Consider the following 72,089-nt stretch of genomic DNA (forward strand, 5'->3'; position numbering starts at 1 on the left):
GGAAATCATGAATAATCAGGAAGGTTGGCATCTTCGACTGTACTTGTTTTTTTTATAGTTTGCATGGTCTCGGAACCATGAGTGCTACATTTTTTATATTTTCCTCTGAGGTTTTTTACATAACATATCCAGAAATCAGAGAGGCGCTATTTTTTGTTCTTGAGTTATGATTTTTTCAAAATTAACCGATGGTTCGAAATATAAATTTTATTCCTTTTTTCCACGACAAAAAATTCATAACTTTTGAGCTACTGAACAGATTCAGATGATCGACAATTTTGAAGCCAATGAGCTGGTCTTGTTTAGAAAAATATTACGCTTTGAAAAAATCGGATTTTCTTTTCGTAATAATTGATTGTAATTGTTTTTCACAGTTTACATGGTTTCGGGACCAAGGCGCCATATTTTTTTTCAAAAAAGTCATTTTTGAAAAAAGGGGAAAAACCAATTTTTCGGACCACCCTTAAATGGGAATGGGCACCCTAACAAAAAAATGAAACAAAACGGATTTAATATTTTATGAAAAGGAAACAAAACTCCCGCTTTTCACGGAAACCTGAACCACTATATCGGTTTGGCATGGAATGACTGTATATAAAACAATAAAGATTTTTTTTTCATTCGATTATATACAGTGAAAATAAACAGAATACTGTATATAATCGAGTCTACCCTGTATTCATATCAAATTTCAAATAAATCGGTTCAGCGAAACCTGAGATATCGCGTCACTAGAAAGGCTATAACTCTGACTTCTAAACCTTCTTAATTGGTGGCCCCAAACCCCTATTTTTGCTTCGTAATTATTCGTAATTAATTACACATTCACACTGGCGCTTGTCAAAGGTTGTTTGCGCTAGACTGCTCATTTGGGTGGTTTCACCCTTTAAAATGCAATAGTGCGGCATTTTAAAGGGTGGAACGTTCCAAATTATGGTTAAACTAAATTTGACGTATTTCTTTTGAATGTGCATTTATATAAAATGAACACCCCTCAATTTGTAGGTGTGTGTTTAGAATGATTCTTCTATTTTGATTTTGACGTTTGCTTTTCAGTTCCCGAAATGGAGTCCAAGCAAGAGGAGCAGCGCTTGAAAATTTTGAAGATGAGCCTCGTCGTCCTTGTTCGCCCCAGGATGCCAGTTTGTTTTGAACTGTCTTTCGCTTCCCACCGTTTTTTTTTGCGTCTTCTCCAAGTTCTGCTTGGCGATGGCTATATGGTGAAGCTCTGATGTGTTGGAAGGGTTGTTACCAACACGTTATTCTCGGCATAGTATTCCAGCGCCTTCTTTCCATAATGCCAGGATGCCAAATCCGGCTAAAACAGTAGGGGGTTTCCGTATTTGTTAGGGAAATGCAGCAGGTGATTCTCTAGGCATTCCTTGAGGTTTATCACCTTGATCAAAAAGTTCCCGTAATTTGTTCAGGAAATGAAAAATACAAGAGTGTACATCAATATCGATATTGTCCCTTTCAAAGTACTCCCCATCGACTGCAACGCCCTTGTGTCAGCACTTGATCCAATCTTTGAATCATTTATTATAGTCTATTTGTGGTATGGCCTTCAGTGCCATCTTCGATATTTCCATTATCTTATTTTAGGTGCTGAAACGTGGTTTCTTGAGTCGTTCGAATAGGATAAAAGTCGCAGGGAGTCAAATCAGGTGAATTCGGTGGTTGCTGAATGGTATTCGTTTCGTTTTTATCCAAATGTTCACGAATAATGATTGATTTTGCAAATTTTGCAAATTGTACAAAATTGAGGCAGGCACAATAGCAGATGTGCTCAATATAGTGTAACTTTCAGAAATGTAAAACTATCACACTACAAATTTTATAGATTGTCAATGACAGATGTGCCAATCTACAAAAAAAAAAAAAAAAATGTGTGACTGAGAGCGCCACACTGTGGTGATTTCGGGGACTTTCTGATCAGGTTTCTGGTGGCGATGCAATTATGACTTCTTCAGTCGCATGTGTAAATGGCCTAACAATCCTGGTAGTTTTTTGAGCACTGAGGTATTCATGGTCTTGAATATGTCTGCCACTTTCCCGTCACCGCTTAGGCAAGCGGCAAGCTTGGATATTCGCGTTTTGCAGGCAAACTTTTCAATCGCTGCTCCTTTGAGAAATTAGAATCGAAACTCAAAATAAACATAGAGGAGTTATTCTACACGTACAAACGTACATCATAAAGCTACTCAGGATATATGTAAAATTTAAGTTCATTTAAATTAGGTTTTGATCATTACACCCTTTTTTAGATGCTTTCGAATAGCTTCATCTGCAAGCGGCGGCATGAATCTATAAGGTTAAAAGGCGGAAGTCGAATATTGTATTCCGATATCATTTTGAAATCAAACATGGCGACTTCCAGTTCGTTGGAAATTACCCAAAAATATCGGGAATGATAGTGTTGGCATGATGAGCTTTTCGTTAGAAAAACGTTGATCACTGGGGCTGACAGTTACAACATAAGGAAATGTTTTAAAAAATAGTTTGTTTTCGAATGTTTTACGGTATGTGACTACTTTCTAGATCAATTTTTGACTATTTTCTTTGTATATAATAAATATATGTGGGAGTGGGGACTGACATTGAAATTGTACAAATGCTCTCTATTAGGGCTGAATGGAAAGTGTAGCAAGAATAATTTTGGGCTCAACGTGTTAAAGTGGAGAAGACATAGCGTTAGAGCGACATGTGTGGAGTCAGATAAAGAAAGCAAAACGAAAGTAGTGTTAGTGCAAAATGGAGGCCACAAAAGAGAACACACACAAGTCTACACAAATACACGATCACAAACAAGTCGTGATGTGCCCGGCCTAGAATAGCACTTCGCGTCTTGGTTCCTTGTCCCTGTCGTAAGAGGCGATTAATCGGGTGACAACGCGAGTAAGCTTGCCGTATAGAAATATCACGAGGGAAATGCCGTAAACGACAGCGGCAGAGGGAGGGACACATCAGGATTGACGTCAGTAAAATTCTGATTACGACAACCTAGTTTTTTCATGGAAAACGGATATGATACGGAGCTCACTAAGGACCCAAAAATATTGAAAATTTCAAACATGCTCCAACAAACGATGGAGAGGAGAATGTGTTCGCTAGAAGCGGAAGAACGTGGAGGTCACCTGTAGACACCACAACGTGGCCAAAAAAAAAACAGGCAGCACCAAACCACGAAGAGAGCAGCAAGTATTCCTGGAAGATCTTGGCTCTGGTCCAGTCCAAGTGCTTACGCCCACTCCAAGCAACAGCACATCTCAAGGAGGGCTACAACTTGGGAGGTTCAACATGACTGACGTTCGAAGAATGTGAACGAGCTGTATAACTTCGAAAGGGGTAGAACGCCCATTTGAACATCAAACAGCTAGTGACCAGAATCAGATCCGCCGTTATGTTTACTGAACACAGTTGAGAGAAGAGGGTGCTGAAAAAGCACTCGCCGAAGCTAGGAGAAGATAACTGTTGAGATACAGGAGACGCCGCGGGGACCCCGGAACTCGCAATCGGACAAAAGTAAGAGGGATACTCCTGGAGATGAAGGAGACCTGAAGAGAATTAAAATCGATAACCCGGGTAATACGAAGGAAGGTCAAGGCAGTGGGTATCGTACTGTCGAAAATCTGACGGGGAAACGAACAAAAAAAAAAGAAGCAAAAACGAAAATAGTCACAGGAGGGTTGTGTCAGAGACACGACCGCATAGTTGACGTAGGATTTCGTTAGGCTATCTGTTGATTTCGGATATGTTTGAAGAATTACTTTGTTAAACTCTTTGATAATGATTTGGTGGCCTCCTGAAAAGGGCCGTTTTGTTTGGTTGTTGGGTATTGTTTGTTCACTCCACCAGTGTTTACCGAGTGATGATGACAGAACGATGGTAAACATTCGTTGGATGGTGCGTATCAGATAAAAGATGCCGAAGTGGAACGAGATATGATGAAAACTGCTCTCTGTGATCCTAGACGAGATACCACCTGTGTTATGAATGGATGAATTAAAAAAAACTCACCAATGTAATATAAGATAATTACCAATGCCGAACACAATTATCAATTTTTCTCATCAGTAAAAACATGATACGTTAATATAGAGAAAACATATTTGAAATGGAAAAGGTAATTTTCTTTTATAATTTTTACTTTCTGAGTGTTTATTTAACTCAATCCGAATTTTAATTGGATTAACAACACCTGATACTATATGTAACGTAATCACTTTTTCTAATATTTCTTAACTTTTCCAATTTTTCTCGCCGTATAACTTTCCTTGGGTGAAAATGAACACAACAAAACAGAGAGCTTAAACCAAACGACCCGTTCTTGAGCGGGAACACACCTTGGTGTGTTTATTTATGAATATTGAAATAAATCGTTTAATATATCGAGTCATTTTTAAAACAACTGCTACCATATACAATTCTACACTTACACTTGTGCTAAATTTTTCACAATACACGATCGGTCATTGATATGAAATTTCACGAAGCAACCAACATTAAATTTCCAAATTTAAATTTTATTTGCTAGAATTAATCGTATCATTACCTTACTTGCAATATAAAAATGCCCCCGACCGTCATATATTTGCAATGTCGATTTCCCCCAGGTAGCTTAGTTTTGATGTCTCTGTTAGGGAGCACATTCCGGTGGGAGCAAAAGCTCCCCCTACTTTTATGTATTTGCAATGCCGAATTCCCCCAGGCAGCTTGGTTTTGATGTCTCTGTTAGGGACCCGCCGCATGTGTCGTCAATTTCGACCAATCAGAAGTGGGTATTTCCGTTAGCATAGAGGTTGAAATTTTTCAATTGTTCGATAGTTAGTTTCATGACATATATAATTTTCTTCAATATAAAAAATGGTTATAAAGTGCCGAAATCGATTGACGCAAAAATTTCATCAATCCATCATGAAATGACTGAGCAATAAGCGTTTGAAATTGGACAATTTTCAAGATGTACTCGATTTTCGATTTTCAATTTGTACCCCAATATGTTCCCGGAAGACGTAATCCTACGTCAAAAGTGAAAGGAGAAGAAGAAATCTGTGCCACAAGTGGAGCGAAATGAGATCGATACCCTGTTCGTTGAAGCGACGGAAAGGGGGACGTACACAGCAATCCTGCGAAAAGTGGCTATTGTGGTAGTCAACCGGATCGAGTTCCTCGCGGTAACGGTAAGTGGTTGGCAGATAAAGCAAGTGTTAGAGAGCTCATAGGAAGGTTTCGTTATCGCCAAAATCATCGGAATCTGCCCCCAAGATAGCAGAGCGGTTTCACCAGATGCTGGACGTACTTGCAAATTAGGTCATCGGCTGGAAACCAGTATTCATCGGAGGTGACTCCAACGGTTGTGCTGAGGAATTGGGAAGCAGATGGACCAGCTCTAGAGGATACAGTCTGCTAGAAGCCTTCGTAAAACTGCATGTCACCCTTTAGACCATAGATCCCTCTTGAAAAAGTGACTACGAATCCATTATCGATGTAGTTTTCGGCAGTCCGTCCCTGGCGACAAATATGAAGTAGAAGGTGTCAGAGGGATACACTCCATCAGCCACCGTCTGTCAGCGACCGTCAGCCATTTCTGTATAGCATCGGTCAACGGAATTCTGCGGTGGAACGAAGAACACGCACCTGTGAGTGGTAGGCAAAGACTTTCGACGAGGATTTTTCGTCGAAGCACTACGCATAGAAGTCGAAATCTCAGTTTGAACACCGACGAGTTGACAGGAACATACATGAGGGCATGCAACACCCTACAAATAAATGAACTCCAGCCTAATGGTAAAACGAAACACTCAGAATCCTCCGCGTTAGTTGTCTACGAGCTAGAAGAGGAGTCCAGAGGGCATGAAGCGACGTTGAAAGAAGGCAGCACCGGGCGTTGTTCCGAGCGACCAAAGCCGCTTTGAAACGAGAGATACGTAGGAGCAAATCAAGCTGTTCTATGGAGTTGTGTCGAGACGTCGATGCAAATCATTGGAGCGGTGCATCTGTCGTGATGGCGAAAATTCGAGGTTGCAAAAGGTTTGAAGGTGAAGAAAGTTCTCGGTCTAGGTGGAATCCCCGATGTGATCTTGGAATCGGCGATTTCAGTTTTCCTCGACATGTTCAGGATGCTGCTGCAGAAAAACCTGGACAACGGTCAGTTCCTGTGAAATGGAAAATCCAAAAGTTTGTGCTGATTCCAACACCAGGTAAGGTACCTGAGGTTCCAGCATCGTATAGGCTTGTTCGATTGCTGGATATTCTAGGAAAACTGTTGGAGATGATTATTCTCAACAGAGTGATGAAATGCACGGAGCGTAATCACGGATTGTCGAAAATGCAGGGCGGATTCCGGGAAGGAAAGTGGACAGTGGACGCTACTCGCAAAAGAAGAGAAGGTCGTAACTGCGCGGTGATTTTGATCGTCGTGAAGAACGCATTCAACAGTGCAAGCTGAAAGACCGTCGCCGAAGCGCTGCACAGAGTTAAGGTCGCTGGTTACCTGTACAGGATACTGAGGAATCACGATGGTGTACTTGCGGTGAAGAAGAAGAAGAATAATAAGAATAAGAATAAGAATAAGAAGAAGGAGAAGAAGAAGAAGAAGAAGAAGAAGAAGAAGAAGAAGAAGAAGAAGAAGAAGAAGAAGAATCCAGTGAAGTATTATGTGTGGGATATTGGTTGAAGTTTCCGATTCATAACAGGCTATCAGAATAGAAAAGAAAACAAGTTATCAAGCTCGCTTCTCTTCAGCATAATTTGAGACAATTCATGAGTTGCGTCTATCTATCCTGCGGACTGGGAAAGAATTTGATACGGCTTATGGAGACTCATGGAGTGAAGAACCTTCGGTCGAAACATTTCAAAACCATCCTCAAGGGGTGGTACACTTTAGTATACTCAGTAGGGCTCTTCATTTTGAGTGAATCGACCTCGAGAGAAGTACCGTACCATCATTTATGTTGATCAAATTTTGAACGAAAAATGTTAAATTCTGCCACCACTTGTGGAGCCATGACAAAGTTTCCTTTCCCAGCTGGAGCGCTATAAAAACACAAAAAAAATATCACTGGATTATGTTTTAACGATACAATCGCCGCTTTCGTCATCGTTTTCGTCGTGCGTGTTCCGTTCATTTACAATTGCGTTCACTTTCATGTATGTGTGTTCGTAAAGGCTGGTCCTTTATGCAGAAAAAGGAGTCAATTAGGCGAGGCAACAAGAAGGCACGACTAAGCGCGAGAGGTGACACTTGGTCGGAATCGATACCCGTTGCCGTCCGTGACTGGATTTGGTGGCCCACGGCCACAGGCCACCACCAGCGGGCTGCCTGCTGGCAGGGGGATTCCGTTGGATGGTTTCTAACCAAACGTTTCATTCGTGGCGCAGTCCTCGCTGGTGAAGGAAGTCAGTGTGCCGCTGGTAGCGCCATGGCGCCAGGAAGTTCATTACCGAACCACTACTGCTGAATGACGGAGCCATCGGTTGGTGTGCTGCCGGTGTGAATGAGAAGTGGTGATATATGTTTACCCGCGCATCGCGTGCCATGAACAGGAGCAAATGCCTCTAGTGACCCATTTAATTTCGGGGGAAAACCAAAGTGTTTATGGATTGGGACAGTGATTAAAGTGAATGTGGACGAGAAAGGTGCAAACAAAAATGTGGAATGCGTGGGGGTTATACCGGAAAGATAGAAATGGATGTACAAATTGAATGAAACTTGCCGATATCGGAACGACGAGTGTTAACAAGGGGTGGAAAACTTAAGACGTCTGGCGTCGGAAGGCATTAAATATTTATCGTGCAGCCTAACTCTATAAAACACAAATGGTAATAAATTGCGGTATGTGTTTGGGGTTTGGGGCTTCGGCTATGGAAGGGATAACATTTTTGACTAGGTTTTTGTTATTCCTTCGATTGTGTAGATAAGGATAATATTTTAGTATACTGGAAGTTCATGTCGGTTCAAATAAATTGTGAAGAGGATTCGTTGTGTCTCACTTGTTCGAGCAAACATGAACATAATTTGTTGAGTAAAAAACCCGTTTCTCGGACCAGAGCCTTTTATTCAGTGTAATGCTCACATGCTTCCTCCATGTATCATTTCGTGATATTTACCCAGAGTGAATCTTCAACGAAAAATTTGTATATAGAACCGAATGATCATTCGAAGCAGTTTTATATTCTCCGCGTGTTTTTTTTTTACATTTACCACCAAACACCAGCTGTGAGATACCGTAGTATGACGTCATTTTTCGTTGCTACAACACGAAACGCCTGTCGTTTTCGTTTATTTTATTATCTCGCAGAGTGTCTATCTGCTGGTGTTCTCTATATTCAACGAGGTGTACATTTGTGAATGGTATCAATTATTTAATTTGTGGCAACGATGAAATCACACTACATGTTGATAGCTAGACCGAATTAAGACTTCTGATAACCAACGTTCGTTGGCGATGTGTTGACGGTTGTAGTTGTCTCTTTATGGTTGGATAGGGTACAGTTGTCTTATTCTACATGCTGACCCTAGCAATCATTAGAAGCGTATTGATGGAATTTGTACCAAATCATTCTAGTGTCATCTGGGCAACCACTTATTTTACCTCACTCTCCCAAGTTTTTCTAGGGAAACCATTCGTGCAAGGAAGGCTCAAATCAGAGTTTATGACACCAAACAAAATTTACGAGCCTTGTTAGGAGCTCGTGGACGTGGAGGAATGTCAGCTTTCGTGCAGGTTTCATGGCGAAAGATAGATTCACGTCTCGTCGGGATTTTAATATTATTACTGCAGACAGTAATTCATATTATGCTGTCGCTCTGTTTGTTTCCCGAATAGATGTCAACGGGGTTGAGGTCTCATTTTAATGTGCTTGAAACTGGCAGATAAAGTTGTGCAGTGATTTTGTGAGAAAAAACTATGGATGGGTTATACCTATGATATAACCGCAAGGTTGACGTAGGACTGCCGTTGGCCTGGTAATCAATTGTGTTTCTTCAATTAGCAATAATCCCAACTCGGACGTTCCTCAATGGGTACGATATCGCCGCTACGCAGAGCCATCTGTTGTGTGTATTGATTAAATTAATCATTAAACTAGGGAATTAATGACACTATTCACGAATTCAACTGCAAACAAATCCCAACTTAAGTCAATTCATGCATTATGGTAGTAGTTATCGAAAGCAAATAGTTATCAACATTTTGCTCAATCATCAAACGGTATGCGTAAAAGTTCAGTGAGCTGGCGACATGAAGAGATATCTTCCAATACAGTCTTGAATAATCGAGCCAAAGCGTTGCATTGTAGACCGTGTTAGCAAAACGAATCCGGAGTGCAAAAATGCATGGGGGTATAAAAGTATTGCCGACTTGAATATATCTGCAATGCCAATTTTCCCAACTTCTTGAATTCGGAATCTGTATTGGGAAAACACATTCCGGTTTGCAAAAATGAAAGTGAGTATAAAAGTACCCGCTGCTTGCATCTAATTTGCTAGGCAAATTTCTCCTGGCTCAATGGTTTAGAAGTCTGTGTTAGGGAAACATTCCGATTTGCAGGAACGCAAGCGAGAACAAAAGTACCCGTAGCTCGCATCTATTTTGCAATGCCGATTTCCCATGGCTCCATGGTTTTGAAGTCTGTGTTAGGGAACATTCATTCATTCCAGCGATCGTACCTGAATCGTTGCGCAATCATAACTGTGGATTTCGGAGCGGCACTCGCTTATATACCGATTGGTGTGATTTCAATAGCCTGTTTTGAAAGCAATTTTAGGACTATTGAAACAAATTTCTGGATCAAAAAGTAACAATATAGCGCAGCAAATGTCTACGCATATAACGCGTAGGCATTTTATCTTTCTAATGAAGTGTTTATCATACCATTTCGTTCAGTTGTTTAGGAGCTATTAACGCTCAAAATCTCGTTTTCCGGTGTAACGCTTTCGTTTTCGAAACTTTGAACTTACACCCCAGTATAGAAATGAAAGACGTAGTCCTACGTCAAAAACCATAAAAGTCGAAATGTTCGTGCCATGTTGACTTTCTATCTATTTCCCTTAGTAAAAAGATCATCCTGATTAAAAAAAAAAACATAATAATTGTTTATGTATTGAAAATATTCTAACATATGGTGTAGGAAAAAATAAGGGTCGACTAATGAATATAATAATTATTTCAAATTGTATAGTTGAGGTACTACGGAAACCAACCTCTAGTTTGTCACGAAAATTCGCGATTATAATGGTCTTATTAGCAGCATTAATCGCTTATTCTTCATCATAGTACACATTCAGCATAACGACAAAAACTGTCGAAATAAACAAATATTCTCAAGAGTAGAAGTAGAATGGTACTTCTAAAGTTAATATCAACACACACAACTTATTACAACATCCAAAACTTGTCGCAACACGCTACACTCCCGTATTGCTAGCAGGGTTGCATTAATTAAATTACACTCTGTCTAATACACTTGACAAAAAAATTAGAGGAACAGAGTGCTAAGTCGCAAATTTTAAGTGTTTTTTGACATGTTGTAATTTGGTGAAAAATCAACGCATATTGATGGGATGCGCATCATTTTGAAGCTACCACTTTCAGGTATTGGAATATTTTACGTACATATTTTTATCTTGGTGTGTGTAGGTGTAGTGGGCAACAATATTGGGATGAATTGAAAAATCAATTTTACTTTGTTTTTTTCTCAAGAATATTCTGGACTAACACATTTTTTTGCTAACCAACTCTATACCAAATCCAATTAACCTCATTAACCAGCTTTCATTTGGTTCCAAGAACGTGCCTGTAGGACCTTCCTTCCTACATATTTAATTCACGGGATAGCTCTATAAACTTTAATGACGATCTCCGAACACCATTATTTTTATTTTGTCGATGTTTTCATCAGTTGAAGAGGCGAATGGTCGTTCTTGACGTGGCAAATCTCTTGAATGCCTTATACCATTCATATACCCGTGTTTTTGACATAGTTGTCTAACAAATTTTTTTTTGAAACACAAAATTCTACACAATATCATCGACTATTACTCATACAGAAAATCACCGAGCAGAAAAAAATCTTGTTCTTGTTCTTGAGACGCTGTAAACATACAAATGATCGCGCTCAAAATTGACATTTAGACCACTGACAGTAGTATCAACTTAATTTCTTTAAATGTTCTGCGGGAATAACAAATTCCCGGTATATTTTTGATAGGATGTATTGTTTTTTTTTTGTCTAAAAACATTATCATGTCATGTTGCGCTACGTGAAGACTTGTGATATGTTTCTGACAAAAAAAAATAGAAGAAGAAATGTTATACAGGGAAACTTTGATATAACGTACCCTCGTTATAACGTACCCTCGATATAACATCACTCGATATAACGTACATTTTACCTCGATATAACGTACACATTTCCAAAGTGTAGAGGAAAAAAAATTCCAATATTTTTTTTGTGATAGAACATCTGTATTGTATTATCTGTATTGTGATGCTAAAACAAGTTTTGTACCTTCAATCAATCCCGAAATACAGCTGGTTTTGTAATTCCGGATTCTAAATGAATCATGCTTTAATCAACAGTACGAAGGGAAACATCATGAGAAAGGCTGGCTTCGTCTTCTGATTGAAGTTATTCATTGACTTTACTAAAACAGCAATACAATAATGTATTATAGGCTACGTTTGTAAGTACTTTATTATGCTTCGATATAACGTACAATTCGATACAACGTACAATTTTGAAAGTGAAATGTACGTTATATCGAAGTTTACCTGTAGAAGAGAATTATAGAAAATTATAACTGGGCGAGTATAAAAGTATTTTCTCCTCCAATTTCATTCAAATTCTGTTTCAGTCGACGAGCAGCTAACCTTCACACATGGAGCTTTGGCCCACTGTGAAGTCTGAGGACGAAATCGCTTAGACCAGCCGTTAGTGTATTTTGAATGAAAGAAATCGCACCGCAGAGCTGTTCCGTCGGCTGGCAACTATATTGTGGAGTGTATTTTAGTGTTCGTATCGATTGATGGGTTCCGACTAGGATTGGGCGACCTTTATAAAAAGATCGATCTTGTCGAATCGCTTCTCCAAATGGCGTATGGATCGATCCACTGATTAAATCGGTACCAAAGAATCGATCTTTTCCAATTTATCTGCTTATTCCATAGGAGTGTCGTGTTTTCTTTAGACATGAAATACAAATTTAATATTTCTATTCAAACATCAAAAGCATTTTGTCGTACCGCATCGGTGTACACGCCGTTAGGTGGAGAGTGTTTGTGTATGATTGAAACATACGTAAGCTTCGTTGATTTTTTGCGTTGCCGATGGTGGTGGTGGAACAAATAAATTTGTGGCAGTAGCGCGTGTTTAGAAGAAGAGATGCACACTTAGAGCGCTACTTGCCTTGGAACTAAGAACCGTCGGTCCCACCAAAACTTTTTATCAAAGAGTTGTTTGAAAAATTTAGATGCATTCTAAAATAATATGCTACGTAATTAAGAGTGAATTGATTGACCATGACGATGATGTTTCGAATTATAGAGACTTCATACTCACACAGTTATTTTTTTAGCCTTGAAAAAAAATCAATTTGGGAAGCTAAACAACACTCTCACCCTGAGGATGGCCATTAGAGAAGCTTAGTTGCCGATGCTGTCTGGCCGCTAGCTGGATGGCTGATGAATCGTGAAAAACTTATTGGGGTATGACTTATTTTTCCTACCGATCATTCAATTTTCGTGAATTTGAGCATGATTTCCGGGTGAAAGTGGCGACAAAGTGCAGTAAATTTCAAGCGGATGTGAAGAAGGTCTTTTCCTGTGTTCTTCGGTAGAAACCTGAAGGCGGTTTATCCGTAGCTGTTGCTATTGCCGCCACCACCACCACACAACCGATTCGGTTCGGATTTTCTGTGGCAGTTCGGCGAAAAGACCTGAATAGCATCAGTTGTGAATATTTTTTTTAAATGTTTTTGGGGATGTTGGAGATAAAATTTTGTTCAAATGTGTTGAACACCCAATTGGATGTTCAATAAGTTTAGTGTTTCACTATCGCTCTAGACGGTGAGCAATCAACCGTACATGTTGATACTGAGAGTTAGTTTGAAAATCTGATAAAAGAATGGGGTTTTATCACTTTGCAAATTGTTTGTCTCCTCACTTAGTGCAAGCATACGCCGTTCTCAAATTAAATCGTGAGGAATGGACACCAAATCATTTTTATTTATTTTTATTTAGAAAGATATACTTTCCAATTTTCTGTCTTTCCGGGTGGTTTTCATAACATTTTTGACATATGAAACTGACGCAGACTAAGGCGCATCAAACCTGATCATTTTCATCTGTATTGGGTTGAAAATCTTTCTAATCTATACTTTTTCTTCCAAAAATCTGTACCATCAAAAAATACTTCGTTGTAGAGAAAAATATATTTACCGTTTTGTCTCAAATTCCGAACAACTTTAGCTTCGATGGCCATTAAAGGAGTATTCTAGTCTAGAAATTTGAAAAAAATTAAAAAAAAATTCCCTCATATTTCTGTAGTTTAGGCATACAAGAATATATCCTAGAGAGGACTTAAAAAAATCCTATTATTTATCGAGTTACGGCCATAACAATTAACTTCAAACGCGTTTTTCTCGAAACTAGTGTTTTCAAACTGGTGTACACGATATCTCAAGTTCTACTGAACCGATACATGTTAAATTTATATGGGTACAATCTGCAGGCATCTCTCTATCGCATGAACCTCTAAGAAATAATATACTTTAAATTTTACTATTTTTCAAAAATCGGGAAAAGGAAGAAAAAACGTCCTCTCACTTCATCAGCTCTTAACTATTCTAGTTATGAATGTTTTTTCTCCGTTCAATTTTTGTTTTATTGTTCAAAGATAGATGAACAAATAATGATATAATAGATAGCAAAGATATTCTTTGTTCTATTTTTACGGAGCTCGAAAAAATGTCCGAAATTCGTGTCTCTACACTTTTGTGTAATGAGACACTTGTTAAGGGGGTATACAAGTGTCTCATTACTCATAATGGTACTTTTTCGCGAAATTAATTTGATTCTTGGATACAAGAGAGCCTTATTTTTCATTGAACTTCATTTTTTAATTACAAATACATATTCATGATGAAAAACTAAAGAAAAAATTATTCACATTTGTCTCAAATTTCGAACAGCGAAAATGCGTTAAAAAAATCATAACTTTTGAACTACTAAAATTTAATTACAAATACATATTCATGATGAAAAACTACAAAAAAATTATTCACATTTGTCTCAAATTTCGAACAGCGAAAATGCATTAAAAAAAATCATAACTTTTGAACTACTGGACCGATTCATGATTCATCAATATATCAAATTAAAGCCAATTAGCTATTTTTTTTTTTTTTTGGAAAAATGTTATACTTACCAAAAAAAAATATATTTGTTTTTTATAGTTTATATGGTTTCGGGACCAATGGCGTTGCATTTTTTATATTGTTTTTTGGGAGCTGAGGTTTTTTTTTAAAATAACATTTCCAAAAATCGGAGATATGATTTTTTCTGTTTTTGAGTTATGATTTTCCAAAGTTGAAATGTTTTGGTTGCGGTAGCTAATTGCACAGAAGATAGGAACATGGGAAATCCAGTGTTCCTCCGAGTCTAATATTTTTTTTTAAAAAAATCAGCTAATTGGCTTTAATTTGCATGTCGTTCATCGCAACCGGTCCAGTAGTTCAAAAGTTTTGAATTTTCGGAAAAAGTCAACACTTAAGCTTTGTTGGCCATTAAACAGTGTCTCGTTACTCAAAATTGAAGCCTTTTGCAAAATTAATTAGATTTTTGTATACAATAATACAATAAATACAATGTATTACTTTATTGGGAATAAAAATCGGTTTAAAGCAACTATGTTCGGAAAGTACAAAACCTTGCAAAATTTAAAAATATGTAAACAAAATTACTTTGATAAAAGAACACACATTGTGATGTAAAAAACCGTTGGGTTGAACCTCCAACAGGAACAAAAATGTAGGTATTGAGCAGGTATAATCAAAATTACCCCAAAAAGGTTTTGTTGAAAAAATATTTTTTACAACTTGGACGTCAATGAGTTAAAATTCCGAAACTACTTAAATGCTAATTTTAATGAAGATTTCTGCATTAAGCTCATTTGTTTATCCATATATAGTAGATTCTTACCTTTTCTAGCACTTACCATGAAAACAGCAGACAAAATAGATAAAAAATCTACAAAAACTGAAAAATTCATGATGCTTGTTTTTTGCGGAATTCACTAACGCAAACATTTTATCATTGGTTTTGACAGTCACATTTTTTGCAAATGCTTAGTGTTATGAATTGTAGGTTATATCGGTTCCTGTAATTGATGTTAAAATGAAGGATATAGCCAAAGGAATATAAAGGAATATAAGTAATATAAGTTTTGATTATTCAATTATCCATAACATTAAAGTTCAATAAATTTACATTTGAAAATGAAGTTTCGGAATTTGAATCATGCGTAGAGACTTCATTCATATTCCGAACACTACTTCGATGCTAATTTTAATGAAGATTTCCGCACATAATATCTTTTTTTTCATCCATTCATTATAGATTTTTACCATTTCTAGCACTTAACATGAAAACAGCAAACAAAATACAACTACAAAAACTGAAAAATTAACGATGCTTGTTTTTTACAGAATTTGCTAACGCAAACATTTTATCATTGGTTTTGACTGTCACTTTTGTGCAAATGTTGAACATTATAAATTATAGACTGTATCGATACATGTAAATGATGTTAAAATGAAGGCTATAACCTAAAGAATATCAGGGTTTCGATTATTCAATTATTTCTAACACTAAGGCAGTATTCTAGTCTAGAAATTTGAAAAATTCAAAATTGTTTTTCGTCATATTTTTGAAGCTTCGGTATTCAAGAATATACCCTAGAAAGGACTTTCCGAAAATCCTATTATTTACCAAGCCATAGCTATTTTAGTGATGCGGTATCCTACCTGTTACGGCCATAACAATGAACTTCAAACGTGTTTTTCTCGAAACTAGTTCAAACTGACGTACACGATGTTTCAAGTTCTACTGAACCGATGTTTATATGAATACAATCTGCATGCATCTCACTATCGCATGAACCAATAAAAAAATGATAATTTTTTAATTTTACTATTTTTAGAAAATCGGAACGATTTCCACACCATGGCACATCTTTTTTTGAGCCAGTAAGGGTCCATCAGCTTGTAACTATTCTATTTATGAATATTGCATTTATTGCTAAAAGATAGATAAACAACTAATGGTATAATGGACACTAAAAATATTCTTTATTTTATTTTGTACGCGATTTATATTCGCGGTATATAATTAATTTTTTGGCATGTAAATCTGACGCAGATTAAGACGCATCATTCTGACATTCAAACCCGTTGCTCCGTTCTCTGTTAAATCGTGAGGAATGGACAACAAATTATTTTTATTTATATAAATAAAAAAAAAGGTTGAAAATGACGAAATCAGGAAGCACTCCTCCCATAAATTTGTTCTTAGCATTTCTGTGCATCCCTATCCGCACCGTCAATAACGAGAAGCTAATGTAGCGGCGAGGCACAATTCGGAGATGAATGCATCGTAAGATTTAAAGTCTCCATGAACAAAGAAAAAAAAAAGAAGAAGACACAATTGTTATATCGAATTAAATATCTATGAATCTGCGTGCAATAGTGCTTGTGTTAATGATAACCGATCTCTGCATGCCGTCCTATTTCTTCTTCATATTCAACACCTTCCTTGCAGCAGTCTACGCTTATATTCTTTTGATATAAATTCTCCTGCCTTTTCCGACGAAAACTCACAACAAACTAATTTAAACAATAGTCTCAGGTACATCGTACCAAAAGTATAATATAATATTTACCAATGGACATTTGATATCAAAAATCGTCGATTAATCATGGTGAATATTTCAAAAAATATGTTAACAAACTACACCATGTCATTTCTCTGTCGTACCGCATAATGATGGCGGTTTGTTTCCTTCTTTGTACCACACCGGAAGCTCAAGTTTTGGTGGTGCATTCCGCGGGGACTGTCTCCGCGGAAGTAATCGTGAAAGTTTTGTACTTCGACAGCATTGTTGTTTCAATGTCTCCTCCTGTTCTCGGGTTCACGAGCACGGCACGTAGCTCTGCAGACACCGTCTGAATTATTGATCAGCTACAGTTGAGAAAGTTGTTCCGGAGACCATTCTTGTGACATCGAATAACCTCGGGTGTCTTTCGTGAAATCGAATCGAATGCGGGGATGGGAAATCGATGGCGTATTTCTCATGTACGACTCCGGTGTTGCTTTCCAGGAGCAATTCGATAATCGATTCCCAGGTGTCACCATGAATTATACGAATATGTTCTTTTAACCGTATTTTTCCACGAGTGTATGTTCGTTCAATCTATTTCGATTATCAGTCGGCCACGATGTGAGTTTGAAAAAAAATCTCATAAAAGCGATAAACATGACTAATGCCTCAAACGTGTTTGAAGTTTACGATTGAATTGATATCAAATAGATACAGATATTCGCCAATTTCGCCAAACACATTTAAACTTGGATTATTCCTATCGGTGGTTTGTCGCTAGATAAGGGTTACCGCTAGGGCTGTAAATTAAGATTGATAAACAATGAAATAATATGTTGTTTTCAACAGTCGCAATGAAAGTGCTGGAACGCTGATATTAGATAACAGTTTTATGATTATTGTTTTGAAAAAAGTATTCCTTTCTTCGGATATTACATTTTAGTGAATCCTCTGACTTGCACCAATTAATCGTTCTTACCACTTGATTGAAGCAGTCTTGTGCGGAACAAAATGCTTCATTGGTGCTATGTCAATTCATTGTTGGTATCAGATGATATTCTTCCAACAACATTCCTCGAAAATTATATTCAGTAACATTTGAACAAAGCCCTAGTTTTATTGATTCCTTCGCCACGACATTAATCTTTCAAACATCCCTTGTATTATTCATTACAAACTGTATTTTCCCTCACTTCCTAAAGCTGAGGGAACAGTGGTTCAGATGTAATTTTTCAGTCGAGAATTATTCACGATGAGAGTTTCGTCACCTGGGTTGCACGGTGGGGGGAGGGTAGCGCATCAGGATGTATTCCATTACACGTGTTGTTTTTCCATCGTTTTGTTTCACTGATAGAATCCGGCATCTCGGTCCGGTCCGAAGCATAAAAACTAACACAGAGGTAGAGCCGGACCGTGTTTGCGGTGAGGACCTCGTTATGAAATAGCAAATTAAATATTTAAGGTAACTCTGGCCGGTGGGAACGTGCAGCCGCCACCATTCACCGTTCACCGCGTGGGGCTTGTGGGTGGATGGACTGGTTGTATGCACCCGAAGTCTTGCTGAATTTCCAGCGCCACAGGCATTGCGGCAGTTCGTGCGGTTGTTGCCGATATCGCCCCTGGCACAGCAGTACGACCAGCGCAGCGCCGGAAGGCACAGTGCAGAGACCTGTGAGTCACTAAAAGCTAATTATCCTTAATAGAGTCAAGTGAAAAATAACTATGGGCGTGGGATAATTGGAGCCACAAGAGTGTCATAAAAAGCGATTACATAAAACGATATTTCGGAAGGCGCGAAACACCGACCGGAATTATACCCCAGAAAAAGTGCACGTGTAACCGAGGAACACGGGTTTTAATTAGTCGGCTGCAGATTTACTTAAGCTAGTTCCAACCGGTCAGCGGAGGTAATGTTTTATCGCGTTTTCTCGTTTGCAGTGGAGCTCGCAAAATACAACTCGTGGATGCGAGCAGTGAAGCTGGTGGGGAGCGGTGGTGATGTACCAATTATGTTCCGAGAAATATAAACTGTGATAATCTAGCAAGAAAGTGTAATTAAATAGAAGTACAAACACCTCCGCAGTAATCTGGGTGTGCCTGATTGCGATAAAAAGGTTATAAACGTGAAAAAGGTGTGTTCATGGCGAAAATCAACGCTGAAAGAAGAAAATAGTAGTGGCTATCGGTATTGTATTATTCCTGTTCCTGGAATCCTCAGGGGAGAACAAAGACTATGTGAGAAACATCTACATCGAGATATATAACAACGTGAAACCTGCAATCGGCTTAAGTGAACTCGGGTGTAAGATTCATTCCACGAATGTTTCCGTACGTGGTGGAGTAATATGGATCTGATATCATTGCCGCCGTGCTCCCGTAGATTGGACAGTGGAAATATGCCCAACGGCAGCGACCATCATCAAGGTATCATCACGGCCGCGGCGGGTGCCACGGGTGTGCTGTCACCCACCTCGACGATGAAGATATCGACAACGTATCTGAAGGTGAGTCAGTAGGAAGAGAGAGAACTATGTTTTTGCTACTTGGCATTGTTTTTATGTGTGGCTGAGGTTTGATAATGTTTTTTTTTCTATTGAAGAATTGAACGGAAAGTAGGTACTTCAATTGAAGTGTATATAATCAATTCTTGGAAGGCTTGCCTGATTATTATTTATATCATTTGATTTAATAAAATCATAAATTAACTAATTACATTAGCTCTGTAAGGAATATGATGCCAAATGTATTTAAATCCGCGAGTTTTGTGACGGAAGAAGAAGGACACCAACGGTCTTCACTCCTGTTCCTATCTCTAAATTCAGAGCTGAACTTTTTCTCTTCCAGATAACTGGCAATAAAAATAAGAAAATAAGATTGAGTATCGTCGAATATACAGGGTTTTCCATTTCGGGCTTCCGAAAGTATACATCCCTGCGCTGACAACCGTTTGACATAGCTGTCAACCAAAGCGTCATATCGTTAGTTGAATGTCTGCCATTTTACAATATGGATCGTTTTAGCATCGCACAACGTGTGAATTTTGTTAAATTATACTATAAAAATGATGAAAAACCGGCAAATGTTTTTCGAGCATTACGGACGGATTTTGGTCCATGTTCGGAATTTTTAGGTGTCACATCTTCCATGAAAAAATTTAAGTTAAAGTACAGGGTTTTCCAACTTTGAGGAAACCCCTGTACTTTAACTTTTTTTTTTTCATGGAAGATGTGACACCTAAATCCTTTAACCATGGAATACAGTTTCTACAAAACTATTTCTTGAAACTGTTATACGGAGATAACAGTAGACCTCGCCGTTTCGTGCAATTTTAAGACATTTGGCCCCTATTTCATCTATGATCATTTTTGGTTTTTCTGAGTTTCCAGAGATGTGTAAGAAGTCTGTTGAATTGAAGTATAGAGTGGAATAGTTCAGTTATAAGACTGGTAATTAAATACAACGCTATTGTTGTGTTCAGGCGCGAACCATAGAAAAAACTAAAATTCCGGTGTTTCATAACTATAGAACCAGATGGAAAAACTCTCACTCCTTTACAAAATTAACGTCAATTTTTCATGAATTACAATAAGTTTCTAATTCGTAGGTCATCTTTGGTTCTCAATCAGTTCAAATAACCCATTCGGGGTGGTTTCGACCATGTTGCGGCATGTTGTAGTGTGTATCTCGTTCTACGTAAAGGATACAATAAAGTTCAAATGGCCAGTCTTATAAATGAAGATTATTATTGTATTCTACACTATATACTCCAATTCAACCGACCTCTAATGTATCTCTGAGAACTAAAAAAAATGGAGTGGTTCTATAGTTAAGAAACGCGGTGTATATCGAACCCTCCATAGATTCATATTCTTTTTGAGGATAGCTTAGTTATATCTTTATTTTTAACGCTGCTATTCCATGCGTTTTCCTACTTCAATTACTCCACAATGCTGTTCAGATTGATATCAATAATACAATATCTCGCGGTTTATGTTAATCACACGCGAACGAAATCAACGGATATCTCCATTAGTGCCATTAATAGTATGCCACTAGCTAGAAACCACTAACGAAAATCAAACTCTCGTTTGTGTGTCGCAAACAAAAAATGACTTTCTCGTGTCAGACAATAGATCCACCGACAACGACCCCGGAAGCTTTTTGATATTCTTGAAAAAAAAATTTATATAACGCTTGTATTATAATTTGGTGGCCCTGAAAAGGGTCCTTTAGTTTGATTGTTCGGTATTGTTTGTTTACTCCACCAATGGTGCAATTGGACGATGATGGTAGAAGTATGGTGAGTTTTTTTCAGTGCGCACTGTACGGAATATTTCCCGAACGTTTTCTTCTTCTAGAAGATCAAAATCTAGCAACTATCGCGACAATCTTTCTCACAGGACGAACACAGTAGTCACACGTATTTATTCCACCATTTTAATCAACCTTTGACAGAGCATAAAATAACAACGTGTGTACGTGTGATTCAATACACAAATATCCTCCGCCTGACGCTATGAAAACCGACGTTGTGATTTTTTTAAATTTCTATTTTTAATTTGTTAAATCTAAGTTTTTTTTAATAACCGTTCGTCCGGGGCAATTTCACTGTCAGATTTCTTCACAAAGATGGTGGTATATGAGAAGAAGATCACACGAAACCGATTCGATATTATTTACGCCCTAAAATATAGTACATCCTACATCGTCGTTAACTTTCAAACAATATTCGTTCCCATTGCAACCTAGTACTTGTAGGCAACATTGTCAAATCAATTCTCTACATTAACATGCACTGGACATTGTCTATAGTACTGATAAAACACTGAAATCGCGGGTAAAACGGTGCTTATTTGACCTAAATCAGATCATTATAATTTTGCCGAATAATGTCTTCAAGTTTACGTAGAAAAAATGGATGTTCTTCCCTATCTTAATATTGACATAAAACTGAAAGGTTTTGTTTTTTACGAAAAAATCCCACTTTTCATCTTTTATTCCTATTCCAGTACACGAGTTTCATCGAAATGTTTAATTTGTTAGACTGGAAAGACTTCTGTCACTTTTTCTCGGTATGATCAGCAGGGTTACCATAATAAAATCTGTGTTTTTGGTCTCAAAAAATCTTTTTACCCGAGTTTTTTTTCTCAGAAAATCTATATTAAAATCTGTGTTAAAACTTTACGGTCGTTTGTCTGCTCTCAGCCACCACAGCAAAGAAGTATACTAATATTATGATTTATGCACTAAATATATCAGTTCACACTTTTGACGTAGGACTACGTCTAACCGGAAGATATAGGGGGTGAAATGGAAATCTAGGCACTGAACAAGTAGGAAAAAATGCAAGATTTGGAACGCTTATAACTCGAGCATTTCTCAATAGATCGCAAAGGTTTTTGCATCAATTGATAGGAAATATATCTACGCGTCTATCATAATGAATAACATTTCATTTTTCTTGAGATAAATAATTGAATAATTGTGAAATATCAAGCATTGTCCAAATGCACTATGTGCCCATTTTTGATTGGTCCATTTTGTGCTCCTCAAATCGTACCGACCGAAACGGGCAACCAGAGCAGCAGCGAAATAGAATGAAGCACGATTGGAAAGGAAAAAGAAAAAAAATTAACGAAACATTGGTCGCTGTCTCACACATGCGTAATTCTCGAGCCAGCCAGTCAGCTTAAAAATCCCCGCTCCGCTGCCGTAACGATGACATTCTTTGTGTAGACACCGACTGGACAACATCGTTGCTGGACGAGCTGAACGGCGAGGGATCGAGTGCCTTTCTCAAGGCAAGAGGGCGGAGGTGGTAGCGCTGGAGTAGAGTAATAGAGCAGAGTAGAGTTTTCAAAGGGCCTTTCTCAAGGCTAGAGACGAATGAACTGCAAAAGTCTCTATAATACAAGACCTTCCTTCCTTCCGTAACGATCATTCTCATTCAAACCGTACACCACATCAGTTCGCATCACAACACATCAACAAACCAACCCAAGCAGCCATGTCTGGACATGGTAAAGGAGGAAAAGTGAAGGGAAAGGCAAAATCCCGCTCGAACCGTGTTGATCTGGAGTTCCCTAGGCCGTAGCCTAGGAGTAGCTAGGCCGAGCGCGTTAGTACCAGTGCACCAGTCCACCTAGCCGGCGTTATATAGTTTCGGCCGCCGAAGTGATCGAGTTAGCTGGCAAAGCTGCTCGCGACGATAAGAAAACCCGCATTCGGAACAGAACACATTCGGTTCGGTGGACATCAAGACAACAGGCAGTTGCAGCGAGTCAGGTACGGCACCAGGTAGCAGAAGAAAACAAGTTTGTTCTTTATACAAACTGCTACTGTACCACTGTCATCGCAAATGTTCAATTACAGGTTAAAATCGCCTCCAATGCGACACTGAGTGGTTCTTCGGCACGTCGCATTGAATGTAATTCACTGTACAACATGTCACAAAGCTGGATGGGAAGAAATTTTCCAACTGTGAAAGCTGTGGCGAGTGGCAAACGCAATCGCTAAACAGAAAGGTTTAGCCGAACAAGATGGGGATATCGAGTGATAACAAAACAATAAACTCTTTAGATTGAAGATAATTTTGTGATCTTGAAAAGGACCCTTTTCAGCCTGCATGTGAACCCAACGAGCTAACAAATCGTAATGAATGTATTTTTTTGCCATCGCTCCCTTTTAACGCTTATTCGTTCGTCTCGTTGGACTCGCCCCTCTGGCTGAGTCTGCCGATTTGTCTCTATCCTGTGACCGTGTACCCCTGAAGTACAAAATGCGCGAATCCGCTGAAAAATATCTCATTCTCTTTCAAACCGTAAATCAGTGTGGTTGTATGGCATCGTTTCACATCGCATCAACGGATTGGTGCCGGAGCACCAGTATACCTAATAGCGGTTATAGAATTTCGGCCGCCGGAGTGCTCGAGTTGGCTTGCAAAGCTGCTCACGACAATAAGAAAACCCGCCTACAGAACAGAGCACATTCGGTTCGATGGCAACAACTAGTTTCAGCGAGTGGCAAACGCAATCGCAAAACGGCAGCAGGTAGAAGAAGGAATAAGTTTGTTTATATAGACTGTTTTGGTGGCAAAACCAGCCACCGTAAAACACGGCGCTTTTCAGGGCCATTAAACCTTTCAAAGAAGAGTTATTAAAAGTTTTTCATAATACCAATGCATTCTAAAGTGACATAATATGACATATAATATAAACTGATTCATTTTGTTTATGCTTGTTCTTGAATTTATTGGTTTGGGGTCTTTTAAATTGATCATTCAGTTTTCACAAACCCATGCATGGTTTCCGAATTAAAAGTGGCTTCAAATTACAACACATTGTATGCAGGATGGCATTAACGAATTTTCTCGGTAGCAAGAACTGCTTTCTTTGGTTGATAACTGATGTTGAAAATTGACTGACGTTACATCTGCATTGTATAGAAACATAACTAAGGAGCAACATGATGAGCTATGTATTTCCTGCTGCTCTGTTCTTATTTTAAAGGACTTTAATCCTGTGTTAATTTACTGTTGGTTTTTCAGAACGCTTATAGCTCGTTTAATTCTCGACAGATCGTAGAGTTCATCTCCAAAACCTCAGTTCTTTTTCATTTCTATTTACTTTGTTTGCGGAGATACAAATCTTACAATTCATTCGTCTCCGAAACCACAGTTTAAAGTACGGTAATGTGCTCAATAGTGAAATATATGATAGTGAATGAGCTGATGACCACCTATGCATTCCCTATCACAGCCATCATTTTGATTGTACGATATGTGCATACGCCAAAAGATGCCCGGCGTTAAACATTTAATAAGTACAAAGCCTTCAGAAAAAAATCAAGAATCAACTATGAGATAGTGAGAAAAAACTGAGAAAGTTTGTAAAAAAAAAGCAAAAACACAACACAAATGGTTCTTTTCAGAAACCCCAACATGTTCATAAAGAGTAAACAGTAAACTAATCCATTTTGCAGGTAGATAGGTGGGTATTCACGTAGGAGAAGAAAATAAAACAATATTTAAAAAAAATATATTTAGCAAAAGCTGCCCCCTTTGTATAGTCCTACGTCACTCCGGTTATGTCCCCGACATTACCCACCCGTCTTTTTTCTACCAAACAAAAGTTGTCATCCATGCTTGAAGAAATAATTCATGGAAAACTCCATGTGTAGATGTAACAGATAAGAAGATAAGAAGTAAAAGACGCCAAACTAATTATTTTTGTGATACATGCGAAAGATAGCATACGAAGAAGAATTATAGCAAATATTTTTTAAACATAAACATAAAAACATTGTTTAGTAAATACTTATGAGAAGTTTACAAAAAAGTAGAAGGGTCTGAGCTTAGGGGCACGGACGTAAGGACTGTGATTGTTTGGAACAATTGTTTCTTTATGTAATTCTTTTCATTGTTCAGAAATCTGACTTTTTTGAAACTGCAAATGGTGGTCATGAAAAGGGCCGTTTGTTATATGTACTCATTACCGTCAAACGGGTTGTAACGAACAAAAAATAAAATTAGTTTTCCTGCCAGAAGCTCAACTGTTCAATTGTCTAACTGAAAATGATTAATGAATAGCAGTGTGATACATGATAAGGTGGTAGTCGAAGCGTATGTGGATCGGTAAATAAAAAAAAAAATATCGTCATTGATTACATTGGATATGAAGAAGAAACAATAAATGTTGAAAATACTTACGATTTCGTGATATTTTGAGGCAAAATACATATTAATTCATAAAGCTGCTTTATTTTGATGGACAGTTATGATATCTTTAGTCATCGAAAGTTGTAGCTTTACCGGTGAGATAATGTTCGTTTGCAGACTATATTTTTTCACGTCACAAACCCTGACGCTGTGGCACGTGACAATACCACTTTAGTATCGCAGAAATAATGATTTTCTGAAAAAATGGGCTTTAATCGCACATACACTTCACTGTGAATACGAAATAAATGGCACGTCATTAAACTGAGTTTCACGAGTTAGTGAAGCACCAAAGATAATAATTATGTATGAAAATTAACTTCTCCGTATCAAATTAGTGTTCAATGTGAAAGAAAATATTATTTTTCTTCATGTGGAAAAATAATTTCTTACAAAAATTGTATCTGAAGATATTTTTAAATCATAATGATAAGTTTCAGTAGAAACTAATTTCGTATCCAGATGTCGACATCGTACCGATGTCGTCGCGGATACACTATCCAGTTTGTTCAATAGAACGAATTGTTGCACATAATCTTATGTTGCATACACCATTCACGGGAAACAATATGAAAGAAAGAATGCATAATACATGATTTACCTTTGCATTCGCTCGCAAAACATATCTCTCTTATTCGTGAAGTCGCTCACTCGATTTAGTATTTCCACTATTTATGTCAAATTTGGCGTTTAATTCAGCATAGCTGTTTAGTAGGAAAAAGATAAACAGTGTTATTTATTTATTGTAAAGCTAGCCGATAACACAGGCTTTTCATCTTTTAGCCTTAAATTGAACATGAGACAGCAATACTACACACTACATATAAACGCCAAAATGACTCTCATTGAGACAGATTCGCATGCTATATGAATAACATTGGTAAGTTGGCCAAAAATATTATTGAGATTAAACCATCGTTAATTTGAAAAATCTGTAAATCTGTAAATCTGTATAAAAACCATAAAAAACTGTAATCTGTATCCACAGATTCTTGGTTTCAAAAAGTCTGAAAAATCTGTATAAATACAGATTATTCTGTAGATATGATTTGGTAACCCTGATGATGAAGACATGTTTTTATTTTGAGAAAAATGACAAACATAGAACAAACATTTCAAAGATTGATCAATCAATACTCTTTTCTAAGTGCCAAAATCCTAAAATCATAACAAAAAAATAAGTTTCATATATTTTTTGTTTTATTGATATTTTGTCTATTAGCATAGGGTTTCATCACTCAGACGTTTCGTTATTATGGAGTTATTGGGGCCAATGTTTATCACTTAGTTAACAATTTTTATAAAAAAATTTAAATCTATGTGCATTTATTTCCATTAACAGTTGCACAATGAAGTACTATAGTCACATTCATAGTAATAAACTTCGGAACAATGGGTACGACGAATGAAACGCATTATTGTGAAATGTAAAAAAACATTGATTTATCGAAATTGCTCAAGAACTGAGTTTTGAATTATACTTTTTCGTTCAATTTGACACTTTTCACTGCCGTGAAATATAGTATATTCAAAACAGTCACTTGGCATCCCTGGAAAGAAATGAAGTTCAATGTTTACATTTGATTGTGTTGTTAAGAAAATTCTCCTTTGAAAATCTGTAAAATTTTCCAATTACTGAATTGAATTTGATGGTTGCAGTAGAAAACATTCATTGCTTATGCAATTCTAGTTTAGCCGTGTAAGAATTTCTGAAGATAAAAGCGGAACAAGGAAAACTGATGCTTTGAATCAATTATTAGAGCAGTAATAGGACACAAAATAATCTACATCATCCATCAAGCGAATACTCAAAAACATTAGTTTACCTAAAAGTCTGTACTGATTGAAAGAAAACACCACATTCGCTTCCAAACTCCGATTGATACATCCCAATTCGGTTCAACCAAATTTATTTGATGTTATTTTCCGTCCCCCAAAAATAGGCTACACAATCCCAGAATACTTACTACCACGGCTCATCGTGTATCGCTCTCCGGGATAGCTCATTTGTCACGTATAGCTTTCTCACTGTCGACTCATATCTATCTGAACGCCGCTTCTGGTTGGTGACTGGCACTTTATGTGTGTTATCGAACACGAGCTCCCCACGAGCTACCGAAGGCTTGAAAGGACGGCTTTAGTAGAAATCGACTCAGCGTAAAGAATTGCGACGCCACCGGGTCGGGGATTGCTGTCGTTTCGATACTGCTAAGCTTTTCGATTAAGATTCCTTCCATTGTTGATTTCGTCCACCAACAAACAGCTCACCCCGCGGGTGGGGGTGTTTGTGTGTGCGAGTGTTGGTGTGATTGGTTTTGTTCCCCCGTAGCGAAGCGGGCGGGATACTTTTAATCACCGCAAACACCTACGACGGAATTTTCATCGCTTTCGCTCGGTTATTAATCAGTAATTATTCAACAAGTCGACTAAATTTTTTGATATGGCTATCAAAGAGCCAGTTGATGTGGTTATAATATTTTTGTTTGATTGTTATTTTCATCCAAGTATTTACATGAAAAATGTTGCTATTTTCGTTTCTATTGCAGACGCCTGTGAAAACCGATCGGGAAATCCTGGAAAACTCCATGCTGGAGGATGATCCCAATTCGAACACAATTGTCGCCAGCGATGAGGGAAGCAATGCCGTCGATGGCGGTGGACAATGTGTCGATGGTCAGGATAATTTGCAAAAGCGGCCTCGCTGGGGTCCGCAGCACAAGGGAGCCCAGGAGTTGGCTAAATTGTATAGTAGTGGTAAGTTATTCTGATCACAACGTTTCCATCGGTGCTGCGGTTGTTCACCGGGACATTCGCTCGGTGAACATATGGCAGCATGAGCAGGTTGGTTTTAAATCGATGTAATTGTCGTAATTAGTGTTGTGATCCAATCGGGCACCATGTGCACACCGAACAAGGTATCACCATGAAGCTAGGCGGTTTATTGAGAATAAACAACAGCGAATGAACCACGGAACCATTGGTTGACCGGACTCTATTAACGGGCACTAATTGTAATCGAATCTTTGTTCATTATGGAGGGTTGAATGTACTGAAACGGGATATTTGTTCTGCAAGAAAGGGGTTTCATAATATTTACTGCTTCCAAGAGAATGTATTATTCAACGATTAAAAACTTAATTATGCAAATCAACCAAGAATAGAAAAAAAATTCACTGGAAAACAAAACACGCCAACAAAATAAAACAATAAATAACGTTGACCAGCGCCAGGTGATGTGGTCCACAAAAAAAAGGTAAGAACTATAAACCAGTTCGAAGTGCCACCCGACATGCTCAAAATACATTCGACTCACCTTTTGAACTTCAGCTTGCCAAACTGTATTTATAGCGTACAACAGTTTCACCTCCTCCACATGTCTCCTAACCCATTCCTCACAAATTTTCTCCATTAAATGCTAGGATTTTTTTTTGCTTTGAGGTTTCCACATGCAGTTGACACAACGACACAAATACCCCTCCAACACAGCTGCTGGTAGCACGAATCGAGTCCGGCTGGCGGCATTAACAAGTGGACTAAGAATAATATACCTATAAATACGCGATATCTTACAGCCATGGCGTTTTTATTGCTGTTTTGCTTTCTCCTGTCTACCGATTAGCTGACCAACGTTATTTTTTTGATACCGCGCGATGATGGCAAATGAAATGGAACAGGAAAATGGGATTTGAGGTATGGGTTTATGTTTGGTGTTTGGATTGGATTAGTTAGGGTGAGAGCAGAGCGGAAAATTAGAAGCAACTGAGTGTATCTGAATAATTGTTTTGTGTAATCAAAGCTGCTATTATGAAATTGCCTGAGCAATTGCACGCCAAATTAGCCTGCCCGATCCTCTTCAATATTTTTTAACTTTGTACATGTTGTACAAAGCTACCAAGAATCACAATTTTTATTATCAGTTGGTCAACTTTAATTACGACTGATATTGATATCCATAATCATTGAACTTTTTTGCAAAAAAATCGCAACTCGAAAGGTAGATGTCTGTTTCAAAGATGACGTGTAGAAAAGTTGTTGGAAAATCAATAAAATATGAACATTAGAACTACCGACAGATTTTCTATACTTATGTCTACCAAACGGACCGTTTTGACCAGTGTGATATTTAGTTGTCAAAATATAAAATTCAAATGAAATGAGCTATATTTAGAAAATGTCATAACATTACTAGAAAAAAATTAAACCCAAATTTCAACACAAAATCGCGTAGTTCTAGTTGTATTCATTGTATCGAGTCATACTATAGCTTGTTGGAAATGTATAATATAGTCCTTGACAGTGTTTTGTTTGGTTAAGTCATTCGTGAGTTATAGTGTTGCAAATATGGAGCAAAATAAAGAGAAAATCCGACATATTTTACAGTACTACTATGACAAAGGCAAAAATGCATCTCAAGCTGCCAATAAAATTTGTGCAGTTTATGGACCCGATACAGTTTCCATTTCCACCGCACAACGATGGTTTCAACGTTTTCGTTCTGGTGTAGAGGTCGTCGAAGATGCGCCACGCTCCGGAAGGCCTATCGTCGAAAATTGCGACAAAATCGCTGAATTAGCCGAGAAAGACCGGCATAGTAGCAGCCATAGAATCGGCCAAGAGCTGGGGATAAGTCATCAAAACGTTATTAACCATTTGAAGAAGCTTGGATTCACAAAGAAGCTCGATGTATGGCGCAAAAAAACATCTTTGACCGTATCGACGCATGTGAATCGCTGCTGAATCGCAACAAAATCGACTCGTTTCTGAAGCGGATGGTGACTGGCGATGCAAAGTGGGTCACTTACGACAACGTGAAGCGCAAACGGTCGTGGTCGAAGCCTGCTAAAGCGGCTCAGACGGTGGCCAAGCCCTCATTAACGGCTAGGAAGGTTCTGCTGTGTGTTTGCTGGGATTGTCAAGGAATAATCTATTATGAGCTGCTTCCCTATGGCCAAACGCTCAATTCGGACCTGTACTGCCAACAACTGGACCGCTTGAAGGTAGCACTCATGAAGAAGAGGCCATCTTTGATAAACAAAGGCCGCATTGTCTTCCATCAGGACAACGCCAGGCCACACGCTTCTTTGGTGACGCGTCAGAAGCTCCGGGAGCTCGGATGGGAGGTTCTTTTGCATCCGCCGTATAGTCCGGACCTTGCACCAAGTGACTACCACCTGTTTTTGTCCATGGCGAACGAGCTAGGTATTCAGAAGTTAGCCACAAAAGAGGCCTGTGAAAATTGGCTATCCGAGTTTTTTGCCAATAAGGAAGCGAGCTTCTATAACAGGGGTATTATGAAGTTGGCATCTCGTTGGGAACAAGTCATCGAACAAAACGGCGCATATTTGACTTAAAACAGATGATTGTAACTAATTTTATGAACAAATGAAAATTCAAAAAAAATACCGCAGGACTTTTTTGACAGCCTAATATATAAAAATGGATTTCTGTCTGTCTGTCTGATTCTTATGGACTCGGAAACTACTGAACCGATTAGCATGAAAATTGGTATGTAGGGGTTTTTGGGGCCGGCGAAGGTTTTCGTGATAGTTTGAGACCCAAAAAATGAAAACGAAATTTGGCATGTGGAAGTTTTAGGGTGCAGTAAATGTTTCTATTGTGGTTAGATTCTCCACCCTCCTCTCTTAGGGGGGGCTGCCATACAAATGAAACACAAATTTCTGCATTACTCGAGAATTAATCAAGCAAATGAAACCAAATTTGGCATGTAGAAGTTTTAGGGTGCAATAAATGTTTCTATTGTGGTTAGACTCTCCACCCTCCTCTCTAAGGGGAGGGGGGGAAGGCTGCCATACAAATGAAACACAAATTTCTGAATTACTCTAGAATTAATCAAGCAAACGAAACCAGATGAAGGTATTGATAACAAAAAACAAATTTTGGGCGGGACGAAGTTTGCTGGGTCAGCTAGTGTTAAATAAAAATTAAATTTTAAATACACCGTTGAATTTATTATTAAACATATTGATAACTCAGAGCACGTACGTTTTGGTGTATTCGGCACGGTACCACTATACGTCCAACTTTGTTAAATTGATATGGTTTTCTAATAGAAATGTATAAAAACATATTAAAAGCGACATGTTTAGAGTCCTAATTTTTTTCGATATGTAATTCAAATTTTGAGTCAGATTTTTAAAGGTGTTTTTGAAATGTTATTTTTAACTGATTTCCCAATTTTTTTTCTGTACATCATATTCTGATTAGACGTCAAATTTCAAATCACGATTATTTTTGAGAAAAAACAGTTCAATGCTTCGCTTTTACGCTACGAATCAGTACTTCAACTTGGTCATCTGATAATGAAAATAACAATAATATATAACAACAATAACATATTGAATAAAATAACAATAAAATAAATAACAATAACATAATAAATACACTGCTAAAGACTTTGCCCAAAAATTGAATTTCATTTAACCGTTTGTACTCGAGCGTTGCTGATGCTCTTAGCCTGGCCGATTTGAAGTGGCAACTCTAATTTTAATCACTAATTACAGAGTGTCATAATTATCGAAGCTTGTTGTATTCGACACATAAATAATGATAACCTGGTGCAATTTCATTAGTTGTATACGTTTGTGTTTGTTAATAAATGTTTTAAAGTACTTGTAACATGTATGCCTAATTTGGTTGAACTCTTCTCGATTGGCGTAACCCTTTCGTCGCCCCGTCACCCAGATGTGGATGACACTTTCCTCGTTCAAATTTAATAAGATTTTCAAAAAGAATTTGACAGCAGAGGCACCTAAATGTAACTATAGGATATGTAGAAAAATAATAAAATCATAATCATATTAATATAATGTTTATACTATATTTTTTATCAATTTATAGTACAGAAGGTTTGTACTGGAGTTTTTTGTAAAACCCGTATAATGTGACTTTGGCATGTGCTATTATTGTCAATTTGTTTTCAAATAGAAAGAAATTTTACTAGATCATGTAAAAGTTGTCTACAAATTATGTTTGGTCTTCATTTAATAAATCATCCGCAATTTGGGCCTCGCAAGGAACTCACAAACAGCGCTTTGGGCGACGAACGTGGTAAACGAAAATGATCTTGAATGTACAGGTTAAAAACTTTTATAACACCATTCATGCGTCTCCATAATTTAACTAAACGAATGGAGACGCATGGGCGGTTTAAGGGGAAATAACTTCTTCAATGGCACTAACTTCACGTAGCATTATTTGCGTCATTTTTTTGAAACTTCGTGGATGCGATCTGGCGCAGTGGCTAATGTGCGTTTATACTAGTGAAGAAATGTGATGAGATTTATTGAATCGCACACTAGCGCGAATTTTATAATGAATTTATTCATGAATTCCTTCATGCAATTTTAAGTTATGATAAATGACGACCCGCTTACGTTTACGTTTACGTTTACATATGCTGAATTTATTCTATTCATAGTAGGTATGAATACCTCGAATAAGTGTATCATATTTATTCACACTCGTTTAGATCTTTTTTTCAGGTGAATAAACTCATCTTTAGCAATAGATCTCTCTAATGTAAACGCGGAAATTATCATATTTAAGCACAATAAATAAACAAAAACTCTTTTGAACGAAAATGACGTTAAATATACTTTATTCTAAGCATTCAACAATGTATGAATGTATCTTGTTGAAATTCTAACTGTTTGTGTTGCAACGAAATAGAATCGGGGTGGTCTTATACACTGCGTTTTACATCTACGAGGGTCACTATTTATCTTTGGGGGATAGGAACAAAAACAAATAGTTAATCTGCGAATATATTTTTATTGTTTTTCAAAGTACTCGCCACGATGATCGATACACTTTTGCATGCGCTTAAACCAATTTTCAAAGCATTTATTCCAATCGACACGAGCCTTTTTTTTGAGCGATTGTCAAATTATGTGGGATCCAACGTGAACATAATTTTCGCACAACTAAGTGTTCATGTAAAATCGCATATATGCTGGTGGAACTAATGCTTAGGGATGCCTCAATCTCACAATAGGTTACATGACGATCTTGCTTAATCATTTCGTGCACAGCATCGATGTTTTCTGGCACTACAGTCGATTTTGGACGACCTTCACGAAACTCGTCGGACAGCGAACTACGACCACGATTGAATTCACTACACCAGCGATACACAGTGGTTTTTGATGGAGCTTCATCGCCAAAAGTCAAATTAAGTTGATTGACGCACTCTTGTTGTGATAATCCACGTCGAAAGTCGTAAAAAATCATCGCACGAAAATGTTCACGATTCAGTTCCATTTTTTTGCCGAGACCAAACTTTCAACTAAATATAAAATAAACAAATAGCGTCTGTATGACAAAATGTTCTGAGTACGTATATCGTCAAAAATGTCAAACTTTACGATGGAACCGTCAGATGGACTCACATGACATCAGTGTTGCCAATTCCCGAAACATAAATAGTGACCCTCGTACAGAACCACTAATTTTTTCTGAGTTTCCAGAGATATGTAAGAAGTCGGTTGAATTGAAGCATATAGTGTAGAATACAATAACTATCTTCATTTATGAGACTGGACATTTCAACTATATAGTTGTGTTCAGGCGCGAAACAACCAAAAAACTAAAATTTCAGTGTTTCATAACTATAGAGCCAGATGGGTAAACTCTCACTCCTTTACAAAATTAATGTCAATTTCACATGAATTGCGATAAGTTTCTAATTCGTAGGTCATCTTTAGTTCTCAATCAGTTCAAATAACCCATTCGGGGTGATTACGACTCTTCTGCGCTATGTTGTAGTGTGTATCTCGTTCAACGCAGAGGATACTCCTCGTTTAAGCTCTTCAAATGATTCATACTGCTTGTAAGCTACATCTACTATTAGACCGATCATCCATCATTTATTGCTGTTTTTGCATCCAATAATGCTTCATGTTCCAGGAGGTCCAGATAAAAAAATGTGTGCCTCTGGTGCCCAATAGCGCCTACATCGTTGTTCACCTAAGAGCAGTCCGTGGAATGTCGATGGCCCCAATACCGTTGACGTCAGAACATCGAGCGTCCATTTTGCCCATTGTAAGCAATGTATAAACTTCCCGAGCACTCATTTGCGCCTGTTGGGCCATAATTACCGGTGGTGTGTGTTCCCTCTGTTCCGATTTCATGCACGCATTCCATTAAGGTGCTCAAGGGTGGCGAGAGCCAGAAAAAGGGGGCCATGGAGGGGGGCCGTATTGACTATGGCCAGCTCAGACTGAAACGTGTCGGTATATGTCGAAATAGGTCTTGCCACCGGTCAATTCGCGGAGACCGAATGGACGCACGAAATTGGAAGTTAGCTTTGATATGCAAATGGGCTTTCCCGCGATTGTTGCCACTATTGCCAGCTCCTGAGCATTGGAAAAGCGGAAAGGGTAATGACGGACCTACTGCTCCGGATATGCGGTTCGTGAGTGATATGCGTGTATTTTGTAGAGGTTGTGGCTCGCGTGAAACGAGTAATTGATTACTGATTGCGGTCGAGAGTTAAATAACAGTCCTTTGTGTGTTAGGACTGGCTAGGAAGCATTCAACAACCTTCTAGATATATTTAGCTTTGAATAGAAGCCACATAATATAAAAGTGTTAATTTATTTTTCAGGTAAACGAACTCAGGAAATCATTTGTGTCTACATCTGCATCACATTGATGGTTATAAACCTGTTCCTTATCCTCAAACATTTTCGCGTCGAACGGATTAGCAAGGTAGTGGTGGCAGCAGCGTTTGGCATCTTGACGGCAGATTTTGGCTCGGGACTGGTGCATTGGGGTGCCGACACGTGGGGATCGGTAGATCTTCCGATCCTGGGAAAGGTAAGGGAATGGTTACATTGTTATTCGAAACTAGCATAAGGTTATACTTATCGTATATTCACAGAACTTTCTGCGTCCCTTCAGGGAGCATCATATCGATCCGACGTCCATTACGCGACACGATTTCATCGAAACGAACGGGGACAATTTTATGGTTGCGTTACCAATTCTCGGCAAGTTGGCGTGGAATTTCATCACTCGATCGAACTCCGAGATACAGCAAGAGTACGCGATGAGTGCATATTTGTTTTTCTGTTCCATCTTCATCGCAATGACGAATCAGGTATGCATACTTCAAGTATTGTTTTATATTAGGTGTAGCAGTATGAGTAATAAATTCTCAAAGTTATAATCACTCCTAATACTTCTTTCATATTTCAGATTCACAAATGGTCGCACACTTATTGGGGTCTACCGAAATGGGTACTCTTTCTGCAGCATCATCACATCGTACTGCCTAGGCGACATCATCGAATCCATCATGTGGCCCCACACGAGACGTATTTCTGCATCACAACGGGTTGGCTGAACTGGCCGCTAGAAAAAATCAAGTAAGTGAGAATTATGATTCATCTACTCTAAATATAACCACTTAAATCGACCTCGTTCTAATTCGTAGGTTTTGGTCCACGCTGGAGGCCATCATCGAAGCCTGCACCGGTCACAAACCGCGGGCCGATGATTTCAAGTGGGCCCAGAAGCGAACATGATCGTATACGAACGAAATAAACCCGGCGCGCCACATCCGGCTGCTGGTCAGTGCTGGTTCGTAAGGGTGCCGTAGCTTTCCCCTTTTGGTTCGCTTGCAAAACGTGATAACTATTTCATCCGCATCGACCGAACAATGAACGCATCTTCGCAGCCATCAGATTTTATATGAGATTATATGAGTAGAGTTGATGGGAGGAATGAGGAACAAAACATTTTGAAGATTTTTATCTGTAGAGTTTATTCAGAGATGTAGTGAAACAAGAAAAAAAAATGTTGTCATAAAATCCACATAGCTCATCACTCACACAGGACAGGCATTCAAAAAGGCGCTTTTCACATGTTTCCATTCTCAAAAGTAGCTTTAATAAGACCAAATGGAGAGATATGTTTACAGAAGTCGGTGACTACACTCGTCAAAAGAGTGAAAAAATGATAGCTTATCTTTGCCTTATACCATTGTGGAGAATGCCTTGTGCGTAAGAAGGTGGTATGCCAAACCACAACTTATTTCCCTAGAAAACAGATGATGTCGAGAGGAACGAAGTGGTTGTATTATTCATAAATACTAAACACAAACCAAGCGCTCGGTCTTGAAGCGAAAAAAAGTTGTACAAACTAGTTTACGCGGAAATGTGAATGAGAAAACTGTGTTGCTTAGTAGAATAAGTTAGTAGAATTACGTTGCATAATTTAGGTGCATTTGTCGGGAGGAATGATGGAAGCTTGGAGCTTTCCTGCATGAGGTTCAGGTTTTGGAAGCAATTGTTGGTCGAAAGCTTGCTGTTGTTTTGGTGGAATTGATTAAATAGGATAGAAGAATTGGGTCATTGCTAGACGAGTGATGGTCACTCGAAGACCTGCGTTCGGTTCATGCAAAACAGATGATACACTGGAAGGTTTTTTTTGGAGGAAAATTAGTTCCTTCCTGAGTTAACTATGTTAACTAAATGATGGTTCTGAGGAGACATGTCATTTTAGACGTTTTGTATGCTCCACAACGGTAAATGATGAGACTTCCGATGTCTTCTAATTGTTATTATGCATCCTCCACTGAGGCTTGCTTCCAATCTCATGAACAACGGACGACGAGAAGCTATTTCTTCGTTACGGATGGAATATTGGGTTCAAAGCTTGTAAGTCAATATAGTTGTTTTTTTTTGGAATTGGAATTGGAATTGGAAGAACTTCAACGTCTTTCCAATTACGTTTCCAATCCCATCAACTACGCTTAATTAAGAGGGGGTCTCCGTGGTTGCGCGTTCGCTTAGTAAGTAGCTTAGTAGTTCGCTGTGTAATGTGCTAATTATAGATATGATAAGCATGTGACATGTACACGATTAAAATTCGGCTCTGTTACATCTAAAATGCTAACGAGCCTTAAATAAAAAAAAGGAAAAAAAAAGAATTTGAATTTGGAATTTCCTAAATTTTTAAATTTACTAAAAAAAATCTAGGTTCGTACAAATTTATTCAAATAACCATATTTATAAAGTATATTAACAAATTATTCAAAATTTCCGATAAAAAAATCAAAACCAAAATATTCCGGATGATCGAGTCTAAAATTCCGGATAATCAAGCCTCCGGATAATCGAGTCCGACCTGTACTTACTCGTTCTTAACTAATATTAAAATTATTTCAATATATCCCCAAAAAATCATAATTGTAACCTTTTCTGTTATTAAGTTCTTAACAGAAGAAAATCTGTTCAATATTCCTTGCAGAAAACGTGATACTTATTGATTGTCGGTCTGGGAGACCATTTGCGCGAGTATATTAGGGTTAAAAACAGGTTAAAAACGTTTTGTTGGGAGAAGTAATGGATACAATCTGGAACGTAACGTTATTTGATGACGTGAAAAGTTCTTTCGGATTTTCATTAGAACTTCATTTCTTTTCTGAAGAAACATTCCGCAAAAACTAAAATATGTATATTCGGAAGATTACTGTATCGTATTTATTTTCCATCGATTGGTGAAACGCTATATTCCATGCGAAAACTGGTAAATATTGACCATCCGGATAACATAAAAATTCTTGCTATCAATTTCATATCACATCTGTGTGTATATTCGCATGCACCAGACTTTTTTATTCGATGTTTTCTTCTTTACGTTAGGCGTTTGGTCCTGATTTTTTTGTCGTTGAAAGTTACTTGCTGGCGGTTTTCCAATGTCCTTTATGCTGCCATTCTTCGAAAACAAACTACTGTACCACAAGCATTTACAAAACATAACATCTTTTATCGCATATACAATTAGTCCACATTAATCTAAAATATGTATTACACCTGATAATTTTTAAGAATAAGTAGGGGACATTCAATTACAACTGATCGAATAAAAATCGCCGCTTTGTTCCATGCTTATAAATATTTGTACGGTATGCATCACAATATACAGACATTTGCTGCATTGGCCCCTAAAACGCTTGCTGTCGGTATGATAATTGTTCAAATGAGTGCAATCACGGGGAAATTATCACTTGGCGATCCTTCTCTGTCTCATCCGCACACAAATCCGATCGATGGAGGGTGAATCACTGGTCGACAGAGCTGCTGTTCTTTCTACTTACGAGACAGAATGAACTTGTCTACCACATGTTTGGATTCGCTCACTCACTGAGTGGTATCGTTTGATGCGAGACCAACACATTGATTGAAGAAGCTGTTTTCACATGCTGAAAAAAGTTGGATGCTTTCGTCGATTCTCTCGTCAATCTCCAACATTGGTAGCAATGATAATATGATTTCCAGTTTTTTGTGTATATTTCTGCCATACATAATTTATGTTTTATATTTTCCAAACAAATATTGATTTCCTTAACACATAAGAATTTTGAATACTCAATTTTACAATAATTCAAAACCTGTTTAAATAGGTTTCAATAACTTTTTCTAACTATCAATTTTGAAGTATCTTTGAAAAGTATTAATTTCGTGACGGTGAACGATTTTTTCCGCATTGGTTTGTAATGGATCGTTAAGAAACAACTTAAAATACAAAATTTAATGATTCTTTTAAGCGCCTGTTGGTGAATTATGTTCTTTCAATTTTGTGTCTACACCCCGGATTGTGTTTCCTGGATACAGGTGGCGGTTGTCTTAATTGTAGATAAAATGCAGAAAAAGTTCATGTTTAACAGTTCGGCTGAAAAGTTCATAAGGTAGACTTCTAGATGGTCTAGATCTGTTATTGTAAAAAAATGGAAAAATCCGAAGTTCGTGTATTGATAAAGCAATGTTTTTTGATGGAAAAAATACAGTGCAAGCCAAAGCATGGCTTGACAAACGCAAAAAGTGATCAATACACTAAATTCGGATTTTTCCATTTTTTCACAATAACAAAAGCTGCTTCACTCTCAATGCTGTAACTCACGAACCAATCGATCAATTGCTATCAAATTTTAACACGTATCTGTTAAAAGATGGTGCTTCGTGATAGACAAGTAGATTTTTGCATGAGGCGCCATCTAGATGTCAAACTCATGAACTTTTCAGCCGAACTGTTATGTGAATTTATTTACTAAAACAGCAAACAATGAAAATTTTGGAATATTTGGTTTGCATCAATAAAGATAAAAATAATTCACAATAAAAAAAATTAATTTTGGAAGAATGCTATAGCTTTGGAATGTCAGAAGTTGCCCCTTTCATAGTACCAAACGACTGATGGTTGTGGATGTTTTTGGGAACCATGAATTATGAATAATGAACCGCATAATCTTTGGTTAAATACGAATTCATGAAAATATCTGCTAAACATCGAACACTTTTAAAATTTTAAATTGATGAAAAAATGTATATTTGTAAATGAATACTTTCCAGCGTCTGAATTGGCGGATCCAGTACAAGAAGACAAAAAACCTGTACAAAAGAACCAAAAGGTGTTTGATTCTCTAAAGGTATTATCGAATCCAAAACTTCCATCATGCTATGTGTGATTTACGTCGATGCCGTCGATCACTGGTCTACTGAAGCAAGAATATTGATGAATTCTACGTTATCTTTATACGAAGCATAATTTTGAACACATCGAGACCGTTTAATGAGCCATTTTTTCCTATAACCAACTATACGATATCCGAATGACCATATGAGATCCAATGAACTTATTGTTAAGAACATGTCGAATAAGGAATATGACAGTGGATATATAAAAAGCCTTCCAGTGTACCCATAATCAGAAACGTCCGGTTATAATTGAAACCAAAATACTCGAACGGAATGGAATTCGGAGCAATTGAAGCATGAGAAAATAGAAAATAGCAAAAAAGGAGAATCTCTTCGTCTGCTGCCCGAGTAAAAAGGAAATAGTTGTTTGTGCCAATAAATTATGCACCAATTTCCTTTGTGGTTGGTTCGTGTTCAACGGGTTCGAATATCCGTCCTGTCCAACCTAAGGTGCCCAGCCAGTGGTGGTGCGTATGCAACATCTTATCGATTATAGCACTTGTGGCCAACTGCCTTTTTGAATGGTCAATTCCTAAACAATTGCAAGTTTTCAGCACCGCTCGCCGACACACATTCTTCTCGATTTGCATGTTTATGATCGTTCTGGTTATATTAAATCGTTTTGCCAAATCGTTTAATTAAAAGATTATTTTGGAGAAAAAAAAGAAACAAGACACTACAAAAGACACACAGACTTAGCCTCCACAAACCGCATCTTTAACTGTAACAGTTAGGATTTACAAATGGTAAATCGAACACACCAACGCATGCCTGACAGTGCAATTTCATTTTTCAATTATATGGATACATACTCGTACCACAAACCGTACAATCAAAATGAGAACAAAGCAAATTTAAACAGCTACCTTTGCAACTTGCTTATAAGAAAATAGCATACGAAATAATTGTAACAGAACCATGTATTTTTACTGATGATATTTATTTTGCAGAAGAAAAACTACGAAACACTATTACAATGTTGATAACTTTTTTTATGATAGATATTATATGAAACGTTATAGTTTACAATAATGCGTCTAAGAGAAAGCAATCATGGAGAAACAATGCACAACCCAAACTCAAATACCATCCATAGGGAAACGATTTTCAAACATTATAACAATTTAACAAGCTCACATTCGTTACGTTTTCCGTACACGTGACACAAGTCAGATCCGACTCTAGAAGTATTACTGTTCTGACAGCGTTTTATTTTGACTCATTCGAACTGAAGGTGCTTTCCTATTACGTTGTATTTGATTGCATTGCTGTGAATTGTCAACAATTGAAACAAATACAGATGATTTTGAATCACAATGGAAAAACGTTCTTTCTTGCTACTCATATGATGACATTCTGGAATATTTGAGACTACTACAATGCACGAAGAATTAAGTTCAGAGTGTCGGACTAGCGATCTATAAAGCTACGAATAATCATTCGTGTACCAGTTATTACATCAGGGGGGTATTTAATAAAATCGGGGTCCAGAAATCAGGGTCTAGAAATTAAATGAAATCGATTTTTTCTTCATATTTCGTTCAAGAATATGCCCTCGGAAGTATTTACCGAAATTCCCATTATTTTCCAAGTTCGAGCCATTTCAGTGGCGTGATATCTTGTTTGATACGACTATTACTGAAAACTCGGAACGTGTTATTCTCAAAACTATTTCTTTCAAGGTGGTGTACACAATATTTCAAGGTCAACTAACCTGATTTATTTCAAATTTTGTACATCTTGATACATCTCTAAATCGTATGAGCCAGCAAAAAAAATTGTTTAAAAAATTTTAACCGTCAAAAAAAAAACGTGTTAGTAAACAATACCATAGCGGCATCTTTGCTAAATAAGAATCATTTGGATTTTTTTTTGTTTCCGATAACCAGAAGGGCTGAAATCGTGTAAGTCAGGGCACCGGTTTTGTACTAGCTCAACTTTTGTTTTTTTTTCGTTTAATTATTCGTAACTTTGTTACTCCGAAATTCGGGCCACTGATTCCCCTCTTACGGAAAATATTTCAATTATTTTTAGAATATATGTACCGGAAAATGTCAGAGAATTATTATTGATTCGTCTGAGATAGGTTGTGGGTGTTGAAACGGCTTCTGGCTGGGATTACCCGTCTTTCCAAATGAGGACACGATGGAATTTTCGCAAAACTTAATTTATTTAGTTCACTCTAAATTGTGACCGGTCAGTTCAACGACTGAGGTAAAAGAGAGCGTTGCAAAGCATTAATCGCTTAGCCTACTACTAAACTTAACAAAGTTTCCAATGAAGGTTGGAAGGAAGTTGTCATAAAAATTGCTGTACAATTTATTGTGAATTTTAACGCAACATAGACCGGTCACCTGAAATGATTAATTACACAAATATAATTAATTTTTTCTTAATTTTATAAAACACTAGGATATTCCTAATTCAATCTTCTTGATGATGAAGGTCATCGTCCATTGATGGCAGCAAACATAGTTTGGTACAAGCTCTTTTGAACTCTCCTGTCGGTGTGCGTAGTGTGACCACGTGCGTTATTCCATCTTCACCAGGATGGAGTTTGACAATTCGGGCTAGAGGCCATCGAGTCGGTGGTTGCTGTTGATCCTGAAGGATCATCATTTGATCGACCTTGAGATCGACCTTGCTTGATGATGATGATGGTTGTCTTTGAAGTTCGCTTAGGTACTCGCTTCTCCGTTTGTGCCAAAATTGTTGAACTCTCTGTTGGATGAGCTGATACCTGTTGAGTCGATTTGAAGGTACGCTGCATACATCTGGATCAGGCAGGGCTATTGGGGATGATTCTATCAAAAAATGCCCTGGTGTGAGGATCTCGTAATCCTCGGGTTTTTTCTGAGAGTGGGATGAGCGGTCGGGAGTTCATACACCCCTCTATTTGTGCTAAAATAGTCACTAGGTCTTCGTATAGCAACGTTGTATTTTTCTAATTGACGAACTAAATGCCTTTTGGCCACTTTAACGGCGGCCTCCTAGAGGCCCTCAAAATTAGGAGCGCGAGGAGGTATTAGATGCCAACTATAGCCGTCCGTAGCGAGATTGGTACTTATCTGTTCGGTTGCAGTGCGGTTTGAGAACATCTGGTACAAAGCGTTTAACTAATTTTTTGCCCCAGCGAAATTTGTAGCGTTATCTGAGTACAGGTGTTCAGGTTTTTCTAGCCTGGCTATGAAACGTCGAAGCGCAGAGATGAGGTATTAGATGTCAACTATAGCCGTCCGTAGCGAGATTGGTACTTATCTGTTCGGTTGCAGTGCGGTTTGAGAACATCTGGTACAAAGCGTTTAACTAATTTTTTGCCCCAGCGAAATTTGTAGCGTTATCTGAGTACAGGTGTTCAGGTTTTTCTAGCCTGGCTATGAAACGTCGAAGCGCAGAGATGAGGTATTAGATGCCAACTATAGCCGTCCGTAGCGAGATTGGTACTTATCTGTTCGGTTGCAGTGCGGTTTGAGAACATCTGGTACAAAGCGTTTAACTAATTTTTTGCCCCAGCGAAATTTGTAGCGTTATCTGAGTACAGGTGTTCAGGTTTTTCTAGCCTGGCTATGAAACGTCGAAGCGCAGAGATGAACGATGCCGTGGATAAATCTCCCACTAGCTCAATGCGCACGGCCTTTGTAGCGAAACACACAAACAAAGCTATGTATGCTTTTGTTGGAGCAGCTTTGCGGTAAGGGTGCTTCACAAACACTGGTCCGCAATAGTCGATTCCAGTCGTAGAAAAGGCTCGCCCAGGGGTAATACGCGTTGGAGATAGTTGTCCAATGGGTTGCTTTATTGGTCGGGGGTCAACACGTGTACATCGATAACAATTCCGTATCACGTTTCTTACGGCTCTTCTCCCATTTGTTGGCAAAAATCCTTTCGTACTTCAGCCAAAGTTAAGGTGACACTCCCATGAAGTAATTTCAGGTGGTGTGATTTTAACAGTAGTAGTGTGAAGTGATGAAATCCGGGTAACAGGAATTGATGCTTTACCGCGTACGGTTCCTTCGAAAGATTGAGCCGGCCACCAATTCTCACTATCCCCGTAGAATCCACGAATGGGTTGAACAATTTCAATGGAGAGGTTTTCGAAGCCGCTTGCCCTCTGCGAAATTGACGAAGTTCTGACGTGTAACATTCGGCTTGTACTAGTGAATTAAGCGTTTTCCAATTCTTCCACAGACAGTGTTGATGAAGTTACATTCGGTGATTTTCGTGCTTTCTGAACGAAACGCAAACAGTATGCAATCGTTCTCAATAAGCGATCATACGATGAAAAACGGTTCAATAACCGGTTTTGTGGTTGATTGTTTTGCACGGCAAGGCTTGTTGTTTTACGCTCAACTTCATTATCAGGTAAAATTTCTGCATCTAGTTTCTGCGTCGGCCAATATTCCTGGGATTTGCATAACCAACTTGGTCCATGTTTCCATGTCAAACAATCCAGAAACTTCTCCACCGACAATCCGCGGGAAAAAAGATCCACTGGGTTTGTAGCCCCCGATACATATTGCCATCGAGATCCATGGGTTAGGTTTTGGATCTCTGCAACCCGATTCCGTATGCTGTTTCTGATGCATCCGCGAAACAATGCAGCTGAAGCTCCCCATCGCCAAATGCATGCCGGTTCATTCTGAATTTGAGTAAGTTCGGTAGCTCATCTGTAAAGTTCCTCCATTCCGGTTTGATATTCGTAGGTACAAGGTCCACAAATGTTGAAGTAGAACCTTCGCTCGAATTATGCGGGCGCTACACGATTCGTCCAACGTTTCACTCGAATGCTGGACTCAAACATTTGACTCGATGAATCGACAAATGTTGTGACGAACGTGCTGCTACACGGTGAAGTGAATGTTCGATTCAATGCAATCGGTCCAAACAATCGGCGAGTATGTGGATCGAATGCTTAATGTTTTTATTTACCATCAAAAACGTTAGGAAACTGGATGACGATGCGAGTATAGAAATTGCTGCCGTAGCAATTGTACTGATATCGGGCTGTAAATTAAAAATGCTTAAAATCAAGATTATGAAACTGCAATATTTTGAGGAATATTTTGAATTTTTTGAACGAATTTCATAGTTCCTTCATCTAAAACTTGTAAACAAACCAATCTGTCAAAGATAGATTCGGACGAATCGTGTAGCGGTATATCGAATGTCATCGATGGTCGAATCAACGAATGACAAAAATTCTTTGACTCGTGCCACTCGCGTTGGAAGGTAATCCACAACGAACGGATTACCTTCCAACGCGAATATTCGACGCTCGACATTGGAGGTTCGTAGCTCGTCAGTCGACTACACGATGCGTCGAATCCTCGAGCGTCCAGCATTCGAGGGTGTTCGTAGCATCGTGTAGCGCTGGCTTTACGATGGGAGAGATTAGCCCAAGTGGGTCATACAATTTCGCAATGCATGACAGAATACTTCTTTTTGTAATAAAATTGGTTGTAATATCGAATCGGAACATACAGGGTTTTCCATTTCGGGCTTCCGAAAGTATACAGCCCTGCGCTGACAACCGTTTGACATAGCTGTCAACCAAAGCGTTATATCGTTAGTTGAATGTCTGCCATTTTACAATATGGATCGCTTTAGCATCGCACAACGTGTTAATTTTGTTAAATTATACTATAAAAATGATGATAAACCAGCAAATGTTTTTCGAGCATTACGGACGGATTTTGGTCGTCATGGACGGCCTACAGAGCACACAATCGCTAATGTAGTGCGTAAATTCGAACAAACTGGATCCGTAGCGGATATTGTGAAACCTGTGCATCATCGCAATGTGCGTTCGGCCGAAAATATTGCTGCTGTTGCTGCCAGTGTGGAGGATGACCCGAATGTTTCGATTCCACGGCGTGCTCAGCAATTGGGCTTGTCAAACACATCATTGTGGCGAATTTTGCATTTGGACTTGCACTTACATCCATATAAAGTCCAACTGGTACAAAAATTAGAGCGTGGTGACCATGGAATGCGTCGGGCATACGTCGATTGGGTGAACGAACAACAGCAGCAAAATACTGAATTTGCGCATCAAATTTTCTTCAGCGATGAGGCACATTTCGAGCTCGGTGGCTATGTGAACACCCAAAATTTCCGTATATGGGACTCAGAAAATCCACACGTAATTGTTGAGAGGTCATTGCATCCGCCAAAAGTCACTGTTTGGTGCGCATTATGGTCTGGTGGAGTCATCGGGCCGTATTTCTTTGAAAATGAGGACGGCGAGACGGTAACTGTGAATGGTGAGCGCTATGGCCGCATGTTAACCGATTTTTTTTGCCACAAATTGAAGATATAGATACAGATGACATGTGGTTTCAGCAGGACGACGCCACGTGCCACACAACACGACCGAACATGGACATATTGCGAACGAAATTTGAGGGACGCATAATTTCGCGTTTTGGTGATGCCAATTGGCCGTCCAGATCATGCGATTTGAACCCGCTAGACTTTTTTTGTGGGGTTATGCGAAAGACCGTGTCTATGCCAACTCTCCGCAAACTCTTGAACATTTGAAAGACAACATTCGTGAAGTTATGACCGAGATACCGCCCCATATGTGCCGAAAAGTCATCGAAAATTACCTGTTCCGGATCAAGGTGTGCGAGGAAGACCTAGGTGGACATTTGAATGATGTTGTATTTCACACATAATGGCATAAACCAAACTTTAATTTGAAATAAAAGTTTCATCGAAATTCTGATTCTAAGTGTGTTTTATTTCAATTTACTTTCGGAATTTAAAGTTGGAAAACCCTGTATCAGTTGCCGGTTCCCAGACAATACCTCTTGATTGTGTCATCAGTGTCAAACGTTCGATCAGTTTGACTCGCACGATTTTCGAATGGAATACTCTCCAGTACAGCTTTCTCATTCGATCCCCATTTTCGTAGCCGGAATCCTGATTAAAAAAGTTTGTCCATGTCTTCTCGCAACCGGATTGCCTTGTCTATGGTAGATTCTCCGCGGATGAAATCATCCATATAAAAGTAGTGCTTCAAACAATTTGCAGCATGGGGGAATGATTTCCCTTCATCTTCAGCCAGTTGATGAAGCGTTCTCGTTGCTAGAAACGAAGATGGCCCCAAACCATACGTCACTGTGGTCAGCTCGTACTCCATTATTGGATGGGAACTGTCGAATCGCCACAATACACGTTGTAATGCACGGTCATCAGGATGAATTGTAATCTGGCGGTACATTTTCTCAATGTCCGCCAGAAGTGCCACCTTGTATTTTCGAAAACGCAGGATGATTGCCAACAAGTCATCCTGAATTACAGGTCCAATTAACAGCGAATCGTTTAAAGAAAATCCGGTACCGCTTTCAGCTGATGCGTCGAATACGCCTCTCACCTTCGTAGTTGTACTCGACTCGTTTATAACAGGATGGTGTGGGAGGTAAAAAACCACAGGTGCTGCCCGTTTCTCTTCCGCTACTTTGCGCATATGGTTTAATGAAATGAACTCAGCCATGAATTGGTGGTAGGGGAAGTGGGGGCAAAGTGGTCACCCTAAGGAATATGCCCATTTCCAGCGCCCCCATACCGGTTCAATTCCCGATTCTCGAAGAATATTATAGTTTAACTCATTGTTCTTCAAGATAGCAAACGGCTTTTACTATAAAAATTCAAAATAGTACACTTTTCATCATTAGAAAAAAAAGGTGAAAAATCGAACTTTTTATTTGCTTGGAGGTAAAGTGGTCACCTAATGGGGGCAAAGTGGCCACCCGCACATATCAAGCTAAATGGGATAGATTTATGCGTTTTTTTTCGTCCAATTTTGTTCAAATCAGATTTGATATAGTAGGTACATGTATGAAATAAGCTTCGCCTATTCACCTGAAGTCTCAATTTGAATTTTTTTTTGCATACAAAAACGTAGTCATAAACACATAATGTTTCGCATAATGAGGTTTGGTTTAGTTGGAGTGGTACATTTATCCAGGCTCAAAGCCACAAAAGAATCTTTTTCAAGAGCAGAATGTGATGAGGTATATCAGCTTTAGTAAACAGAACATTGTAAGTTGTTATTCACCTATGACCACTTTGCCCCCAAACATCGAAATAATTTCTATGCTAATTAATCGCTGAGATTGAGCAAAATATCTGTTCACCTCTCCTAGAATATGTGAACAGTCGTTCAAACTGATGATTTGTCCAATATATCAGATTGAATAAATTAAATTTCACGAGAAATTCCTTAGATACCATGTGTACAGAACTACGGCCGAATGGCTATCGAGAGAGCAATTTCTGTTATTATCTATTTTTTGACATGCGACAGCTCTACTGAAGTACAGGGTGACTCAGAAATCAATAAATTCTTCAAACATAAGGTGACTATCAATACGGCATCTATAGTCAATAGTTATACTACTAAACAAGCAGATGACCATTTTGCCCCCACTACCCCTATTTGGTTTTCAGTTCGTTGTTCCGTTCCAGCTTACGCTCGAGATATCCTAACCGACGGACAGCAGTGGAGTATTATTTGCCGATCATCGAACTAAAGTTTTCCTTCTTAGGATATTTAAGGATGTAACGCCCACTTGGGTCCCGTGATACAGTTTCCTGGTAAAATCCTCGCATTGCGTTTCGGTAGATGAAAGGATTTTATGATCTATTTCCTCAATTTTCCAAAAATTTTCCAAAGTTCGATCAATGGATTCCAGTGTAGATAAACAACACGTAAAAGTATTTGGTTGAGGATTCGTTAGGACTTTTCCTGATATCAACCATCCAAATTCACCCTCCACCAACATCGCATTCGAGTGACTCAACTGAAGCCGGCCACCCTTCAGAATTGTGTAAAAGTGCTCCACACCAATAATTAAATCAACCTTCCGAGAGATATTGTATTCGGGATCTGCAAGAGTGACTCCCGTGGGTATTTTCCAATCAGCTCCAGATGTGTTCACGGATGAGAGACTTGCAGTGAGATTGCGTAACACCATACCATCCAAACTTGTGGAAAAATTGCCGATTCTAGATTTGATTGTAGTCGAGGTCGAACCAATAACACGCACTTGAGATTCACCAATACCAGACGTATTGTGAGTAACACGAGATCGGGTTAAACGTAATTGTTGAATTAATCGTTCACTCATCAGATTACACTGAGAGCCCGAGTCCAGTAGAGCTCGGGTGAGATTTTCACATCCATTAGCATCTAGTATCACTAGGATAACCGTCGACAACAGAACACTTTCGCTGCGAGATTTGACCAAAGAGTTCAGGGATACCGGATCTTAGGTTGGAAACTGTAAGATTGGTAGATGATGACAATGAAGGAAGGTGCTTTTTCTTCAACAAGTATTTGTTGACACACCGTTTATTCAGGGCTTCCCACGAAATGGCGTAGTTGTCGGAGGTTATTTTCAGGGATTAGATTAACTGTAATGCGTCACCTCTTAGAGCCGATCGAAGATACTGAAATTTCTGGATACACGGGATATCAGCAGATGAATGGGTTAGCGATGAGAAGGAATCATGAAACGTTAACCAACTATTCAGATCACCATCAAAATTCGATAGCGTAATGGTGGGTAGTTTGATATGAGTTGCCTGGGCAACAACAGGTGCAGCTTGCATAACCGCAGCGGTGTTGGGAACTGGGAGAGGAATTTTTGAACTTAAACCCCCTTTCACTCGGTAGTATTCTTTTTCTATCTCTGCTCTCAATTTTGTGTTTTCGACTATAAACTCGGCTGTGTCATCGTAAGTCTCGTATTCGGTTTGCATTCTTCGAAGGCTTCCATCAATTTATCCAATCTCTCAAGTCGTATTTTCACTTCGTTTATCTGCTGGTCAGTGTAATTGCGCAAAATCTTTTTGATCCGGTATATAGAATCCACTAAATTATTACGTTGTAGTTCCTTTTTCTTCATCATGTTTTCGGCCATCTTGTAATTTTTTAATCAACTGGAAACTCGAACCTTATTTCAGCGAACAGCACATAATTTCAGCGATGGCAGCAATCGTGTGGTAACCTTGCAGCAGCAACAGTAGTGACGACTCGATCTGTGGAATTCCAAAGAACACCAAGGAAGCACCTTTCAAAGGAAAATAATTCGATTGGACAGGTGCTCACATGTACTTGACCAATTAAAGGCCTTGTATTTTATAAAAATCAAAATTCCATATCTCCTTTGGGTTCGGTTGGTACAGGTTAGGAAACAGTTTGAATTCCTATGTTGATTCTAGCACCCGGATCCTGGTCACGGCACCATATGATTCGTCTGAGATAGGTTGTGGGTGTAGAAACGGCTTCTTTCTGGGATTAACCGTCTTTCCAAATGAGGACACGATGGAATTTTCGCAAAACCTGATTTATTTAGTTCACTCTAAATTGTGACCGGTCAGTTCAACGACTGAGGTTAAAGAGAGCGTTGCAAAGCATTAATCGCTCAGCCTGCTACTAAACTTAACAAAGTTTCCAATGAAGTAGCCATAAAAATTGCTGTACAATTTATTGTGAATTCTAACGCAACTATTATAATACGTATTAGACGAATTTCATGCCAACTCGTCTTAGGAGTTGGCAGCACCATCTCAGATAGCAGTGAAACGTTGTGGGTGTAAAGACATGGGTCATTTAAGCAACTTTGCATACTTGAAATATTTGAAAAAGAATTAGACTATGCAGAACTCACAGCTACGGTTTCGCCACCTCTAAGAGGACCACTCGCGCGAGATTTGCTCGGCAAAGGACCAGTCTTATAACTAGCCTCTGAAAATGGTTGAAGAATCGCTCAAACAGTGACTCTTTCCCCAAGTGTTTCCTAATAACGTTCCTATGACTTTTTGGCCGCCAACAAAGAGATCTGGAGGAAATCCGCAGATCTACCCGGAGAAAAGAAGGCAATCAACTACCCTGCTGTCCACTTATCGCCTCTCGCTTCAGGCGCAAAAGTGAAACTCCAACGTAAAACCAAAACATATAAATTATATTATACCCGCTACGAGACTCAAAACGGTTTCTCCAAAAGAAAATTAACACAAATACATATATCTCATATAAACATTTATTCCTAACTATTTAACACAATACTTTCCCAATCCGAATTTCTACCCTAATGTGTCCCTCGTGCGTCTCCATGAATTTGTCAGTATTGTCTTTATTCTTCCTAAACGTCTTCTTTATCTCGGTGGTCGTTGCATCATTTATCGTTCAAAAAAAATACCCACCCACATGCGCATGTTATAACGGGTTAGGGTACTCACGGTTTGAATTCAAACTGGCTCTGCCCGGAGTGCTGTTATAGCGTAGCACTCCCTTCCGACGGAAATGGCTTTGTCGGGAACTTTGACTCCATATCGTGGGGTCAGCAGTGCGTCACGTTGTCCTCTGCGATGTGCCGAGCCTCGAAGGTTGTGTTTGTTCCCAGGAAAACAACCCTAAATAAACCGCCGTCGAACGGCTTTTGGAGCTTTATTTCAAAGCACAGACACTTAACGAAACCTTAATAAATTTGAATTTCTTCGTTAATTTTCCTTCAAAAAACACACCGCGACGCGATTTCAAAATCGCACTCCTAACTCTTCCACAGATTGGGTCAAAGTGCACGAGCAAAAAGTATTACGGTTGATTCAAACAATTAACCCTTTCCTCCAGGAGAACAATAGTCAAGGTTGAGTCAGCTAATTCTCGCGATTCTTCCACGAAACCTGGCTTCTTTATTTTCCTCGCGCATGAGTGACCACTTAGAGCGTCGCTTAAGCTACTCGCTCTTGTATTGGTGTGGCGAAACATGAGCTTTGCCTCGCTCTTAGATGTTGTGTTGCGTACAACAGCACAACGATTTCATGCAAGTTATGAACATCGTCGTGTGCAATGATCGACGGAGAAAAGTCTGTATCATTTGTACTGAGTACTTATGTTTCAGCAGAAGTTTGGCAAGTGTGATTTAAATATTTTAGTGATATTTACATAATAATTCCACCAACAAATAAATAAATAAATAAATAAATAATAGATAAATAAATAAATAAATAAATAAATAATAAATAAATAAATAAATAAATAAATGAAATAAATAAATCTACCAAAAGTGGGTTAATAAATATATAAATAAATTAACTAGAAAGTAAGTGTATGTACAACATTGAAAATAATTACATAACACTTAACAGAATATTTCCAAGAAATGTTAAACACTACAATACACAAATGTACACCTGTTACAACTACTTTTTGGAAAAAACTTTTTCTTAATTTTTTACAAAAAAAACTTGAAAACTATGATACCTATAAAATTCTTGTCAAAGGATGAAATGTAGGAAATTTACATAAAAATATTTTTACAAAAGAAATACCAAAAAAATTTTTAGAAAAAAAAATTTGGTTGTCAAAAAAGTTATTTGAAAAATTAAAATTCATTTTTCTCAAAAACGTATTTTTTTAAATTCCCAAAAAAAAAAACAAAAAAAAATATAGCAACATATATATATGTACTGTGTACTATTTTATATATATATATATATATATATATATATATATATATATATATATATATATATATATATATATATATATATATATATATATATATATATATATGTTGCTGTTATATATATATATATATATATATATATATATATATATATATATATATATATATATATATATATATATATATATATATATATATATGAATAGCCCTTATAATTTCCAACAAGTCGTCCATACATCGGAAGATGGGCACTTTTGCAGGGAAAAATTTTTTCGAACAACAACTTTTTCATATTTTCTTTGAAAAAAATACAACTTATCCTAATTTTGTTTAAAGTCAAGATAGCGATACAATGTATTCGATAAAGTTTTAAATCTTGTTAAAATATAAACTTTTGTCGAAGACATCAACTTTCTATCTTTTTTTGGAATATAAGTCATTTTTGTATGAAGACACCTGAAAAAAATTATGTTTTGCTCGTAACATTTTTGTGTGTAAATTCTCACGTTTGATATGTTCTTGACATGTTTCTAAATAGAGAAATGTTAGCAGAGCATTTAAAATGCGTATTCAAACATAAAAATGTAACGAATTGAACATTAATAGTATTTTTTCAAAGAAAAAGTTGTTGTTCGAAAAACTTTTTCCATATAAATGTGCCCATCGTCCGATGTATGGAAAACTTGTTAGATATTTTAAAGGCTATTTATATCTATTTTTTCAGAATTTTAAAAGCTTATTTTTCTCCAAAAAATTCTTTGGTAATTTTTTAATGAAAACCAAAATAATTTCCTACATTCCGTTCTTGACCAAAAATTTTTGTAGGTCTGGTAGATTTTTTGTAGGTTTCTTTTTAAATTTTGGAATTCACCGTCCTCGCATCTTGACCTTCTCCATTTTTTTTTAAATTACAGGTGTACAGTTGGCACCCATCTAAAATCACATTTTTCATTATCAGAGGACAAGTTTTAAATACAACAGTTAAAAATAAAGTCGTACATCTGATAATGAAATTTTATAAGGATGTATGCAGAATCATTGACCTTTTATGCAACATAATAAAATCTATATAGGGGAAGTGGGGGCATAGTGGTCACCCTAAGGAATATGCCCATTTCCAGCGCCCCCATACCGATTTAAATCCCGTTTTTCGAAGAATATTATAGTTCAACTCATTGTTCTTCAAGAGAGCAAACGGATTTTACTATAAAAATTCAAAATAGTACACTTTTTATCATTACAAAAAAAGGTGAAAATCGAACTTTTTTTTTGCTTGGAGGTAAAATGGTCACCTAGTGGATTTATGCATTTTTTTCGTCCAAATTTGTTCAAATCGTATTTGTTATAGTAGGTACATGTATGAAATAAGCTTGGCCTATTCACCTAGAGTCTCAATTTAAATTTTCTCTTGCATACAAAAACGTAGTAAGAAACACATAACGTTCCGCATAATGAGGCTTGGTTTAGTTGGAGTGGCATATTTATCCAGGGTCAAAGCCACAAAAGAATCCTCTTCAAGAGCAGAATGTGATGTGGTATATCAACTTTAGTAAACAGAACATTGTAAGTTGTTATTCACCGATGACCACTTTGCCCCCAAACATCAAAGTAATGTCTATGCTAATTAATCGCTGAGATTGGAAAAAATATCTGTTCACCTCTCCTAGAATATGTGAACAGTCGTCCAAACTGATGATTTGTCCAATATATCAGATTGAATAAACTATATTTCACGAGAAATTCCTTATATACCATGCGCACAGAACTACGGCCAAATGGCTATCGAGAGAGTAATTTCTGTTTTTATTTGTATTTTGACATGCGACAGATCTACTGAAATACAGAATGACTTAAAAGTCATTAAATTCTTCAAACATAAGGTGACAATCAATACGGCATCTATAGTCAATAGTTATACTACCAAACAAGCAGGTGACAACTTTGCCCCCCATGACCAATTTGGCCCCACTACCCCTATGTGACTATTTTAGACTATTTTAGAAAAATATCATTTTGAACACCGCAAAAAATTTAGCTTGAAAATTTTATTTAGTAATAAAAATGTTTGTGTGACATGTGCCTTTCCATATTTATTTTTTTTTATTAGAGGCCATTTTTAATTTTAAGAAGTTAGTTGGAGCATATCAAATTTAAATATAATGCACATCAAAATATTTTTTTTCAAGGTATTGAAATTTCATAAATTTAACAAAAAAAAACTCGTATCTTTTTTTGAGAAGACTTTGCTAAATTGAAATAGGGTTTCATCATGACAATATGTTTAAAAATATCTCTGTGTTTAAAATATAAAATATAAATAATTCATTGATTTGTCGTCAATTTTGCTGTACATTATACAACACAAGTAGAGGAAATCGGGGTAAAACCGACACCCTAAGAATTTCCATATACGTCCAAGACCTCCCAATATTTTTTTTCACTCAAATTCATTACAGAACCTCTCTTGAACTGTTCATGAACCATTCTACAGTATCCGTTGATCATTTGTTACAGTAGAACTCGAGTTTTGATAGAATGCAAAAATTGACGTTTTTAGGTGAAACAAATGAGAGTGCGGGTAAGATTGAAACTTGTTACTATTTCAAAGTACTAAGAGGCTAAGACTAGAGGGAGGGGGAGTAGTTGCAAATGATACTTAATGATACCTAATTGGATTGCAATTATCTTTTTATTGTAAGGGTGTTATCCGTTGTTTTTTTGCTAATTCAAAAGCCAGACTTCGGATGTCTACACTAAGGATCTCATAGAAACGGTTCTCATTATCGAGCACGGACTACGGAAAAAATCCTGTTTCAGGTCCGCAGTAAATAGTTCTGATCTCAGCTTGGGTGAATATTCACCGTAGAAGTGCCCGATGAGCCTATTTTGTTGAAATGCCCTTCTCAACGTTGATTCTGCCTGTTTTCAGCTGAATATCAATCCAGCTCTGGCATTTTGTGAAAGACAAACCAGGTGTCGGTTCTACCCTGACTGAAAGTGTCGGTTTCACCCCGAATGGACTCGAAATTTATAAATAAAGGTCGCGCTAGTATTAGTAAATAGTGTGCAGTTTGGGAATTCAGTTCACTTTTTCTCTGAGTTCAACCATCGATACAGTCAGCTCGCGCAGTCCGAAGCCGCCGGACGCAAAGTTGTTCGTGTCCGTTATTGTGTTGGAACAATACCGTTATCGGTTTCGCTGAAGTGATTGTGTCGCTCTAACGGTGTTTTCTTTATTGCGAGAGTGAAGTGATAAGTAATCACAACCAGCGGGAGGGAGAAGTCCTCCACTGCGGGCGCTGTGAGCGTGTGCCGTTCCTCGTCATCGTATTGTGGTGCGATACACCATTGCTGTTGTGCCAAGCGATCATCACGTGGTTCGATTGGAGCACCGTTACAAATCATCCGCACCGTGCGCTTCAAGTATTTTAGTTTATATATATATTAGGTTAAGGATTTAAAAAAAAAAAGAAAAAGTATAATTGTATATCTGCCATAATGGCAGAGTGCGATCCTCTTGATATGGACATTGAATCTGATGTTTTCTCCTCACTAACTACTGGGAAGTCGCTTAAACGCGTTCCCCCCTCAGACGATGTCTTTTCAGAGGAAGAGTTAATCAACCTCAACAAGCCCCCTTCAAGAAAATTGGCAAACTTTTCCACTTCGCCCCCTCAATCTCCCGCTCCCGCTTCCGATTATCTCCCGAACTTGCCTCCCAGCCCAACTGTTCCCGCTCCCGCTCAACAATCGACCTCGTCCTCCCCCTCAGTTGTCCCCTCTCCGCGTGTCAAGGCCTATCCAGAAGATGCATCTGGATCTGGCCCATGGGTTGTTTTCTTCCGGCCAAAACCCAACGGGAAATCGCTCAACGTCATTCAGATCATGAAAGATCTGACAAAAAATTATTCCTCCGTGGTCGAAATTAGAATGGTTCGACCGAACAAACTGCGTGTTGTCGTGGCTGATCGGAAGCAAGCTAACGAGATTGTTGTCGACAATAGGTTCGTACTAGAATATCGCGTCTATGTGCCCTGCCATAACGTAGAAATTTCGGGGGTGATCACAGAAACGGGTCTGACGAGCGCATTAATAAAAGAGGGAGATGGCAGATTTAAAAAGCTCCCTTTGACGAAAGTTAAAATTTTGGACTGCCATCAATTAGGAAAAGTGTCCCAGGAAGAGGGAAAAACAAAATTCACGCCGTCCGACTCGTTTCGAGTAACTTTTGCTGGTTCCGCCCTCCCTGACTACGTTATGGTGGACAAATTGAGGTCTCTTCGTGCCAAAGCCCATGACTTGCAACAAATGCAAGTCAGTTGGTCACACAGCAGACTACTGCGCCAACAAGGAGCGTTGTGCCACTTGCGGAGAGCAACATGTGGGCAAATCCTGCAGTGCGACTGAGCATAAGTGTCCATATTGCGGGGGGACCCCACATGAGCTCTCAGCTTGTGAAAATTACAAGAGTCGCTGGGAGAAACAGAAGCGCTCTTTAAAGGAACGCTCGAAACGCACTTTTGCGGAAATTTTAAAGGGCGCTTCTCCACAGGCCCAACAACAACAACATCCAATCTCCTCACACAATATCTTTTCCACGTTGCCAGTTGACGAAATGGAAGCGGACACAGCTCACGGGGGTACACCGTTTATTTCCCAAGGGAATCCCCGGCGCAAAAATGTGACCACTCCCAAAATTCAATCACAAGTCCCTCCGGTGATATCCCCTGTTAGCTTGCCTAAAAAAACGAGTGCAGCGGACAAGCAAAATCAGGTTCCTTCAGGCTTCCGTGGGAATAGTTCACCTTCGAACGACCCAGCACTCGAGGGGACATCAAAAACCCCAACTGTCCCTATTTTTCCGTCCAGCTCAACTTCCCAATCGGGATTTATAAAGTTGTCTGACCTTTTGGATCAAATCTTCAAGTGTTTTAACGTTTCCGACTCCATCAGAACCATTGTCATTTCAATGCTTCCAGTATTAAAGACAATTTTGCAACAATTGATGCAAACATGGCCCCTCCTTGCAATGATTATCTCTCTTGATGTCTAATTCAAATAGAGAGGTCGGAGATATCACTGTTTTACAGTGGAATTGTCGTAGTCTTATCCCTAAATTGGATACATTCAAATTTTTAATTCATAAGTTCAATTGTGATGTTTTTGCTCTGTCCGAAACTTGGCTTTCTTCGCGAGATGATCTCTCTTTCCACGATTTTAATATTATACGCTTGGACCGTGATGACAGATACGGAGGGGTGCTATTGGGGATCAATAAGTGCCACTCATTTTTTCGAATTGACCTTCCACCTATTGGAGGGATTGAAGCTGTTGCTTGTCATGCAAACATCAGAGGCAAAGACCTCTGTATTGTCAGCTTGTATTGGCCTCCGAGAGCTGCGGTTAGCCGCAAGCAACTTGTTGACATGTGCTCACTCCTTCCTGAGCCCAGATTGATCTTGGGAGACTTCAACTCTCACGGAACTGCCTGGGGGGAACAGTACGACGACAATCGTTCATTGTTGATATATGACCTTTGTAACAGCTTCAATATGACCGTTTTGAACACTGGGGAAACAACACGTGTACCTAAACCTCCTGCTAACCCAAGTGCTCTTGACCTCTCGCTTTGCTCGAATTCACTATCGTTAGATTGCAAGTGGGATGTAATCCAGGACCCCAACGGTAGTGATCACTTGCCAATCAAAATTTCCATCACCATTGGGTCGAATTCTTCTGAATCTATAAACATGGCATATGACCTCACAAGACACATTGACTGGAAAAAATATGCGGACGCGATTACTCTAGCCATCAATTCCAGAGATGGTTTACCTCCATTGGAGGAGTATAACTTCCTTTCTCGTTTGATCTATGACAGCGCAGTTCGCGCTCAAACGAAACCCAATCCAGGTTCCACCATTTTCCGAAGGCCTCCCAATCTATGGTGGGATAGCCAATGTTCCAAGCTTTATATAGAAAAATCGAATGCATTTAAAGCTTTTCGGAAACGTGGTACTCCTGAAAATTTTCAAACGTATTTAGCCCTTGAGAATCAGTTCAAAAATTTGATCAAAGGGAAAAAACGTGCTTATTGGCGAAATTTCGTGGGAGGTTTGTCACGAGAAACGTCAATGAAAAAATTATGGAAAGTGGCTCGAAACATGAGAAATCGCTCTTCATCCAATGAAAGCGAGGAATATTCACATCGATGGATCTTTAATTTTGCACGAAAGGTTTGTCCTGATTCAGCTCCTGTGCAAAAATTTGTTCGAGATATACCACAAGATAGGTGCGATCTTGATTCCGAGTTTTCGATGGTAGAATTCTCTCTTGCTCTCCTTTCATGTAACAATTATGCCCCAGGATCGGATAGAATTAACTCAACTTGCCGAAAAATCTCCCTGATGTGGCGAAACATCGCTTGTTGAATTTATTCAATCGGTTTCTGGAGCATAATATTGTTCCAGATGATTGGAGACAAGTACGAGTTATAGCTATTCAAAAACCCGGAAAACCCGCGTCCGACTTCAATTCGTACCGCCCAATAGCAATGCTGTCTTGTATACGGAAATTGTTGGAGAAAATGATCTTGTTTCGCCTTGATCGATGGGTTGAAACGAATGGCCTACTCTCAGATACACAATATGGGTTCCGCAGGGGCAAGGGGACGAATGATTGTCTTGCGTAGCTTTCTTCAGAAATTCAATTGGCTTACGCCGAAAAAAAACAAATGGCTTCAGTATTCTTGGACATAAAGGGGGCCTTTGATTCTGTTTCAATAGAGGTCCTGTCAGACAAATTACACTCTCGGGGTCTGCCGCCTCTATTGAATAATATGTTATATAACTTGCTTTGTGAGAAACATTTGAATTTTTCTCACGGGGATTCGACAGTAAGTCGGCTCTCCTACATGGGACTCCCCCAGGGCTCATGTTTAAGCCCCCTTTTGTACAACTTCTATGTAAGCGACATCGACAATTGCCTTACACAAAATTACAACCTAAGACAACTTGCAGATGATGGAGTGGTGTCTGTCGTAGGATCAAACGAATCCGAACTGCAAGGACCCTTACAAGATACTTTGAACAATTTTTCAACCTGGGCCATTGGGCTGGGGATCGAATTCTCCACGGAGAAAACAGAGATGGTGGTTTTTTCTAGGAAGCATAGACCAGCAAAACCAAAGCTTCAACTTTTGGGTAAACCGATCACTCATGCTATGTCTTTCAAGTATCTTGGGGTCTGGTTCGACTCCAAATGTACTTGGGGGGCCCATATTAGGTATCTGAGTAAAAAATGCCAACAAAGAATAAACTTTCTCCGTACAATTACCGGCACCTGGTGGGGAGCCCATCCCGAAGATCTTCTAATGTTGTATCGAACAACTATTCTCTCAGTGATGGAGTATGGCAGTTTCTGTTTTCAATCAGCTGCCAAAACACACCTCATTAAACTCGAGCGAATTCAGTATCTTTGTCTCCGTATTGCGTTGGGATGTATGCCCTCAACGCATACCATGAGTCTCGAGGTTTTGGCAGGCGTACTCCCACTAAAAGATCGCTTCAATTTATTATCTCTTCGGTTCTTCATTCGGTGTAAGGTTATGAACCCATTGGTGATCGGAAATTTTGAGCAGCTGATCGAGCTAAATTTTCATTCTGGATTCATGAGCTCATATCATGAATTCGTCTCCATGCAGGTTGATCCTTCTTCGTATATTCCCAACCGTGTTTGTTTTCCTGACTACATCAATTCCTCTGTGCATTTTGATCTGTCCATGATGCAGGATATCCATGGAATTCCAGATTATCATCGATCGGGGATCGTTCCTACGATTTTCGAAGCAAAGTATGGGCGTGTCAATTGTGATAATATGTACTTTACTGATGGATCCTCTATGAATGAGTCCACAGGATTTGGAGTGTTCAACAAATTTTTTAGCACCTCACACAGTCTTCAGTATCCTTGCTCAGTGTATATTGCTGAATTGGCAGCAATACACTGGGCGCTGGACAGCGTCGCCTCACGACCTGTTGAACACTATCACATTGTAACGGATATTCTTAGCTCTGTCGAAGCTATCCGTTCAGTGAGGCCGGAAAAGCACTCGCCGTACTTCCTTGAGATAATACGAGAAATTTTGAGTGCTTTATCCAGACGCTGTTATGTCATTACCTTTGTCTGGGTCCCTTCACATTGCTCAATTCCGGGTAATGAGAGGGCTGACTCATTAGCAAAGGTAGGTGCAATTGAAGGCGAAATTTATCAGCGTCAAATCGCCTTCAATGAATTTTATTCTTTAGTTCGTAAACATACCATCGTTAACTGGCAACGCAAATGGAACGAAGATGAATTGGGCCGGTGGCTCCACTCAATTATCCCTAAGGTTAGCCTCAATCCGTGGTTCAAAAGTCTGGAATTGAGTCGGGACTTTATTCGCACCCTCTCCCGACTCATGTCCAATCACTGTTCGTTAGACGCGCTGCTTTTTCGTTTTAATCTTGCCGACAGCAATCTCTGCGGTTGTGGCCATGGTTACCACGATATCGAACACGTTGTTTGGTCGTGCGAGTTGTATCTTGTCGCCAGATCGAATTTAGAAAACTCCCTTCGGGCTGGAGGAAAGCAGTCCAATGTGCCGGTGAGAGATGTGTTGGCTCGGTTAGACCTTGATTACATGTCCCAAATATATTTTTTCCTTAAAGCTATCGATCTTCGAGTGTGATTGTTTATACATCCTTTTCCCCTCCTTTTCGTCCTTCGCGAGCTATCAGTTCCCTTCCTACTAACATTAGAATAAGTTAAATTGTAAATACATATTAGATGTAAGGATAGTTTTAAGAATTGAGTGTGAAGTGTCAGTGTGAATGAGAATGTGAATGTGAATGTGAGTGCGAGTGTAAACACACATCTCCTTACATCCCATCCTTTTCCTAATGAAAATGTGTCACCCTTCTAAACTCGAGTCGACCGCGAGTAATCGGTTTCCTATTTCATTAACCATAGAATTAAGGAAACAACATGTTGATATATGCTAGTTGAAATATAGTTAAGAGTTTGGCTCCATTAAACTTATGTAACTGAGCCTGTAAAAATAAACGGATTAATAAAAAAAAAAACCATCGATACAGTATGTATGAGAGAGAGAGAGAAACGAATTCATTTTGGGAGGATTCCTTTCAATATGCAATGAAGTCCATTTGATGAGAAGAATGAAATGAAATAGTCGAGTCGTAGAGTGAAACAGAACTAAACGCCCGAATGACTGTTGAGTCATGATGACGGAGAAACTGCTGGAAGAAGCCAAAACTCATTTTCAGTTGAATACAAAGGCGAATTTCTTCATAGTTTCCCGACTATCCTCAGTTGAATACGACTTTGTCGAGCCCTGGTTTTGATAGCGACTTCTGTGGCAGCTGTGTGGTAACTCGGAACATAATAAATGACAAGTTCGTATAGGTGACATCGGGAAATTTGCAAAAAAACTGCTTTTAAATGGAAAAACAGGGGATGTCGGTTTCATCATGCTTCCCCCTATCAATGATTTTGAATACGCACTTATTAAAAATCAGTCGACATTAAAATTGGTGATCTGATAATGAAACTTGGTATTGGTATTATTTTAGGTAGCTGTCGCTTAATGTACTATATTTGAAAGAATTGCTTCAAAAATATGATTGCGTGGTTATGGACGAGGCCGAGGCTGCAAGGCATTTCCAAAACGAACGCGGTTTGTTTTTAAGGCAGAGGGAAAAATGTTCTAACTAACTAACTTGAATAACCCAACATCAGCAAATAGTTTTATCTACATATACATTTTAATGAGAAACAGTTACTCCGAGTCACCCTCTATAGGGGAGGGTGATTCTAAGCCGATCCCCATGGCTCTCGGGAATAGCGCGCTACCCACCAAGAGATTCCGAACATTCCTACTCTGGGAATGTTTGCAACAAGTGACTCTACCACTGTATTGATGAAGGATTGGCTTTCATTCGATGTAATGTGTTTAGATTATCTTTTCCTTGCATTACCCGTTGTGTTTCACATTGTACGGCTCTAGTTCAACCAGTAAATACCATTCTACATGTGATCAGCAAATAAATCGGTGATTTTTTTTTATCGATTTCGATTTTCTTACGTAATCACTGAAGTAGTGTGTGTGTTTCTTTCGACATTGAATTACGGTTAAACATATGTACCGAAGTAATGTTTGTTAATGTTAAAGTTCAATATTTCTGACGGATACACAGGCATAAAACATAGATAATGTGTATAGTATTGTTCATTGTGGTTACTTTTTCTTAATAAGATAATTTGAGGCCAATAAATACGAGGAAGTTCCTGTTAGCACATTAAAATGCTTGAAAGTAAAAATGTGAAAAGTCATTGGAAACACATGTACGAAAGGTCTCACGGCAGCAATACGAGCTTTCTTACTTGTTTTAGTAATATACAAATATGGCACAACACATACAGCGTGTTAGCTAGTACATTGGAAATCTCCCATAGGTGCTATGTTCGTCTTAAACGCATTGTTAATTTACCCTATACACCCGGTATATGTAAAGTGAAGATAATTATCACACATCATTTCAACGAAAATGACTAACTGACGGCTGGCAAACATTCCCAGGGATGGTATAAAAAAGCTTCACGTTACAAGTGAACCCCTAGTTTGCGAAATCCTTCTAAAATGGCAACCTCAGAGTCTTTTCATGCCATGATGGCACCGATAATTACCTTATCGAAGACTATCGGGGTCGAAATGTGGACTTCGGATAAACTTTTTCAACCCATGTCGTATGTGCTTATGGGACAGATGTTGATCTACAACATCTGTAACGGTTATACGGTGTACAAATACAGCAGTGATCCAATAGAAGTGATGAAGATCACGATTATCTGTGGCGTCGCAACCCAGTTGATCCTGAAATATTTTATTGCATTGGTGAAAAAGGATACAATCAGAGATATATTCCAGAAAATTGAGGAACAGATCTACTGTCGATATTCCGATGGCAGTAGCGAGGAAAAGTCTATTGTCGAAAAAACCGTTCGTCGCATGAATTTATTGTGGAAATTTTTGGTTACTTTGTACGTGTCGACGTTTTTCGTTTTCGCGTTGTGGCCATTTTATGTTTACTACAGTACTGGTCAAATTGTTCCACTTTTCATGTACGAAATTCCAATGACCAAAATTGATGAGCCTGTCGGGTATGCCTTGAGTTTGTTGCTCCACGTTGATATTTATGTGTTGGGAGTAATGGGAGTACTGCTAGCAGACTTCGCCCTGTTTTTCATTGTGGTACATGCTTTGACTGTCATCGATATTTTCATCCTACATATGACAGAATTGGAAAATTTGCTACGTATGGAAGAAACCAAGGATAAAGCTGATCAAGTGGCTGAAAAGTGGAAACATTGCCTTCAGGATCATCAGTTTGTTACAAAGTATTTTGTATTGGTTGAATGGTTTTATGCTACATTGCTTCCTTTACAGATGAAATAAATGGATAATGACATTGCATTTTTTTGCTCAATTTTGATAGGTTTTTATATTCCACTGAAGAAATTGGCAGTCTCCAGATTCTGGTCCATGTTTTTTCCTGTATTTTTACCATATGTGACGCGATGTTGCTTCTGGCATTGGTTGTACTAAAATTTCATCATATCAAACAGTTTTATTCAGAGTTCTTTTCTTTTCAGACCGATTGGTACGCATCGCTTTGTTTCCTGCTTGTGATTTTCGTAGATATTTCTATTTTTTTCATCCTTGGAAATGTAGTTGAACTTAAGGTTTTTTTTTATTCCACGGATTTGCCGTTACTTAGATCGATAATATATTGTGTTCCCTAGACTGACGAGATGTATCGGCGTATTACGGATCTACCCTGGAATATGTTGACCGTATCGCAGCAAAAAGAATTCTCATATATGCTACATCGAAGCCAGCTACCACTGATGCTTACTTTAGCTGGTTTTACTCCATTGAATTTTGAGACCTATATGTCGGTAATGTATCATAAAACAGTGAAATTAGCCAGTGTACATTATGTGCATACTTTTTCATTTCCACAGGTACTGAAATGTTTGTATCAGTTTTTTGTAATGATATTGCGATATGTAAGATAAGAATGATAATCATTAAAAGAATTAATATTATGATATATTTACATATTAATACTATCGATGATCTAAGAAAAAGTGTAAGTGAAATAAAAGTTACAGAGATAAAAAGTGGATGGAATAAAAAAAAAATGCTAAGAGCTTTTATATTGTGTATTTTATTTGAGTTGCCCCCAGATTGTTGTGTTCATAAGTCGAATTCGGTGTTCGGCGGAAAATTATCAAAAGCTGTATAAAAATATTCGAACAGTGGATGATTACGCTCAATGGACCCGTGAGTCTGCCTCCAAAATTGTGGTTATGAGAAGTCCCTGGCAATGAATACCATTTATCTGTGGCAATGGTTCATGGCAATGAATACCATTTATCTGTGTTTGACTTTAATTTTTTATATTTCTATAAAACACCGCTTAGAAGAGGTTTTGATGATATTGTGAACAACCAAGACGAATTACACCCATGAATTATGAGTAATTGATGGTCATGATGATTTTTGATACAAATTCCCATAGATCGCTTGTTATGAAACCCTGTATAAAACAAAAACAATCAGACGTCGTAGAAAAAAGATCCACCGGCCACGTTTGATGTATGCCGTAATTCTCACACTTCACTGGTTCAATTATTTACACACCTTTTCGCTATCCATACACCGAATACAGGGATAAATCGATTTGTAATAATTGTTTATAATTGCGTATAATTGAACGTTGATTGGATGCATTCATGATAGGTGCTATGATTCGGCTCCCACTCAATGAATAAAAAAGTAGGAATATAATTCAGTTTTTATAATTTTTTACAGGATAAATTATGACCGGTAGAAGTCTGTGAGATGTTTGGGTAGGCCTTTTTTAGAAGAATTTGCAATGAAAATTGTGATACGCCTTCGATAGCAAATAATCCTCAAAATACGGGGTGTTTTTTAGGGGGATGTAACTTTGAATCAAAATAAAACACAGATAAATTGTGTTAACTGCCGTGAGTTTGATTCTATTCGAAAGCCATTTTATTTGAATATGTGGAACGTGGAACTGCGTCAAATCAACCGGACGCTGGCCATACCATCTCCGTTTTTTTTAACTTGATGAACTTACGATGGAGACAACCTAAAACCACATGTTTTATCATATGACCAATTTAAATTACGACTGGTTTTTTAATTCTTTGTGGTCGTTTGTCTGCTCTCAGCCACCATAGCAAGAAACCATGCTAATCTTATATTTTACTCAACCAAGTATCAGTTTATACTTTTCCTAAACGAAGCTTGGTGTCTAGTGGACCTGTTCACGAATCAATTCGGTGTTCCTATGAGTTCCTACGGTACTCAGTATCAAACAGAGTAGTCACTCACATAAGCCAACGCACAGTGCGTTTAATGCATAGGAATGTAGGACAACAATCATAACAGCAGAATTTAGCCATTGTAACGCTTTGGTGTGATGGGAAAAATTGTTCATAAGTATCAGAACTATTGTCTGCATAAATGTCTCATGTTATTTGAATAATCGCAGAAGTGCGATAAAATCTTTGTTCATCTAAAGTGAAAAGTTCTGATCATTTCGGATACGCAGAAATCATTATTTGAGTAACTACTGGTTTAAATTATGTTGAAGTAGTTGTTTTTAAAAAGCAGAATAATTGTTTGCATAAGTGTCTTATGTCATCTGGATAATCTAATGATAAAAAATATTAGTTTGTTAAAAGTGAGAAGTGTTGATCGTTTCTGATACACATTGCTGCCATTAATTACACATTTTTTTACATTAATCGCAAAAGTGTCTCATATCCAACGGATAATAAAAATATAATTATGTATTGATTATACTCCATATGATTTACTCCTGGAGACTGTTTCGAAGGATTTGACACGAAGACTAATTATAAAATATGTCTAATTCTGCCATACAAATGAAACACAAATTTCTGCATTACTCGAGAATTAATCAAGCAAATGAAACCAAATTTGGCATATGGACGTTTTAGAGTGCATCAAATGTTTTTATGGTGGTGGTTAGACACTCCTTTCCCCTCCGGTCACGGTGATTTCCGGTAACGAAATTGATCATCGTTCGAAAGTGGAAATGGATTTGATTGTGATAAAACGCACTCCTCTATTTTCTTCTATCTATACCGATAATAAAGTATCGCCGAATGTTTTGATAAGAGCAGAACTCGAGGAAGAAATTGTCCGATGTAGGGTTGTTATTATTCTATCATATTTTCTGTATGAAACATGTTATTTGCAAGTGGTTGAAAAATCTTGAACGAGAATTGTGTCTCAAAATAATCTGATATTATAATGATGAGTTTTGTTAAAAATACTAGGAATTTTATAGTAAAAGGTAAATTCAACGGGGTCGATTAGAAAATCAATCAATGAACAGTTCTGCGATTGGACCCATGAACTTTCTCATAGTAAGAAAAAGTGAATGTTTGAAGGTATTGATAACAAATAAACAAATTTTGGGCGGGATGAAGTTTGCCGGGTCAGCTAGTACATACATATAGTTACACATATAGTATGTGTCGTGTGTTAAACCGATGTAGTTTCTGTTTCCATTGTCATCTTTCTCGTTCGTCCCTTAAAGCTCTGTACTCTGTAATCCTCACATAGATTTAGTTTACAAATAAGTTAGTTTTATGAAGTACTTGTAGATTAGTCGTAAGGTTCGATCAGTAGGGCACTGTTAAGCCTGTTAACGTTTTGTGAATAAATGTATAGTTCACAAAAAAAATGTTTATTTTTCATAATCTTGCATGTATTTCTGCTTTTCCAAGGAAAAATAATTCCGACCAGTACGACCATGCCACCCATTAACACGACCGCAAAGGGTTAAAAGGGCGTGTTATAAATCATTGGTCTTTCTTTAAAAAAATCGTAATGATTATGAAAATGCCCTTTCGCAAAATCAGTCGTAATATAAATTGGTCATATGATAAAGAAAATTGTGATTTTGGGTAGCATAGACTTCACATAGCCTCACAACAAAAAAGTTCGATAGTGTTAAACTACATGCTCAATTCACTGGTTCAGTACGGGAAATTCACGTTTCATCCAAAAAATCAATTGTGATAGGTGCGATGCGGAATGTTGCAGCGTCTTGTTGAACTTCTCATCGAGGGCACCCTATTGTGGTATAAGAAAGTTGATGAACATGTCCCTGAAGTTATCATCATTAATTGTTGTTTTATGACCAGCTTAATTGTGGAAGAAAAACGACCAATAATTCAATCGACAATAAAGCGCATGAAGGTTTCTCTCGCACTAGGTGAAAAAAATGATATGCAAACGATGGTTGCCTGAATTAATTGTTTTGATGGTCAACTATTTAGACTGTGAAACATTATATATGAGGTTATGCACCAAAGAACCAAATTTCAAATCTAGTTTTAGGAGAAAATTGAAAACGTTATTTGAAAAAGCACTAGTTATGTCATAAATTCTTTGAAACGAATTCGATTTTTGTGCACCAATCTTTGAAAGGGGCGAATTTTAAAAAAATACATAAATAGATTTAAAATATTTTAGGTTTTCATTTTTTTTGTATCTCTTGAGATATCTCTGCACTGGCTTAACCACACTTGAATGTCTATATACCATTGAATGGATAAATAAATACTTGTTTGAAAGTCCCTGGGTGGATCTAGGTTTCATTTTGTAATTTATGAGAAACAAGCATTTGAAAAACAGGTATTTTGAAGCGTTGTCACGTCACAAAAAGCATTTTTTTAGTTTATCAGATGAACCTTAGAAAATTAAATACTTGGGTTTCTCTGAGCAAACAATGAGGGCCAACAACACACAAAATGTAGTTAAGATCGGTCCACAAATAAAGGAGTATCAACTGTCTCAAGAAATCGTTGTCACGTCACGAAAAGTACACATTTTTTACGTTTTCATGATTAAAGTACACAACATATAATGATGTTATAGTAAAATTGAGAAAATTTCCTACAAGAATCATCCGTTAGAGAATATTTTATAGTTAAATTGGCTTGTTGTCAGTCGAATACGTTTGTGACGTGATAACACTTGATTTTTTGCTGTTTCGGTTTGTTGATCATTGACCCTCTAAAGCCCAATTTTTTTTCGTGTGAAAAATATTATAGTACATCGTATTTTGATGAGAAAATCGAAAAACATAACGGCAATTTTTTAAAGTCACGGATTTTTTTTATTTATACCACAAACCCAGTAATCCGCCTTAAGGCAGGATTGGGCATCTGGTCGATAAAAAAAAATTCTTTTGAACTGCTCGTAGTAGTAGTTTAGTGTTAAGTAGTATTAAGAATGTATCGGTCTACAATTTTGATTGACGACAATAAATAAATAAAGTACTTATTCCTTATGATGGAAAGCATAAAAATAATTCTGGTTTGGCTGCAGGTGTAAATTGATGTCGCATTTAAAGTACCGTTGATGGAGGTAAAATTGGGTCAACAATGGAAAAAGTTACTATGAGTAATATCTTGACAAATATTGCGAATATTTTTGAAAGCTGTGAGCTGTTTAATAGGAGACATATTTCCACAATATCCAATGCATAATACTTTACTGTAGTACAAATAGTTATTACTTAATAAATCATCAAAGTTTGATGTGTAAATAGCCATCAAATAACACCTCAGCAAAAATCCCATGCCCAGCGTTATACTGAACTATCGAAATTGTAAATATTGCATAGAATTATTCTTGAAAGTCTTGCCAGATGAGTCAATACTGATTTTGAGCATAATTTTTTTTTCCATTCGAATTTCAATATTCTCTATATACTCTCTTTTTTACACTGAGTGTGGGTGAGGTCATGCACAAAATTGAATTCCATGCCAAACCGATATAGCGATTGTCAGATTTTCATGGAAATTGGTAGTTTTATTCCTCATCGTAAAATATTAGACCCGTATTTTTAATTTTTTTCATCAGGGTGGCCATTTCCATTTTATTGTGGTTTGAAAAATCAACTTTTCCTCCTTTTTTTCAAGAATGACCTTATTTAATAATTCCTAACTTTTGAACTACTGGAACGGTTTGGATGATTGATAAATCAAATTAAAGCCAATGAACAACGAGTATTACACTTGAAAAAAAAAACTTTGTTTTCGTAATTGTTGATTGTAATTGTTTTGTACAGCCTACATGGTTTCGGAGCCAAGGTCACCATATTTTTTATATTTTATCTTGAAAGCTGAGGTTTCTTCAACTAAACATATCCGAATATCAGAGAGATTTTTTTTTCGTTTTCGAGTGATTTTGCAAAGCTAACATGTTTTAAGTTTTCGTTCAATATTCCTATGCGACTGGACAACATCTATGTAACTAGAATCCATTTCTATATTTTTATGCATATTTCATGTGGCTTCAAATTGGTATATCGATCATCTGAATCAACCCGGTAGTTTACAATTTATGAATTTGAAAAAAGTCTTTTTTGGAGAAAAGAGAAAAATTATTTCTCGGACCATCGGTTAGTTTTGAAAACTCATAACCAGGCTTCCAGTGCACGTACCGTTGGCTAAGTGACGCACGAGCAACAATCTCAAATACATGGAAGAGCTGTACACATGAAATGCATTTCTCTCTGTATCACGATCTTCCTACTTGTCACATCTCACCTACTCATAAAATCTATGCGACATGCGACTATATGGCACAATACAATTTTCAACGAAAAGAGTTTCATGCTATTGGATCGCATGCGACATCTCATGAGACGAAGTACATGAGACTATCTCACGAGATCATCTCATGTACATATTCGTGCATCTGAGCTTGACAGACTTGGTTAATTCAAATCACTATTCTTGTCCGCGGTTTTATGTTTATTAAGTATCGTATATCATATCTTGCTACAAAAACTGCTATTAAACAAAAAATGTGGCATTTCTCAACCTGATACTGCTAGGGATACTGCTCAAAGTCTAAAACATTTAGTGCCAACAAAAGTATAACATTCATGTGTTTGCTGTGATTTCCTATGTTAATGAGACTGACATACGTTTATGTGCAGTATACCTCGTAAAAGATCTTATGATTTTCTAATGTCAGCAAAAAAAAACTCCTCAACTTATACAATCTGTAGATATCCACATTCTGTACTAGAAAATGTGTCGGTGTCATTGTTGGAACTTAATCTGGTTCGAACGTAGTAGGCCACACATGTTATGTTGTGAAATTACAATTGTACCCCCCCCCCATAGTTAAGAAAAACAATGCACATTTTATGTTTTAAAACCTTGACCCTGGAAATCGAGAGTAAGAAGTATACTAATATGTACTAGCTAATACTGACAAAATCAAGTTAGCTTCGTTTGATAAATTTTTCAATGTACCGTAAGGTCGCCAACCACCGCTCACGTATTCCCATTCACCGCTCACTCCTCTAAATATTTTTATAAAATTTCTATTAACTTTCTTATCAAAAGCAAATGTTGCTTGAAGATACTGCCGATACTTGTTGTAATATTGCTTTTGAGGTTTCTTATCAGAGTACGTAAACCATCGTATAATCTACCTTCTTCAACAGGTCGGAGTTTAGACGAATGAACAGAATATTGTTCAGTGTCTCTTCCTTCAGTTGTACTCTGTACTTTGTGAGAATGATAGGCAAAGAACTGAAAGTACGTTCCACGCTGACTTGATTGCACGGCATTGCCAGGATAGTCGAAACTAAGGCAAACAAATTTGGCTTAGAGGCTTTAGTTTTGAACCACCATTCCAAAATTGTCTCTTCATTTCCATCCTTAGTTTGCAGCTTTAGCCTTGGTAGTCGAGACAAGCTATTGAGCTCGTCAATAATTTCAGATTCCTCTGTATTATTGATAGCATCGTCTAAGGATTGCAAATATGCCTCAAAAGCATCATTTACAACACCACCACGGTGTTGGGATGTTGATGCTACCGGAGTGATTCCGGATAGTTCTCGCAATTTGGACCAAGTTTGTTTCAAGAAATCCTGTTGGAATACATTAAAAGATTAGGAGTCATGTAAGGTGAGCGCGTATTACCCCATGCTACCCTACTTTCGAAAAATAATCAAACGCTGGACTCGACTTCTGGTATTGGGCCTAATTTTATACTTACCAAAGCTATATCTCTCTGTTGGTTAGTTATGAAAGGACTATTCCTGAAGTTGATCCTTTGGTCAACGAAAATTGCTGCAAGGAAAGCTTTGTTGGTCGTTAACATGGGAAGTCTCTTGTCCATGTTTGATAAAAGCGTAGCAGCTAATTCACTTTTCATCGATTTCAACGCAAATGAACATCTTTCCCATATCAAAAAAAGATCTCCAAAGGTCACCTGCGAATGCTGTAGTGTATGGTTGCTTGCGTAACTGTTTCACAGAACTACGAATGTCCGATAACGAACCCTGTACAGTTTTCAAGGTA

At 38.0% G+C, this 72,089-nt stretch overlaps 2 protein-coding genes across 8 annotated transcripts; both read left to right on the forward strand.

Annotated features, from left to right (window-relative positions):
* Positions 1–7,384: 7,384 nt before the first annotated feature.
* LOC129774914 (plasmanylethanolamine desaturase) lies at positions 7,385–41,397 on the forward strand. Of its 7 annotated transcripts, none has more exons than XM_055778987.1 (7): positions 7,385–7,834; positions 18,579–19,379; positions 28,138–28,345; positions 35,217–35,428; positions 35,493–35,711; positions 35,810–35,979; positions 36,048–41,397. In XM_055778987.1, the coding sequence occupies exons 2-7, from the start codon at positions 19,221–19,223 to the stop codon at positions 36,136–36,138; spliced, it is 1,059 nt and encodes a 352-aa protein (XP_055634962.1). In that variant the 5' UTR covers positions 7,385–7,834; positions 18,579–19,220; the 3' UTR covers positions 36,139–41,397. The 7 variants fall into 7 exon arrangements, with proteins under 7 accessions (XP_055634962.1, XP_055634964.1, XP_055634961.1 ...); XM_055778989.1 differs by having other exon boundaries at positions 18,814–19,379; XM_055778986.1 differs by having other exon boundaries at positions 7,385–7,821.
* Positions 41,398–63,267: 21,870 nt separating this feature from the next.
* Positions 63,268–64,730, forward strand: LOC129774913 (odorant receptor 30a-like). Its single transcript, XM_055778985.1, has 5 exons — positions 63,268–64,025; positions 64,124–64,223; positions 64,281–64,370; positions 64,431–64,586; positions 64,653–64,730. The coding sequence occupies exons 1-5, from the start codon at positions 63,268–63,270 to the stop codon at positions 64,704–64,706; spliced, it is 1,158 nt and encodes a 385-aa protein (XP_055634960.1). The 3' UTR covers positions 64,707–64,730.
* Positions 64,731–72,089: the final 7,359 nt, after the last annotated feature.

This window comes from Toxorhynchites rutilus, chromosome 3 (genome assembly GCF_029784135.1).
Source record: "Toxorhynchites rutilus septentrionalis strain SRP chromosome 3, ASM2978413v1, whole genome shotgun sequence".
NCBI classification, from domain to species: domain Eukaryota; kingdom Metazoa; phylum Arthropoda; class Insecta; order Diptera; family Culicidae; genus Toxorhynchites; species Toxorhynchites rutilus.

Bases quoted from the DNA above. Each gene is read 5' to 3' on its own strand.
- LOC129774913 (XM_055778985.1), top strand. From the start codon at position 63,268: ATGGCAACCTCAGAGTCTTTTCATGCCATGATGGCACCGATAATTACC. The intron at 64,026-64,123 runs GTATTTTGTATT...CAATTTTGATAG, and splicing joins GATCATCAGTTTGTTACAAA to GTTTTTATATTCCACTGAAG. The intron at 64,224-64,280 runs GTTGTACTAAAA...TTTTCTTTTCAG, and splicing joins CGATGTTGCTTCTGGCATTG to ACCGATTGGTACGCATCGCT.
- LOC129774914 (XM_055778987.1), top strand. From the start codon at position 19,221: ATGGATCTGATATCATTGCCGCCGTGCTCCCGTAGATTGGACAGTGGA. The intron at 28,346-35,216 runs GTAAGTTATTCT...TTTATTTTTCAG, and splicing joins GGCTAAATTGTATAGTAGTG to GTAAACGAACTCAGGAAATC. The intron at 35,712-35,809 runs GTATGCATACTT...TTCATATTTCAG, and splicing joins TCATCGCAATGACGAATCAG to ATTCACAAATGGTCGCACAC.